The sequence below is a fragment of the Motacilla alba genome, chromosome 28, assembly GCF_015832195.1.
Source record: "Motacilla alba alba isolate MOTALB_02 chromosome 28, Motacilla_alba_V1.0_pri, whole genome shotgun sequence".
In the NCBI taxonomy this organism is placed as follows: Eukaryota; Metazoa; Chordata; class Aves; order Passeriformes; family Motacillidae; genus Motacilla; species Motacilla alba.
In genome coordinates, this window is record NC_052043.1 from 1,697,305 (window position 1) to 1,759,645 (window position 62,341).

Below are 62,341 nucleotides of genomic sequence, written 5' to 3' on the forward strand. Positions count from 1 at the left end.
TCCGTTCCCATCCCGTTCCCGGCTCCCGGCCGTGCCCAGCCTCGCCCCGGGGGTGCCAGCCGTGCCCACCATGGCCGAGTCCAGCATGCGCTGCTCGAAGTCGGCGCGGGCAGCGTTGTATTTGTCCACCGCCCTCCGCAGCGCCTCGCCCGCCTTCCGCGACTTCAGCTCCGCCTGCGCCACCGCCGGGCACGGGGACAGCCGGGGACAGCCGGGGGACAGCCGGGACAAGGACAGGGATCATCAGGAATGGGACAGGGGACAGCCAGGACAACCAGGGACAGCCAGGGACAGCCGGGACAAGGACAGGGATCATCAGGAATGGGACAGGGGACAGCCAGGACAACCAGGGACAGCCAGGGACAGCCGGGACAAGGACAGGGATCATCAGGAATGGGACAGGGGACAGCCAGGGGACAGCCAGAGGACAGCCGGGACAAGGACAGGGATTGTCAGGAACGGGACAGGGGATAGCCAGGGGACAGCCAGGGACAGCCGGGACAGGGGACAGGGATCGTCAGGAACAGGACAGGGGACAGCCGGGGGACAGCCAGGGGACAGCCGGGGGACAGCCGGGACAAGGACAGGGATTGTCAGGGAGGGGACAGGGGACAGCCAGGGGAATGACAGGGATCATCAGGAATGGGACAGGGGACAGCCAGGATAACCAGGGACAGCCGGGGGACAGCCGGGACAAGGACAGGGGTCAGGAATGGGACAGAAATCACCCAGGGGGGACAGGGGACAGCCAGGACAAGGACAGGAATTGTCAGGGAGGGGACAAGGGACAGCCAGGGGAATGACAGGGATCATCAGGAACAGGACAGGGAACAGCCAGCAACAGCCAGGGAACAGCTGGGACAAGGACAGGGATCATCAGGGAGGGGACAAGGGACAGCCAGGGGAATGACAGGGGTGGTCAGGAACAGGACAGGAGACAGCCAGGGGACAGGGGACAGCCAGGAGACAGCCAGGGACAGCCAGGACAAGGACAGGGACAGCCAGGAATGGGACAGAGACCACCCAGGGGAGACAGGGGACAGCCGGAAGGAAGACAGGAACCATCAGGGAGGGGACAGGGACCTCCTGGGGGGGACAGGGACAACAGGACCATCGAGGGAAAGTCAAGAATCACCAGGGAAGGGACACGGAGCACTGAGGGAGGTGACAGAGACCACGGCGGGTGACAGGGACAGCAGGGAGGAGGAACAAAAACCACCACGAGGGGGCAGGGACCACCAAGGAAGGGACAAGAACCAGCAACAGGAACTCAGGACCACCCAGGGGGACACAGGGACACCGGGGGGTGGCACCTTGTCGATCTCCTTCTGGCTGGTGCCCTCCTTGCGCAGCCGCTCGTACTCCTGGCACTTGCTGTGGTAGCTCTCCTTGGACTTGGGCAGCAGCTGGGCCACCCCGTGCAGCAGCTGCACGGCCTCCAGCGTCCCCGCCACCTCCTCCTTGGACTGTGGGGACACAGCAGCGTGGGCACGGCTGGCTGGGGACACCAGCGGGGAGGGGACGGGGCCGGGGACAGCGCTACCTTCTTGTGCACCCGGCCTTGCTCCTCGCCGTAGCGCGAGATCTCCTTGATGAGGTCGTGCAGCTTCTTCATCAGCTCCAGGTGGCACAGCGCCAGCTTGTCCGAGGAGATGCGGAAAACCTCCCACAGCGGCGCGAAGGTCCTGCTCGGGGGGCCACCAAAACTGTCACCGGCGTGTCCCCAAAGCCGCCTCAAAGCGTCCCAGACCCGCCCGTACCCCAGCTGGGTCCCGTTCGTGGCCATCTTCGACAGCTTCACCATGGCCTTGGCGTAGTTCTCCTCGATGGCGGCCCTGGGGAGGGGGATTTGGGATGGAGACAGGATTTTGGGGACCCCCCAGGGGTTCTGGGGAGCCCCCAGGTTGTCCCCAGCCCCGGGTACCTCTCCCGGACGAAGTCGGCGAGCTCCTTGGTGGAGATCTGCCCGTGCTTCATGTTGTGGTAGAGGACGTCGAAGCCGTGGTTCTTCTCGCCCTGCCAGGGGAGGCCCCCCCCGCTCAGATCCCAAATCCCAAGGGACCCCCACCCCCCCTTTTTCCCGGGAGCAGCGTCTGGAGAGGCCCAAACCTCCCCAAACTGGGGTGCTGAGCCCCACCCCCACCCAGAACCAGTCCCAGGGGCTCCCCAGGACAGGCTGGGCTGAACCCCAAACACCCCCGGGGTTATTTTGGGCGCTGCCCCCCACCCACAAAGTCATTTCACCTCAGCCCCCACCCCCCCCCCTCCCCAGCCGCGCTGGGCGTGCAGGTGAACCCCCAGGGGAAACTGAGGCAGGAGGAAGAGGAAGGTGGCAGCCGCCGGACGAACCAGGAAGCGCCGGCCACGCGACTTCCCCCGCCCCCCCCGAGCTGGGGACCCCCAGGGAGGGGGGGGACAGCGATGTCACCACAGCGGGGAGACCCCCCCCAGACCACCCCCCCACACCGCCCACCCCCCAATTAATTAATTAATTAATAAACAGCATTAACGATGGCGCCGGGCCTTGAAAATTCACCTTCCCCAAGGGCGGGGGGGGGGGGTCTTTGAGGGTGGGGGCGCCCACGGAGGGGTGGGGGGCACCCAAGGGGGGGTCCCGGCTTACCCAGAAGTGCTCGGTGAAATAGGACATCTTGGAGGGGGGGGCAGCGGCGCGGGGACCCCGCAGCTCAACTCCCGGCGCCCTGGGGGGGGACACCGGGGCTTTACCGGGGGGGTTCCGGGGGGGTCACACCCACCCGTTTTTATCGGTTTTCCCGGGAAAACGCAGCCCCGTGGCCATGGAAACCGCAGGGTTCCCCCCTCCTCCTCCCCGCCGGCGACCCCTCCCCAAGGTGTGCGGCACCCCGGGGTACCGGGGGGGGCACCGGGGGGGCCCCGGGGCGGCGCTGGGCCCGACACCAGATACGCAGATCAATAATAAATGAGCGGCTGCTGCGGGCGGCGGCGGCTGCTCCCACACCCGGCCCTGCCCGTGCCCCCCGGGCCCCCCAAAAACTCCCCCAAAACACCCCCGCACCCCCCAGGAACCCACAGAAAAAAAAGAACCCAAATATCCCGACCCCCCCACCCCCCAAAATTGCCGTGCTGGGGGTGCCCGAGCAGAGCAGCCCCCCAGCACTCAGTGCGGGGACCCCCAGATGTGCCCCCCACCCCGGGCTGTGCCCCCCCCCCGGGCTGTGCCCCCCCGAACCCGCTCCCCATCATGCACCGGAGAAAAACAGGAAACCCCAAAAATTCGCGCCCGGTTGGCGCCACCGGGGGAGGCCCCCCCTCGACTCACCCTGGGCTCTTGGGGGGTTCGCGGGGCCCCCCCGAGCATCCTCGGCCTGCTGGGGGTCTGGCGGGGTTCAAGGGGGGGTCAAGGCACGCTGCAGCCCCCCCAAAACCCGCTCCAAGCCCCCCCGCCGCCCGGTCCCTCCGCCACCTGTGTCACGAGCGGGGCGGGCTCAGCGCGGCCCCCCCGGTAAAGTGGGGGGGGGGGGGGGAAGGTGGGAGGGGTCTGGGGGGGGCGCTCGGGGCCCCGCAGGACCCCCCCCTTCAGCCCCACCGGTCCCGGGCGGCCGCAGACGCCACGAACGCGCCGCCGGCCAAAGTCCCCGCGGCCACCGAGTCCCCGAGCGGGACGGGGGTGCGGGGTGGGGGGCTGCGACACCGGGACCCCCTCCCCCAAACCCCCCCGCGCCCCAAAACCGGGCGGCTCGGGGCACCCGCAGCCGTGACCTTCAGCGGGGGGCGCGGGGGACCCCCGGAGGATGCGGGGAGACGGGAGGGGGGGCCCGGTTGGGGAAGGCGGGGGGGGCTGCGCACCCCAAAACCCGCCGGGAACGGGAGGCGCCGCGGGGGTTTTCTTTTCGGGGCGTGCACCCCCCAAAATGCAAAAAGGAGGGAAAGCGCCGAACGGAGCCCCGCACCTGCAGCGGGGGGAGGCGGCGGGGGGGCCGCCCGCAGCACCGGGAGCGGGCTCGTGGCCAGCGGGGGCTGCACCGGTGCACCGGGGCGTTATTAACGGTGGGCGCCGGGGCGGTGCGGCGCGGCGCGGTGCAGCGGGGCGCGGTGCACAGCGAGGTGAGATGGGATGGGGGGGGATCTCCGGTACGGCGGGGGCGGCGCGGGGCTGCACCCCCCGCACCCCGGCGAGGGCGATGCTGCGGGGGCGGCGGGGGGGACCCCGCGCGGGAACGGCGGGACCGGGGGGGCTGCGCGGCGGGGACACTCCGGGACGGGACCCCCGTGCGGGGCGCGGGGCCGGGGCTCGGTGGCCGCTCCGGGCGGGACGCGGGACTCACCTGCGGGGCCGCCGCCCCCGCCCCGCTCCGCCGCCGCCACCGCCCCGGGACCGCGCCGGGACCGCGCCGGGGGCGGTGCTGGCCACGCCCCCTCCCGCCGAGCCGCGCCGCCATTGGCCAGCCCGCCCGGCAGCGGTGACCGCAGCCAGCGGCCGCCGCCTCCCATTGGTCGAGGCGCCGCCGCGCCGCGCGCGGGGTGGGGGCTCATTTGCATTTTTAAAGCGGCCGCCGCCCCGAAAGCGCGGCGGGAGCGGCGCGGGGGGAGATGCGCGACCGGAGCCGCCGGCACCGGAGACCCGGTGCCGGTGCTGGAGCTGCCGCCGTCCCCCGGCTGTCACCCACCCCGAGCTGTCACCCCCCTCCCAGCGCTGCCGCCACCGCCCGCGCTCCGCCCCCCCGCGCTCCCGGTGCCGCTCCCGGTGCGGCGGCTCCCACCCGCGCCCCCCCCCACGACCCCGCCGGTTGTCACCGCAGCCGCGGTCTCCGGCTGTCGTGTCCCCCCCCCTTCCTCCGCCGGTGCCAGCCGGTGCCTCGCACCCCGCTGAGCTCATGGCCCGGCTCCGGCTGTCACCGGCGCAGCTGCGGGAGCGTCCCCGCGGGCAGGGACCCGGCGGGGGGGCGGGGGACATTCCCGGCGGGGGCGACATTCCCGTATTCCCGTCGGGAATCCACCCAACGTCGGTGGAACGCCGGCCCCGCGGTGCCACCGGAGCCGGGACGGCGGGGACGTCACGCGGCGGTTTCGGTTACGCCGCCTTTTGTCCCGGCGACACCTGGCAGGTGCCACCGCGCCCGGGTGGCGGTGCCAGGCCCAGCCGGTGGCACCGCGGCAGCGCCGGTGGGCTCGGGGCCGGGGGGCTGGAGACCCCTCCCCAGCTCCAGCACGGCTCCGCCAGGGTCAGGCCGCTGCTGGCGCCGCCACCGCGGGCACTGTCACCTCCGCGGCCCCGCCGTGTCCCCGCGGGTGCTGGCAGCCACCAAAGGGGGGGCAATGGCAGAGAACCCCCCTGGGACCCCTCCCCAGAGCCCAAACCCCCTGGGACCAGAGCAGAGTGGGGGGCTCCGAGGGGGCTGGGGGGACAGGGACAGCCCCCAGCCCCGACCCCGGGGGGGTCACACCTGGGCTCCAGGGGATGAACCCCCCCTGAGCCCCCTCCCCAAAACAGCCCCGCTGGAGCAAAGGGCTGGGAAGGAGGGGATTCTGGGGAAGGGGAGGTTTGGGATTGGCTGGGGGGGGGGTGGGAAGGGGAATTTGGGGGTGGGCAGGGGGGACTTTGAGGGGGTTTTGTCCCCTGGTCCTGCCAGCCTCGTGCTGCCCACGCAGGGTGGGGGCTGAGCACGGGGACACGGGGACCCCCCCCGCAGCACCGAGGAAGCTCCGAACCCCCCCCAAAAATCCCCCCAAAATCCCCCCAAAATCGGTGGGGGCCGAAGGCAGCGGCTGCAGCCCCCCCCTCCTCCTCCTCTCTTCCTCCTCCTGCTGCTGCTGCTGGTGGGGCCGGGGGCGGCGGGGCTGGGATGCAGGGATGGGGATGGGGATGGGGTTGTCATGGCAACCCCGCATCCAGCCTCAGCCTCGGCGCTGCCGCACCGCAGCGCATCCACCCCCGACCCCGCTCACCCCCCCACCTCACACCCTGGACCCCCCCAAACCCCCAACCCCTCTCCCACCACCAGCAACACCCTTCCCCACCCCCCAAAAAAACCCCAAATCCCTTTCCCACCTCGTGGTACCACCCCAAAATCCCCCACAAAGGCCGAGCCCAACCCATGCTTTTCCACCCCCCTCCCCAAATCCATGGGACCCCCACCCCCTAAAAAAAAAAACCAAAATAAAAACCAGCCAGGAGACAAAGATCCACTGGGAATGATCCTCTTTAATGCTCATTTTCCACACAATTGCCAAACGGGAAGGTGGCGTGCAAGGGGAGTGCGTGCCGGTGGCCACGGGCAGGGGCTGGGGTTTGGGGTGAAGTGGGGAGGGGGGGGGGTTTACAGCCAGCCCCCCACCCCAAAAAACTCCCCCCGGCAACCTCCAACCCTTCCAGCTGAGAAAAAAAATGATATAAAGCACTAAAGGTGAAACATTCAGTGCCCCCTCCCCGAACAATCAAAGGTAAAAGCCCCCAAGGGCATTTATTGGGGGGGGGGAATAAAGATAAATAACCCCCCCTTGAAAAAAAAAAAAAAAGAAACAACAACAACAAAAAAAAAAGGTTTGGTTTCTTCAGTTCTCATGATTTTTGTCTTTTTTTTTTTTCTGTTTTATCTTAAAAAGTCATTACAAAAAGAGCCATCGAGGAGCCTCCTACAAAAACAGGTTAGTGTTTGTCCCGGGGGGGGGAATTTGGGGGGGGGGGGTCGTCACATTCTGTCACCCCCAACTCCCCCAGCCCCACCCTGACCCCCCCTTTGGTGCTCTCTGCTCATAAAACCCCTTAAAAATTGCACGTGACGTTTGGTTCTCCACAGCTTTTGGCAGCTCCCGGGGGGGGGGTGGGTGTGGGGGGGCTGCTTCTCACTCCCCCCCCCAAAAACGAGGGGCTGGGGGGCGCCTTTGTTCAGCCCCCACCCCAAAATTTTAGGGGGGAAGGGTTGGGGAGGGAAGGGCCTTGGGGAGGGGGGGTTACAATCAATTTGGGGGTGCAGGGGGGGTCACAGAAGTTTTTTTTGGGGGGGACAACCGTTTTGGGGGAGGCCAAAACACCAGGGACAACCCCACAGCAGCACCCCCTAACCCCAACCCCCGCAGGGATGGGACCCCCGAGGTTGTCCCAGCTTTGTGCCCCCCAAAAAAGGGACACCCAGCCCCTCCCCCCGCAAAAAAGGGACACCCAGCCCCTCCCCCAACACTTTGAGGGTTTTGGGGTTTTTTTTGGGGGGGGATTGTGGCTCGTCCAGGGAAAGGGAGGGAAAAAAACCAACAGAACACCAAAATGTACCCTGTTCCATCGAGCTGCCCGAGGGGCACGGCTCAGCACCGCTGCTGGCTGGGGAGGGGGACACATCCTGCAACCCCCCCACCCCCCCCTCCGTGTCCCCAGCCGGTCCCTTGTCCCCTCCCCGGGCTGGCTGGGCGTGGGCATGCAGGGACCTCCCGCTGCCGTGTCCCCATCCGTCCCCTCCGAGCTTCGGAGAGGGGTGGGGGGCTCGGGGAGGAGGGAGAGGAGGGCGGGGGGGGTCCCCCGGGCCGTGCCCCCCCTCAGAACTCCACCTTGCAGGCGGGGAAGGTCTCGTCCTGCATGGCCACGGTGCTGTTGCTGCCCAGCACGGTGATGCCCAGCTCCTGCTGCCGCTCGTGCGTCTCCTGGTACCACTCGTGCATCACCAGAGAGTCGAAGGTGGGGATCAAGGTCACCTGAAGGGACGGCCAGGCCACCCTGTCACCACCTCCAGGGCCCGGAGGGGGCACCCAGGACACTTTGGCACCCCCCAAATATCAGGATGGGGCACCCAGGACACTCTGTCACCCCCTAAATATCGGGATGGGGCACCCAGGACACTTTGTCACCCCCAAAAATACCAGGACGGGGCACCCAGGACACTTTGTCAGCACCCCCAACATCGGGAAGGGGCACCCAGGACACATTATCACCCCCCCAAATATTGGGAAGGGCCACCCAAGATACTCTGTCACCTCCCCAGCAGTGGGAGGAACCCCAAGGACACTTTGTCATCCCCCAGGTATCAGGCAGGGACCCCCAGGACACTTTGTCACCCCCCCAAATATAGGGATGGGGCACCCAGGACACTTTGTCACCCCTCAAATATCAGGCAGGGACCCCTAGAACACTTTGCCACCCCCCAGATATCAGGCAGAGACCCCCAGGACACTTTGTCACCCCCCAAATATCAGGCAGGGACCCCCAGGACACTTTGTCACCCCCCCAGCACCGGAAAGGAACCCCCGAGGACACTTTGTCACGCCCCAGCACCACAAGGGCGCCAACCCCACCCGTGCCCAGGCCGGGCTGGGCACTCTCTCACCTGGATGTCGACGCCCCACTGGTGCTTGCCCGCCAGGAGGGCGTCGAGCAGCGGGCGCAGCACTCCCTCCTTCAGGTGGTCGTCGCCGCTGACCACGTAGCAGAGCGCGCGGATCCGCCGGAAGAACTCCTCGTCCACCGTGCGGGCGCTCCACGAGCCGGGCAGGTACGCCAGGTCCACGTACACCGGGGGTCCCTGGGGGGCCACGGCCCTCGTGCCTGCCAGGACAGGGGGACAGCGGTCAGGGCGCCGCGCCCCCGAAGCGTCACCCCGCGGTGCCACCCCTCGCCGCCCGCCCCTACCTGCCGGCGATGCCCGCCCGGCTCCGGTCGCTGGCCGTGCCGTGCCGCGGGCGCTGCCGGGGGTGCCGCCGGACGGGCCCTTCTTGTCCCCGAGGGGCGGCCTGGCCTTGTCACCGGCCGGAGCTCTGGCCTTGGTGGCCGAGGCGGGGACGCGGGGGGTCTCGGCTTTGGGGGCGGCGGGCGCCGAGCCCACGCGGGACGGGGTCCTCTTCACCCTGGTGCCCGGCGGCTCCTTGCGGCCGGGGGGCAGCGCCTCGGGGTCCACCATGCAGATTCCGGGCTGGGCAGGGAGGGGACACGGGTCCTTCAGGGGGGCCGGCAGCGGGTCACACGCTCGGGCCACGCCGCGGGGCGGCCGCTCCGAGTCCTCGTCCGACTCCAGCCCGTCGGCCAGGATGGACGGGCAGTCTTCGGTGGCCGGAGGGACGTCGGAGTCGGACAGGGTGGGCAGCGACTCGCTGACCGACGTGGGGGGGGTCTCGCCCGGCCGGCCCCGGGGCGGCGCCAGCTCCTGCGACGGGTCGCTGTCCGACAGCTCCCGCGGGCTGGCGGCGGCCGAGGGCGACCGCTCGGACTTGGGGTGCTCGAACTCGCAGGGGGACACCAGGCACAGGTCCACGTCGTGGGGCGAGTCCGAGCGGCGGCCGGGCCGCGGCGCCGCGTCCCCGTCGGCCCAGGGCGGGTGGTGGCAGGGCCGCAGCGGCAGCGACAGCCCTCCTTTGGTGGCCTCGGGCTCGGGCGCGTCGCCGGAGGCGCGGGATCGCCGCCCTTCCTCCGGGGGGGACTCGCTGACGGGCGGCAGCACCTGCTCGAAGGACACCGAGAGCGACTCGTCCACCTCGGTGGAGTGCGGGGAGCCCACCTCGGCCGGCAGCGAGGGCGTGGTGATGGTGGGGGACACGTCGGGGACGTCGTCCTTGAAGGGGCTGAGGGACAGGCACCCCGCCTGCTTGTCCTGCACCGAGCCCTCCTTGCCCTCCTTGCCCGCCGGCCACGCGCTCTGCTGCCGGGCGGCGCCGGTGCCCGGCTCCTCGGCGCCGTCCTCCACCGGGGACTGGTGGAAGGGCGTGTGGCCGGCGCTGGCCGGCCCCGAGCTGGCCGGGGACATCATCTCCAGGGTCTTCTCCTCGGAGCTGCCGCAGGGATCCTCGGCGCCCTCAGGGCCGTGGTTGAGCAGCCCGGTGGGCGTCAGGTCGAAGTTGACGCTGCGGTCGCTCTTGGGGGTCTTGGCCATGGGCGACGGGGGGCACACGGCTCGCAGGGGGCTGCTCTCCAGGTAGCGCAAGCGCTGGGGGCTCTCGGGGTCTTCCAGGCCGTTCTCCAGGCAGGACAGATCCCCTGGGACCCCCGGGCGCCGGTTCCCCCCGTTCTCCAGGGATAAAGGCTCCAGCTCGCTGTCGGCCGTGGCGATGCCTTCATCCGTGGATTCCTCCTTCCTCCTCCTCCCGCCCTCCTGCTCGGCCTCCGGCAGCATCTCCTCGGGGGAGGAGGACTTGGAGCCGTCCGACATCCCGGGCTCCTTCCGGGCGGTTTTAGCCTTGGGTTTTTCTGGCTCTTTCTTCAGCGGGGACTTCTTGATGCTGCCGGCCTTGGCCAGGGGCTTGCGGCTCTCCGGGACCGGCGCTTTCCGGGCCGCAGCCTTGGCCGGAGCCTTGGCCTCTGCCTTGCCATCCTTCGAGTCCTTCCGCAGCGTCTCGGCCTTCGCCTCCTTCTTCACCCCCTTCACCTCCTTCTTGGCCTCTGCCTTGGCCTCGGCCCCCTCGTCCTTCTTTGGGGGCTTCTTCTCCTCCTTCCTGGCCATCGGCTCCTTCTTGGGCGCTGCCTTTTCCTTGCTCGGCTTCGGCTTCGCGTCCCCCTTCGCCTTCTCGGCCGCCGAGTCCGGCTTGGCTCGGGCATCCTTGGCTTTCTCCTCTTCTGACCCCGTTCTGGCCGCGTCCCCCAGGGATTTTGGCTTCTCCTTGGTCCCAGCTATCACCTCCTTCCTCTCCACCTTCGGAGCCTTCTCCTTCGGCGCCGGCGCCGCGGCCTCCACCAAGCTCAGCTTGGAACCCGACTTGAGGCTCTCCTTGCTCTCCGCCCTCCTCTGCTTCAGCGGCTTCTCCGCCTGCGCCGTCCCCTTCAGGTCATTCTTGGTGACCACGGGGTGCTTGAGGAACTCCAGGTGCTTCACCTTCTCCAGCCCTTCCAGGATCCGCGCCTGGGGCGTGCAGCCGGGGAACAGCACCCGGATGATCTTCTCGGAGCGGCTGACGGGGTGCCACACCAGCAGCACGCACACCGAGGTCAGGCACTGCAGCGGCAGCTCCTGCTCCTTGGGGAAGCCGTTCCCCGACCAGTGCTGCAGGAGGAACTCCAGCTCCTTGGTGCCCTTGACGGGGTTCAGCACGTACATGTCCAGCCGGCCCACCCCCATCTTCTGGAAGAGCACGGTGGGCTCGGCGCGGGGGCCGCCGTCGCGGGCCAGCAGGTTGGGCCGGATGCCCAACTTGTCCAGGTAGTGCAGGGTCAGCGCGGCCTCGTCGCAGCTCTTCAGCACCCGCGAGTCGCCCTCGATGTCCTTCAGCTTCTCGGAGGCGTTGAGGAAGACGACGCCCAGCTCGGGCGAGATGAGGTTCTTGGCCCAGTCGCCGTTGCCCTGGGAGCTCTGGGAAGGGTCCTCCTCCAGCTCGGCCAGCTTCCTCTGGAGCAGGCTGTTGATGCCGGGCAGGCTGTCGGTGCCCGCGTGCGTCACCAGGATGGAGTCGATGCGGTCCAGGTGCCGCACCAGCTTCCAGAAGGAGGATTTGGGGTTGGAGCCGCCGTTGACCAAGACGTTGAAGCCGTTGACGGCGAAGAAAGCCGAGTCCCCTCTCCCGCCCGGGAAGATGTAGCAGCAGGGCTTGGAGAGCTTCAGGAATCCCACCATGGTGGGGGGCTCCAGCAGGTCAAAAGGGGATTGGGGCTCCAGAGACTCCGACAGGTACTCCATGAACTCCTCCAGCCCCTCCATCTCCGGCAGGACGCAGCCGGGGTTGTAGCGCAGCTCAATGAAGTCCTGCAGGTTGTGGTGCTCCAAGCCTGAGTCCCTCCACTCCCCGAAATCGGGGCAGCTGATGGTCAGCCTGGCCTTGGCCGAGGGGTCTGCGGAGCTCAGGATCTCGCCCACCTGCACACAGGGGCAGCTTCAGCTGGGAGGGGGCACCGGGGTCACCCCCATCCCCCACCAGGATGGACCCATGGGGGTGGGAGGTGTCCAGGGACAAATTAAACCACTGGATCCACACCTTCTGCCTGCTTTTGGGGGGAATTTTGGGGTGCCAGCCCCCTCTGCTGCTGGGCAGGGTCCTGGGGGGCAGGGGGCTCCCAAAGAGGGGCTTTCTCTGATCCCCCACCCTGGCTGAGGCTGTGGCCCCCCCAGAGCTGGCAGCTGAGGATTTGCACCCCTGAATTACAAGAATCTGCACCCCTAAATCCCCAGGATCTGCACCCCTGAACCCCCAGGATCTGCACCCCTGAACTCCCAGGATTTGCCCCTTTCCCTGCCCCTCAACCCTCCTGGATTTCCCCCAACACCCCCAGGATTTGCTCTCCGAACACCCAGCATCTGCCCCCGAGATTTACATTCCCAGACCCCCAGCATCTGCCCCACTAAATTCCCAGGATCTGTATCCCCTAAATCCCCAGGATCTGTATCCCCTAAATCCCCAGGATCTGCCCCACAAAACTCCCCTAAATCCCCAGAATCTGTATCCCCTAAATCCCCAGCATCTGCCCCACAAAACTCCCCTAAATCCACAAAATTCCCCTAAATCCCCAGGATCTTCCCCTTTTCCTGCCACAGACCCCAAAGCTTTGCCTCCTGTGAGGAGGGGGAAGGACGTGCCACCATCCCCGAGGAGCTGCTGGCTGCTCGAGGCTGGATGTGCTCAGACAGCAGCTCCGGCCCCACAATGGCCCTGTCCCCTTCCCTGTCCCCTCGTCCCCTGGCCGCACCTCCTTGTCGGTGAAGATCTGGATGAAGTCGCGCAGGGAGAAGCAGCCGGTCTGCAGCATCAGCTCGCCGGTGTCCTCCACGCAGGGCCCAGCAAACACCAGCAGCTTGTGCTGGGACACGTCCGTGATGAGGTTCCGCAGCTGGGGACAGAGCGGGGCACGTGGGCACGGAGCGGGGACACCGTGGGGACAGCCCGGTCCCGCGGCGGCGCCCCCAGCTCACCTCATCGCACAGGGATTTGTCGGAAGGGTTGAGCAGCACCAGGGTCTCCAGCACGTCCCCGCGGTGGTGGAGGGTCCTCTGACCTGTGGGGGGACCGAGGGGTGACAGCCACGCCCCGCCCAGATTGTCCCCGCGGGGGTGGCACTGCCCGGTTTTCCGGCGGAAGAGGGACGGGCACGGACGCGGCAGGGGCCAGGGACACATTTCCCGTGTCCTTCCTGCCCGGGGAGGGGAGGGAACAGGAGCGGGGACAGGTGGGGGAGACTCCCCCAAACGCTCTGGGTGCTCCCGGGAGGGGTTTGGGGTTCATTTCTCCCTCTCAGCAGGGAAACGCCCAGCTGAGGGTGGCGTGTGGGGGGAAAAGGCACCGGAGCAGCCCCAGCTCCGTTTTTCCCTTTCCATCCCCCCCCCCCCCCGTGGAAAATCCCATTTTTCCAGGCTGGAAAAGGAAGCAGCTCCTCACGTGGGGGATCACGGGGTTTGGATGGGGGGGGCACAAAGCCAGCCCCGTTCCCACAAAATCCGGGGGGAGGGGAATGGGATGGAGGAGCCCCTGATCCCAACCCCCATTCCCACCCCTCCCCAGCAGCTTTTCCCCCTCTTTTTCCCGGTTTTTCTCCCATTTTTTTACCTTTGACAATGCTGGAGAAGGTGGCCGAGTGGCGGGACACGAAGAGCTTCAGCTGCTCGTCCAGGTTGCAGCAGGTGAGGTCGATGTCCCACGAGCGGATCCCTGCGGAGAAAAACAGAACCAAAATTTGGGATTGAGGGGGGATCAAAACCCACCAGCACCACCCCCAAACCCCACAGGGCGCCAGTGGGGCTGACCCCCTCAAATCCCCCATCAAATCCCCCATCAAACCCCACCCTAAAGGTGTTTTTGGGGTGCCTCCAAGCCCACCTGTGCCAGCACCTGCCCGGCAGGTGAGCTCCTGGCGCCGTGACTCACGGCGGCTCCGGCTCTGCCAAATCCCAAATCCCAAAAAATCCCGACCCCCAGGGCACGGAGCAGCTCTGCCAACGCCTCCTCCAAGGTGCCAATTAAGGAATTAAAAGATTTGGCGTTACCTGTCGGCAGCGGGACAGGTGCAGCACCCGAACAGCCCTTCGGGATCTCCCAGAAGGGATTTTTGGAGTTTATTCCTAAAAAATTTGGGCTGGCTCCGGCTGCTAACGGCCAGAGAACGGGTGGGGGATGGTGGAACCGGCCCGGGGTTGCACAAGGCTTTGGGGCCGTTTTGGGGTGGTTTCGGTGAGGTTTGGGGCAGGCACGCGGGGAGGGGACAATGGGACAATGGAGCAGGGAATGTCCCTCCCGTCCTGGAGGGGTCCTGAAAGCCCCCCCTAAAATCCGGGCAGGGCTCAGGGAGGGGTGTGGGGGCTGCAGGGGGGTCCCGACAAAATGTGGGGTCAATGCTGGGGATTTGGGGACAGATCCGGGGGATTTGGGGGCGCAGGGCAGATCCTGGGAGGGGGGGCAAATCCAGGAGCAGCAAATCCAGGAGGTCTTGCGAGGAGAAAGAGCTGCAGGATGCAGATCCCCGCGGGTTTTGGGGCAGGACAAAGGGGCGGATCTGGGATTTCTGAGGGGCAGCCGCGGGGGCTGAGGGGGGGGGGGCAGGAAATGGGGCAAATCCCGGGAATTTGGGAATTCCGGAATTTCGGGGCGCGAACCCTGGGAAGGCGCAGGGGCGGATCCCAGCGGGCTGGGGCAGCCCGATAGGGGCGATCACACCCGGGAGCGAGCGGGGCATCCCCGGGGGGGCTTCTCCGGTGGAGGCGGGCGGGTCCGGGAGGATACCCCGGAGCATCACGCGGTCTCACCTCGCTCCAGCTGCTGCAGGGCGGCGGCCCTGAGGCCGGGCCGGTGGCAGCCGCCGCCCACGATGGCGAGCAGCGAGAAGCGGCGCGGCCCCGCGGCCGGAGGGGCCGCAGCCACCGGAGCCACCGGAGCCGCCGCCATCTTCGGCGCCCCCCGCCCGCCCCGCTAGCCACGCCCCCTGCGTCACCGCCGCTCAGGCCACACCCACTGATGTCACCGCCAGCCAATGGGAGGCGCCGGAGGGGAGGCGGGTGGGCGGAGCGGAGGTGGGAGAGAGGGTTCTTAAAGGGGCAACGCGCGGGGTGGGGCAGTGGGTGGGGTCCGCGCGGGAGGTGCGGGGTTCGGGGTCGTGGATAGGGAGCCAAGATTCCCATGGGAATGCTGGGCTCCGGATGGGGACACGGAATTCCGGATGGGAATGCAGGATTCTGGATGGGGATCCGGGATTCTGGATGGGGATGAGGGACTCTGGATGGGGATCCAGGATTCCGGATGGAGAGCCAAGATCCTGGATGGGGATGCGGGACTCCGGATAGGGAGCCAAAATTCTGGATGGGGATGCGGGATTCCGGATGGGGGATTCTGGATTTTTTTAATGGGGATTTGGAATTCTGGACGTGGATGCTGGATTCCGGATGGGGATTTGGAATTCCGGATGTGGGATTCTGGATGGGGATTTGGAATTCTGGATGAGGATTTGGAATTCTGGATGAGGATTTGGAATTCTGGATGCGGGGTTCTGGATGCGGCCGGGCCGGGCTGTAGGAGCCCCCCGAATCCCGGGAATCCTCCATCCACCCTCCTCCAGCCGCTCGGGAACCCCCGGTGCCGTGACCACGGGAGATCCAGGACTCAGCTCCCTTCCCGTCCCCGCAGCGCTCCCATTCCCGCTTCCCCTCTCCCGCAGCGGGATGAGATTCCCTGTCCCTGTCCCTCATTCCTGCCCCAGCCTCAAATTCCCGATACGGGAGGGGGGCAGGATGGGACCCTCACCCCCCTCAGGACCCTGCCCAGCGGCAGCGGGGGCTGGGAACTTCAAAACTCCCCCAAAAAGCAGGCGGCAGGCGTGGATCCAAGGGTTTAATGCGTCCCGGGGCACGGCCGGCGCTGCGCGGATCCACCCCGGAGCGGGGAGGGGGCTGGGGCCCGCGGCTCCCCCTCCCCGCCCCGCCCGGCCCGGGTGGCAGCTGGTGTCCCCCGCTGTCCCCCGGTGTCCCCGCTCCCTCAGGAGCACTTGAGGATGAAGAGGTTGCAGGAGGTGCCGCGGGGGCAGCTGCAGAGCTTCCCGAAGCGCGCCCCGCGCCGCACGGCGCACGGCTCCCGGGGCTCGCACTGCGGGTGGCACCGTCAGCCCCGGGGCCGCACCCCCGCCGAAGGGGGGTTTGGGGTCCCCCCCGAACCGCCAGGGCCGCCCCCCCGCCCCGCCGTACCCAGGGCACCCAGCTCAGCCTCTTCTGCAGCGCCGGCGGCTCCCGCGTCCCCAGCTCGGCCAGGACCTCCCGGAGCACCCCCACCTGCACGGACAGCACCGGGCACCCCAATTCCCGGGACACCCCCAGCTCCCGGGACACCCCGGGGCTCCAGAGGGGCACCCCCAATTCCCGGGACACCCCCAGGTCCCGGGACACCCAGGGGCTCCAGAGGGGCACCCCCAATTCCCGGGACACCCCCAATTCCCGGGACACCCAGGGGCTCCAGAGGGGCACCCCCCAATTCCCGGGACACCCAGGAGCTCCAGAGGGGCACCCCAATTCCCGGGACACCATGGGGCTCCAGAGGGGCACCCCAATTCCCGGGACACCATGGGGCTCCAGAGGGGCACCCCAATTCCCGGGACACCATGGGGCTCCAGAAGGGCACCCCCAATTCCCGGGACACCATGGGGCTCCAGAAGGGCACCCCCAATTCCCGGGACACCCCCAGCTCCCGGGACACCCAGGGGATCTGGATCTGCGTCACCCCAATTCCCGGGACACTCAGGGACCCCAGAGGGGCACCCCCAATTCCCGGGACACCCCCAATCCCCGGGACACCCAGGGGCTCCAGAGGGGCACCCCCAATTCCCGGGACACCCCCAGGTCCCGGGACACCCAGGGGCTCCAGAGGGGCACCCCCAATTCCCGGGACACCCCCAATTCCCGGGACACCCAGGGGCTCCAGAGGGTCACCCCCAATTCCCGGGACACCCAGGAGCTCCAGAGGGGCACCCCCAATTCCCGGGACACTCCCAATTCCCGGGACACTCCCAATTCCGGGGACACCCATGGGCTCTGGATCCGTGTCACCCCCAGTTCCCGGGACTCCCAGGGGGTCACCCCGAGTCCCCCCGGCTCCTGTCCCATCCCCACCCCGTGCCTGGCTCATCCCGGACGGGAATCGGGGCTGGGGCAGCACCGGGGGGGCCTCGGGCTCTGTCCGCGCCCCCCCCCCCGCAGCTGAGCCGGAGCTCAGGATGGGCCAGAGGAGGAAAAAACAACCAAAATCCCCCAAAGCAGCGATCCCCGCGCGCTGCGGGATGTGCCCGGTGCCGGGAGCCTCCCGAGGGCCCGGCGGCGGCAGCAGCACAAAACCGGGGCCGGGGTCTCGGGTGCCCCCTCCCCAATTCCCCACAGACCCCCCCAAACCGGCCTGGGGGGGAGCAGGAACACCCCGAAACCCCCCAAACCCGCACGGGGGGTGCCGGGGACCCCCCGCCCCGCTCCCCCGGCCCCTCACCAGCTCCCGGCCGTGCCCGGGCAGGCTCGGGGTGGGCCGGAGCTCCGGTGCCGGTTCGGGGGTGCCGAGCAGGATGAGGCCGGAGCCCAGCAGGCAGAGCAGGCAGAGCCGAGCGGTCTCCATGCTCCCGGTGCCGGTCCCCCGGCGCCCCTGGACGCTCCGGGATGTGCCGGGCTCGGCTTTATACCCCGCCCCGGACACCCCCAAACGCGCGGTGACGCACACGGGGCGCCCGTGTCCCCCCAAAGCCCGGCACCGGCTCCGGGCTGCAGGGGGGACACGGCATCCCTGGGGACACCGGGGCCACCAGCCAGCGGCCGGGGACGGACGTCAGCGCCGGGCCCAGGCGGGGACCCCCCGGTGACCCCCCCCGGGCCGCAGCCGCTGCCAATTCCGTGAGCAAACAAACACCGGGCTCAGGCGGCTGCTCCCGGAGCGGCCCCGACAGCGCAGGGCCCGCGGGGAACGGGGCACGGACGCCGCACCGGGAACGGGGGGACAGACAGGAGGACAGATAGAGGACAGACAGGAGGACAGACAGGGGACGGAAAGGGGGATGGACAGGGAACGGACGGGGGGACAAACAGGGGGACAGGCAGGGGACGGACGAGGAACAGACAGAGGGACAGACAGAGAGGGACAGACAGGGGACAGAAAGGGAATACAGACAGATGGACAGACAGGAAATATAGACGGGGGGCAGACAGGAGACGGATACGAAATACAGACAGGGGGACAGAGAGGGCAGCTGCCGCTCCGTTGTCCCGCAGCCCTTCCCGGCTCCCCAGCATCCCCAGCGGGGCTCTCCGGTCCCGCTCCATCCCTGTCCGGTCCCTCCATGTCTCACCACGCTCCGGTCCCCAGGGGGTCCCCAAAGCTCACAGGATCCCCCCAGATACCGCCCCCGTTCCCCGCTGTCCCCCGGGGATCCCCCCGCCCCTCCCCGCCCCCGTGGGGTCCCCTCTGTCCCGCCGCCATCCCCGGTCCTGCCCCGCCATCCATCAGCGTCACAGCCGGGCACCTTCCTCTTCCCCTCCTCCTCCTCGCTGCGGGTCTGGGGGTCCCCGCCCGGAGGCTGCACGGGGAGACCCCCTGAGAAACCGGGACGGGAAGGGCGGCGGGACCGGGGGGCACCGCCGGACACCGGCAGGACCGGAGCGTGGAGAAGCCCGACCCGACCGCCGCCGAGCCTGCTACCCCCGGTCCGGTCTAGCGCAACCCCCCCAGTCCCGGTCCCGGTCCGGCCGCCCCCAGCCCAGTCCGGTCCCGGTCCGGTGGCCCCTCATGCTGCTCCAGCTCAGTTTCAGCTCTCCCCACCCGGTCCGGTCCCGGTTCGGTTGCCCCCGGCCCAGCTCGGTGCCGGTTTGGTGACCCCCAGCCCTCGGCCCCATTCCAGCCCAGGTCCCGGTCCCGGTCCCGGTCCCGGTCCCGGTCCCGGTTTGGCGGCACCGCGCCCCGCCCACACCCAGAGACTCCGCCCACACACGAGACCACGCCCGCTCATGGGCACAAAGCCTTTTGGGTAATGTAGTCTCCGTTTAATGGCGCGGGAATGGCGGTCACTCCAGGACTACACTTCCCAGAAGGCTTTGCGGCGAGGGCATCGAGAGGGCGGAGACAGCGCCGTCTGGCGGCTCGGAGGAGTCAGAGCGGGAGCGCGGCCTTGGCTGCGATGGGACACGGGGGGGACACGACGGGGGACACGGCGGGGGACACAGGGGGCACGGAGGGCGCTCCGCGGGGACAGCGACAGGGGACAGCAAGGACAGGCACAGAGCGCCAGCACCGCCGTGGGCTGGGGCAGCGGGGGAAATACGGCTTAGGACGCGGCCGAGGGAAACTGAGGCACGGCGTGGGCGCCTCCCGCGACCCCCCCGGGGGTTCACGGGCCGGTCCGGCCCCGCAGCTGCGGGACCCGGGGCCAAGGTGAGGCGGTCCTTGTGTGGCCAAGCCTCGGGACAGCGGGAGCGCGTCCCCGGCGGGCCCGGTGTGTCCCCGGCAGGTGGCGGCCGCCGCCCGCGCGCAGCACGGAGCTCCCCGCGTGTCCCCGGTTCCCCCGGCTCCGAGCGCACCGACCCCTCCCTCCCCCGCCTGCAGGTCCCGGTGCACGGACCGACCGCCCCCGCGGCCCGGTGCGTGAATTGCCGCCCCCCGGTGCAGCCCCCGCTCTACCGGCAGACCCCCGGTGCGGCCCTCGGTGTACGGACCGTTCCGCGGCCCACGAACCGACCCCCGCTGCCGCCCCCGGTGTACGGACCGACCGCACAGGGCAGCCCCCGGTGCACGGACCGACCCCCCGGTACAGCCCCCACTCCGCGCACAAAAACCCCGGTGCAGCCCCCGACCCCCGGTGCAGCTCCGGTGCCACGGACCGACCCCCGCCGTGCAGACCCCCGTGCACGAACCGGCCCCGGGAAAAGCCCCCGGTGTCAGGGGCCAACCCGTGCACCGACCGACCCCCGGAGCGACCCTCGGTGCAAGAGCAGACCCTCGGAGCAGCCCCCGGTCCCACGGACCGACCCCCGTGTGCAGCCCCCTGTCCCACCGAGCGACCCCCGGAGCGACCTCCGGTGCACCCCCCGGTGCAAGAAGCGACCCCCGGAGCCGCTCCCGGTGCACCTCCCGGTGCAAGAAGCGACCCCCGGAGTGGCTCCCGGTCCCACGGACCGACCCCCGGTGCACCGACCGACCCCCGGAGCGACCCCCGGTGCACCGACTGACCCCCCTGTGCAGCCCCCTGCCCTACCGACCGACCCCCGCAGCAGCCCCCGGTGCACCGACCGAGCCCCGGTGCAACCCCGGGTGCAAGAAGCGACTCCCGGAGCGTCTCCCGGTCCCACCGACCGACCCCCGGAGCGACCCCCGGCGCAGCCCCCGGTGAAAGAAGCGACCCCCGGAGCGGCTCCCGGTCCCACGGACGGACCCCGAGCCCCGGTTCCCCCCGGTTCCCCCCGGTCCCGCCGGTCCCACGCCCGTCCCGCGGGGGGGGCGCAGTTTCAGGGCGGGGGTTTCCCCCGCGCTCCCCCCCCCGCGTTTCAGCCCCACGTGGGCCCCGCCGGCGGCACCCAATCAGCGCCGCGCTCGTGGGCGGCTTCGCGCGGCGCCAGCCAATGGGCGAGGCGGGGGCGCCGCGCGAGGCCCCGCCCCGCGGCAGAAGGCTATAAAATGCGGCGCGGGGCGCGGTCTCCCCTCAGAGCGATCGCGCTGGAGCAGCGGCGGGAGCGGAGCGGTAGCGGGGATCGCGATAGCGCCGCGATATCGCCGCGATACCCCCGCGATAGCCGCGCTCGGGATTATTGCTCTTGGAGTTTGCCTTCTTCTCCTGCGGATTACAATTGCACCATGACCCTGGAGGAGCTGGTGCCTTGCGACAGCAGCAAGTAAGTGGCGGGCGGCTGGCGGCGCTCGGCGGGGGGGTCGCGGTTGTCGCCGTTGTCGCCGCCGCCGCTCACCGGCTGTGCCGTTCCTCCCCGCAGGATGCAGGCGGTGAGCGAGGCGGTGGAGCGGGTGCTGGTGGCGGCGCAGCGGCAGGACCGCCTCACCGTGGGGGTCTACGAGTCGGCCAAGCTGATGAATGTGTGAGTATCGCGATAGGCTCTGTCGGGGGCTCTGTCGGGGGCTCTGTCGGGGGGGGTGGGTCTGGCTCGCCTGGCGGGGCTTATCCCGCTCCTCTTAGCGCAGCGCTGGAGCCTTTTACGGGGTGGTGACCAGGCAGAATTTGGGGGGGTCTGTCGCCCGTTCTTAGCGCGACAGGGAGGTGACAGAGGGGGTGACAGCTCCGCGGGAGGGGGGCTCCACCACCCCGAGCTGTCCCGGTCGCCCCTGACCCGCCTCGGCCCCGCAGGGACCCGGACAGCGTGGTGCTGTGCGTGCTGGCCACCGACGAGGAGGACGAAGGTGACATCGCGCTGCAGATCCACTTCACGCTCATCCAGGCGTTCTGCTGCGACAACGACATCCACATCCTGCGCGTGTCGGGCATGCAGCGCCTGGCCGCCATCCTGGGCGAGCCCGAGCCGGACTCCGAGCCCCGCGACCTGCACTGCCTCCTGGTCACGGTGAGCTGACGCGCCGGCGGCCCCGTGACTCGCCCGGGGCCGGGGAGGGTGACGGGGCGGCTCGGGGACACGTGTCGGGGCGCTGGTGGCACTAACCTCGTGCTCCTGTCCCCCAGAACTCGCACACGGACGCCTGGAAGAGCCAGGGGCTGGCGGAGGTGGCGAGTTACTGCGCCGAGAGTCGCGACAGGAACCAGTGGGTGCCGTTCGTGTGTCTGCAGGAGCGCTGAGCCCTCCCCGGCCCCTTCCCGGCCTGGACTTGAAGGATTAAAAACCTTTAAAAAAACCAACACAAAACAGGAGGGGAAAAAAAAAAACAAAAACAGAAGGAGAAACAGCCAGTTCCAACCCACAACGCCCCAAACCCACCGATTTTATTTTTCTTTTGAACCGGAGAGGAGGAAGGGGAAGCGCGGCCGCTGCGGTGGGAATGGAGGGAGCCGTGCCGAGCCCGGAGGGGGACGCTGGCCGGAGCCCGGAGGGGGACACTGGCCGGAGCCGGATGGACGCTGGCCGGAGCCGCCGGCCGAGGAGTCGTGCTGGAGCGTGGGCCGGAGCTGGAGAGCCCCGGGCGGGCGCTGCGGAGCGCGGGGGTGACCCCGGAGCTGGACACTGTCGCGATTTTTGGCAGCTGGGACCCGATGGAGGCGAGGACTGCGGAGAGCTGGATTTTTAATTTTTTTTTTTTTTGGTGCAAAAACTGCTTTTTCCAAGGAATTATGGACATGTGCACGGATGGACCTGCACCCCCCGGGTGCTGCTTTCTGCACTTGGAGACCCTGAGCTGAACCGTTTCCAGAGTTTATTCTTCTACCGAGCGAGGAACTAAATTGATTTGCAATAAAATGTCTGACGTTCCTGGTGTTTGCTCTTCCCTGTGCTCTGCTGGAGCCGTTCCCAAGGGAGCGGGAGCGGAATCGCCGCTTCCTGGGTGGGTTTTGGGGTGGGCTCCAGCTCCCCCGGGGGCTCTGCACGCTGGGGGGGCCCTTTTGTAGCGCCGGGGCTTCCCACCCGTGTGTGGCCCCGCTGCTGCGGCTGGAGGAGAAATTCCCACCCCACCCTTCTCTGAAAAAGGGTTTTTCCAAGAAAAACACCCCCGAGGTGCCCGAGCTGCGTGGGAAACTGAGGCACGGCCCCCCCCCCGGGCTCGGGGCTGGAGCTTCCCCCACCCGCGCAGAAACCGCGGGGGTGGGAACCGGGCCCGGGGCTGCCCGCGGGGGTGGGGGGAGCCCGGGGCGGCCCCGCGCCCCCATCCCGGGGGAATCCCCTCCGTCCTCCGGGGTGGGGACAAGGACAACCCCGAGGGCTCCGGGGAAAGTGAGGCCGGGGCGGTCAGGGGTGGGGTCCCCCCTTTGTGGGCAGTGGGGACCCCCGGGCTCGTTCCCGGAGCCCTCGGGGGCCTCGGCGGAGCGGCTCCGGTGCGTCCCGGAGCGGGAGCTCACCTGAGCTGGCCCTGTCCCCGTCACACGCGCGGTGTCACACGGGGTGGCCCCGGCGGGCCGGGAGCGCTGCCAGCCCCGGCACGGAGCCAGGCCCGCCCCGCCCGCCCGGGACACGGCGTCCGGCCGCGCGGGGACACAGCGACCGGCCAGCCCCGGCTTGGGGACACGGTGGCCATCCCTGAGCGTCGCGTGGCTTGGGGCCGTGCCCTGTGCCCTCCTTCGGGGTTTTGATTGTGGGGGAAACTGAGGCACGGAGGGACCGCGGCGTGTGACAGCCCCGTGTCCTGGCGGGGACAAGGCGGTGACAACACCCTCCGGGTGGCCCAAACTGCGACCCCGCCGTGTCCCCCGGCCGTGGGGGCTCAGCCCGGCGTGGGGGGCACGATGGGGTCGCGCTGCTCCCTGGGGTCCCCCCGGGAGGATCCCGAAGGGAAAGGGCCCGGGGGCGCCCGGGCCGCCCGAACTCGTTTCACTGCTGAGGCCGCGCGGTCACGAGGCCATTCCTGTCGCCGCTGTCACCGCGGCCGTGCCACTCGTGTGACCGGTGTGTCAGGCCGCGGCTGTGTCACGGGGGTGGGAGGGCTGAGAGCCCCTCCAGACCCCCCAAAATCCCCCCCTGCCCACCCGCAGGACACCCCCGGAGCTCACCCAGCCGGGGCCGCGACCCCCCCGCATCGACAGCGCCGATAATTAATCCCTGGGCGATAATTAGGGAATTAATAATTAATTCGGGGGTCGCAGCCAGCCCCGGGGGCGCAGGATGGGTGTCGGGCTGACACGGGGGGGGGTTTGGGGGTGGCGGTGACACGGGGGGCGCGGGTGCCACCCCGAATGTGCCCGCGGGGGTGACACCGCCGCCGCCGTGTCACCGCGAGGGGGGTGGCAGGTCCCGGGGGGTGACACGGGGGGGGGGTTTGGGCTCGGGGGGGGCACCGAGCCCCTTCCTGGCTCTGGGGCGGCCGCAGCCAGACAGGGCAGGGCCGGAGCCGCGCCGGAGCCGCTGATTTATGAGTCTGGCCTGGGTGGCTCCGGTGGCTCCGGCGGCTCCTGGCCCCGGGCTCCGTCTCCACCCTGGCAGCGACATCGGGGACAAAAAACGGGGGGGCACCGCCCACCCCAAACCCCCCCCCCCCCCCCCCCCGGGCAGCTCGGCCCATCCCGATATCCCCAACCTCTGGAAACTGGGGGAAACTGAGGCACGGGGCTGCCTCCCCTCCCCCGCGGGTGACGCCCGGGAAGTCCGCCCGTGATGTCACCGTGGTGGCCCCGTTGCGTCACGGGTGTCCCCGTGTCACCCGCGCGGGGACGAGGTGGGATCCTCCACGGAGTCCCCGCGGTCAGGGGGGACCCCGGAGGGGGGGGGGGGGTGACCCCGGAGGGGGGGACACCCCGCTGCTGTCCCCGCCCCGGTGGCACCGGGGGACCCGCGGCTGTCCCCGCGCCGCCCGCTGCCGTCCCGGTGGCCGCGGCTCCGAGGGCAAGGAGTTAATTAGGGCGGCAGGGAGTTAATTAGAGCGGCAGCCGGGCTAAAATTAGCCCGGCGGAGGAGGGAGGGTTATTTTTAGCCGCTCCCCGCCCGGTGCCACCCGGCCGGTGTCGCTCGGCGCTGGCACCGCCACCCGCTGGCAGCGGAGCCGCTCCCGGTGTCCCGGGGGCTGGAAGGGACTCGGGGGCACTTTGGGATTCCGCGGCAGGGGGACAGTGACACGGGACCTGCTGCCACCCCTGTTTGTCCCCCTGGCCCCGTCCCCCTTCCCAGCGGCGTTTTTGGAGCGGCCGCTGAAAAATCCCAACAATTCCCGGCCCGCGGCGCATCCCGGGATCCCGCCGGGATCCCGCTGCCCTTCCAGCGGCAAGCCGGGCCGGGATCGCCGGTCCCGGGAAAGGGAAGGAATGCAGCGCGGGGTTTGCTTTTCCCGGTGGGATGGGACGGCTCCGGAGATTCCCGGGGAAAAGGAGATTCCCGGGGAAAAAGGATTCCCGAGTTTCCGTGGAGGAGCCCCCAGGGATGGGGAGAACAGGGGTGAGAAAAGGGAATCCCTGAGAGCTGGGGCATTCCCAAGGAGCTGAGATGCTCGAGGGGCTGCAATTCCCGGGAATCGGCATTCCCGATCCCACCTGAGCATCCGGGGGGTGGGAAAGGAGAATCCCTGAGAGCTGGGGGATTCCCAAAGGTGGATTTTTGACGAGCTGAGATCCTCGAGGGGCTGCAATTCCTGGGAATCGGCATTCCTGATCCCGACAGGAGCTCCAGGGGGTGCGAAAGGAGAATCCCCGGGAGAGGAGGGATTCCCAAAGGTGGATTTTGACGGGCTGAGATCCTTGAGGGGCTGCAATTCCTGGGAATTGACATTCCCGATCAAGGGAATCCCCGGGAGCAGAGGGATTCCCAAAGGTGGATTTTTGAGGAGTTGAGATCCTCGAGGGGCGGCAATTCCCGGGAATTGACATTCCCGATCCCAGCTGCGCATCCAGGGGGTGGGAAAGGAGAATCCCTGAGAGCTGAGGGATTCCCAAGGGTGGAATTTTGAGGAGTTGAGATCCTTGAGGGGCTGCAATTCCCGAGAACCCACATTCCTGATCAAGGGAATCCCCGGGAGAGAAGGGATTCCCAAAGGTGAATTTTTGAGGAGATCCTCCAGGGGCTGCAATTCCTGAGAATCGACATTCCAGATCTCCATTCCCAGGGGGTAGGAAAGGCGAATCCCTAAGAGCTGGGGGATTCCCAAAGGTGAATTTTTGAGGAGTTGAGATCCTCAAAGGGCTGCAATTCCCTGGTATCGACATTCCCGATCAAGGGAACCCCTGGGAGAGGAGGGATTCCCAAAGGTGAATTTTTGAGGAGATCCTCAAGGGGCTGCAATTCCCTGGAATCGGCATTCCCGATCTCTGTTCCCAGAGGATAGGAAAGGCGAATCCCTAAGTGCTGGGGGATTCCCAAAGGTGAATTTTTGAGGAGATCCTCGAGGGGCTGCAATTCCTGAGAATCGACATTCCCAATCAAGGGAATCCCGGGGAGCTGGGGGATTCCCGAGGGTGGATTTTTGAGGAGTTGAGATCCTCGAGGGGCGGCAATTCCCAGGAATCTGCATTCCCGACCAAGGGAACCCCCGGGAGCGGAGGATTCCCGAGGGTGGAAAAGGGCATTCCCGAGGGTCGGGATGGCGGAGGCAGGATCCGGAATTCCAGGCAGGCAGAGGAAACGGGCAAAATGCAAAGTGAGCCTTTTTTATTGTGTTATCCATTCACTTGGGAACAACGATTCCACGAAATCTCAAACACGGAGCGGGGAGGGGGGGCTATGGCACACGAGAAAAGGGAAAAATCGACAAAAGAAACCCAAAAAAAACCCCGGGAATTGCAGACGGATGAGGAGCCTACGGCACAGACACCGAGCACTTCCTAAGGACAGTCCGGGAAAAACCTGGATTGGCAACGAGATCGGAGTTTGGCAAATGATGATAATAATAATTAATAATGATAATAATGAATGAGGGTTTGAATGATAGACCAGAGAGAAGGAGAAAACGAGGAGCGCCAGGGATCCCACGTGGGCTCGGAGTAAACGGATTATTGGGGTTTTGGTAAATAAAAGTGGGTTTTTAAGGATTTTAGGGGAAAAAAAAAAAAATAAAAATAAAGGGCATTTGGGAGATGCGGAGGCTCCGGGGTGTCCCGGCTCCATCCCCCGAGACAGGGAGGGGAGGGCGAGGCAAAGGGAGGAAAACTGGAACAGGAGCAAAGTTTCCCTGGCCCTTTTATTCCCAGATTTCTATTTTTGGCACTGGCTTCACCACATCCCATAAAGAAAGGCCGGACAGATCTGGGCATGTGGTTAAATCCCAAAAAAAAAAAGGCTTTTGTGGAGCTGGGCTCCAGCTCCTCCTGCTCCCCCTTCCAGCACTTAAAAAGTTCTGAAAAGTCTTTTTTTTTGAGTTTTTCCCCCCCTCCTTTTCCCCTTTTTTTTTTTTTTTGTGGGTTTTTTCCCTCCTTTTTCCTTTTTTTTTTTTTTCTTTTTAGTTTTTGTTTTTTTTTTTTTTAACAAATTTATTTGGCAAAATGCACTGAACAAAGTCCAAGCAACTACTGGGAATCTGCACTTCTAGTCCTGCCATACAAAAACACCCCACGGCATGAGCACGGATTTACTCGGACAAGGAGAAAATTCCAGAAGAAAAAGAAAAAAGGGGAAAAAAAAAAGAAAAAAAAACTAAAAGAAAAATTAAGGAATTTTTTTCCCCAACAAAAACGAGTCACCCATGGAGACACCAGCACCTGCCAGCAGCTCCCACCCCCAGCTCCTGGTGGGACCCTCGGCATCCCATGGGAGATGCTCCATGGCCTTTCTCCTGGCTTCCTGTCCCTTTTCCCAGCTCCTTTTCCCTTTTCCCAACCCCCTTTCCCCTTCTCCCTGCTCCTGTTCCTTCTCCTGGCTCCTTTTCACTTTTCCCAGCCCCTTTCCCTTCTCCCGACCCCTTCTCCCAAACCCTTTTTCCCTTTTCCCATCCTCTCCTCCCTTCTCTCAACCCCCTTTCCCTGCTCCTTGCCCCTTTTCCTGGCTCCTTTTCCCTCCTCCCCATCCCACCTTTTTTCCCATCTCCCAACCCCTTTTCCCTGCTCCTTGCCCCTTTTTCCCCCAGCTCCTTGCCCCTTTTCCTGGCTCTTTTTTCCATCTTCCATCCCTTTTCCCTTCTCCCATCTCCTTTCCCCTTTCCCTTTTCCCTTTTCCTTTCTCCCACCCCCTTTCTGTTTTCCTTTTTTCCTCTTCCCATCCCCTTTCCCTTTTCCCTTCTCCCTTTTCCCTTCTCCCTTTTCCCTTCTCCCTTTTCCCTTCTCCCTTTTCCCTATTCCCTTTTCCCTTCTCCCATCCCCTTTCCCTCTTCCCCTTTCCCTTTCCCTCTTCCCTCTTCCCTTTTCCCATCCCTTTTCCCTTCTCCCTTTTCCCTCCTCCTGCCTCCAGCGTGGCTTTGGCTCGGGCAGGACCCCGGCAGAGCGACCCCAAAGCGTCTGAGCCAGCATCCCTCGGGATTCACATCCCACGGGATCCTCCCGGGATGGGGGGGTTGGAGGAGGAGGAGGAGGAGGAGGAGGAGGAAGAATTCCCGGCTCCAGCCCCGGCTCCAAGGATAGCACCAAGCTCTGGTCTCGAACACAGAGGAAGAATCAGATCTGGAGTAGAAAAATAAGGCTGGAACTGTCCGAGAGATTGAGGACAAGAGGGAATTCCCTCCTGGAGAAGGAATCCCGGGCTGGACTCGGGAGTGGCCGCGTGATTCCCGGCGGGCGGAGCTTGGAGCGGGATGGGATTTAGGATTTGGGATTTGGGATCAAACTCTCCAGAAAAGGCTTTGCTGGGGCTGAGGGACAGGGAGGGAAATTCCTGGAAAATGATCCCGTTTTCCCTGCTCTGCTCCCCCAAAGGGATGGGGGGGGGACATTCCCGAGCCCTGGAATTCCGGGACACAGCGGGGAGCATTCCCAGGAGAAGCCGCACGGCTTTAGGGTTAAAAACGTGGCGTTTCCCCGACTTTGCTGCAAAGGCAAATGACTGGAAACAAGGAACAGCGACATTCCTGCAGCCGAGGAGGGGACACGGAGCGGCTCTGCCCGGCCCGGCCCCCTGGGAATTCCACCGGGAATTCCACCGGTGCCCAGCAGCACCAGCTCGGGCTGGGGGGGGATTCAGCGGGAATCCAGGGAATTGCAAATCCTTTCCCACGGGAATTGCTCCCTGTCCCGTGATGGGATCCCTGGCATTCCTAACCCCATCCGAAGCTTTTGGGGGGAACGGGGAAACTCCCAGGATTTCACACCAGCTGTGGCTGGGTTGGTTTTATCCCTTCTCTTCCCAAAAACCAAAAACCTGTGCTCAGGATAACCGGGAAGGGCCTCTGCCTGCGGTGGTCTTGGGAAATCTTTTCCAGCCCCATGGATTCTGGGATTCTGGGAATGTTTCCCAGGAGCTGCTGAGCCCCAGGATGGGGCCTGGGGACAGGGACTGGGCTTGGACACTGCACCTGAATCCCAGGATCTGTCCCTTCCCCACAGATCCGGTGGCCACTCCAGGGAATTCCCGGAGCTCTCCCGAGAACCCAAGGGCTCCAAGGAAACGTCTCCTGCTCCCCTTTTCCTGCTCCTCCTGTTCCTGCTCCCATTTTCCTTTCCCTGCTCCCCTTTTCCTGTTCCCTTTTCCCTGCTCCCCTTTTCCTGTTCCCTTTTCCTGCTCCCCTTTCCCTGCTCCCCTTTTCCTGCTCCCCCTTTTCCTGTTTCCCTTTCCCTGCTCCCCTTTCCCTGCTCCCCTTTTCCTGCTTCCCTTTTCCTGCTCCCCCTCTTCCCCCTTTCCCAGCTCTCCCCTCCGTGCCGGGTCACCCCCGTGAGATCCAAGCTCTCTCCCAGTTCAATCCCAGTCCCAGATTCCCAAGGGATGGGAACAGAACTGATCCTTCCACTCCCCCTCCCCACCTGCCCTAAACTTCCCTGGACATTTCCCAGGCCCTGGATTTAGTGGGAAGAATTCCAGTGTGGAAAAGAGAGATGGGAATTCGCTGATTCGGGTTGAAACTCCCCCAAAAGTCGATTTTCCCAAGATTCTGGATGCACCAGGAAGCTCCTTCCCTTCCCTCCCTCCCTGGATTTGGGGACAGCACAGAGACCCCCCCAAAGCTCCCGGCCTCCCCCATCCCTGCAGCTCCCTAAAATTCCTCCTGGGATCTCTCCCAGCCGGGAATTCCCCTGCAGGGCCATCCCTGGATCCCAGCAGAGCTGTGGGATGCAGGGAAAAGCCTCCCCAGCCTCCCTTTGGCCATTCCCAACAGGGATTTTTCCAGCTGGATTTGGGGATTTTGGGGTGTTTTGGGTTTTTTTTTTTTGTACTAATTTTCTACAAAATGCTTCCCACCTCACCCCTTCTCCAGAGGAAATTCCTGCTGATTGGGCTCTGATGGGATCCAGCTCTCACATCCCACTGGGAATGACCCCTCACCTCCTCCTGCACCACCCCCTTCCCAAATCCAAATACCCCAATAAAAAAAATCCCCCCCCTTTCCTTTCCTCCCTCAACCCCGGGTAAATTTAAAAAATCCCAATTCCAATTCTCAATCCCACTTTCCTTCCCATGAAGCAGCCACCCTTTCCCTAAAAACCCCCGCTTCCAAATTGATCTTTTCAGCTTGTTTTGGGGTGGTTTTTTTGAATTTTTTTTTGTTTTTTCAGGTTTTTTTTGTTTTTTCTCGGGATTTTTTTAAGTTCTGTTTGAAGCCAGCGTTGAGTTTTTACCCCTGGGTGCAGGTGGAGGTGTGGAGGAGCCTGGATCCAGAGGCTGGATGGGGATTCCCTTCCAGAGGGATCCACAGCTATAGGATGATACAGGGTTTTTTGTCCTTAAAGGGATTCTCAGAAGCAGGAACTCCCACCAGGAGTGGATCATTCCGAGCATGCTGCTCGCAGTAATTCATCAGCTCCGAGGATGCTTTGGAGACCTGCATTTTGGGGATAAAAAAAAAGCAGGAATTTGGGGGATAATGGCAGGAATTTGGGGGATAATCACAGCTCAGAGTCACCAGCGCTTCCAGGATTTTTGGGGTTTCACATCCAGCTTTTCCCAACGGAAATTTTGGGGAGAAAAATGGGAATTGGAGGTGGAAAATCAGAGTTGACAGTGAGGAGTGTGGGGAAATGCCCCGGCTGGGAGATTTGAAAGGAATGTTGTATCTGTGTTGTTCAGGGATTTGGGAGGAGCTCTGAGGATGCTTTAAAGACCTGGGGAGGAAAGCAGGAATTGATGGGAATATTCCCAGCTCGGAGTCACCAGAGCTTGCAGGATTTTTGGGGATTTACATCCAGCTTTTCCCTTAAGGACTTAAAAGGGATATTATTGTAGCTGAGTTTTTCAGGGATTTGGGACGAAAAAGGGAAAGATTCCCTGAGCGCAGAACACAGAATCAAACTCACTCATCTCCTTCCAAGGTCTCAAAAAACACCACCCCCATTTGTCCTTGTCACCTGACAATCCTGACCCCTGTGTGTCCCCGGGAGTCCTGAGGCCACCCCTGGGGGACTCTGGGACCATCCCTGGAGGACTTTGGGACCATCCCTGCTGGGGATTCTGGGGCCATCCCTGTGAGGGACTGGGACCATCCCTGTGGGCAACTCTGGGACCATCCCTATGGGGACTCTGGGACCATCCCTGTGGGGGACTCTGGGACCACCCCTGTGGGGACTCTGGGGCCATCCCTGTGGGGACTCTGGGACCATCCCTGTGGGGACTCTGGGGCCATCCCTGTGGGGGACTTTGGGACCATCCCTGTGAGGAACTCTGGGACCATCCCTATGGGGACTCTGGGACCATCCCTGTGGGCAACTCTGGGACCATCCCTATGGGGACTCTGGGGCCACCCCTTTTGGGGACTCTGGGACCTCTGGGACCGTCCCTGTGGGGACTTTGGGGCCATCCCTGTGGGGGACTGGGACCATCCCTGTGGGGACTCTGGGGCCACACCTTTTGGGGACTCTGGGACCGTCCCTGTGGGGGACTGGGACCATCCCTGTGGGGAACTCTGGGGTTGTCCCCGTGGGGGACTCTGGGACTACGCCTGTGGAGGACATTGGGACTGTCCCTATGGGGGACTCTGGGGCCACCCCTTTTGGGGACTCTGGGGCCACCCCTTTTGGGGACTCTGGGGCCATCCCTGTGGGGACTCTGAGACCGAGCCTGTGAGGAACTCTGGGACCTTCCCTGTGGGGGACTGGGACCACCCCTGTGGGGACTCTGGGGCCATCCCTGTGGGGACTCTGGGGCCACCCCTTCTGGGGACTCTGGGCTCTCTGCCGTGCCCGGCTCACCTTGATCCTCTCGATGCCGGCCTCGATGCGGAGCTGCTCCACCAGCTTGCGGGCCTGCGCGATGTTGTTAGTGCTGGACATCCTCTGCCATCGGCGCCGGGCCCCGCGCAGCACAGCCCTGCGGAGAGCACGGACACGGGGCTGCAGCGGCTGCAAAACCCCCCTCGCTGGGTTCTCAAGCTGTACAAGTTGAATGGTAACAAAATGGTTCTAAAAATAGTCATTAGAGTAATAAGAATGTGGACAATTGGGATTAGGACAATACGAGACAATAAGAACAAAGAGTTATGGATGGTCTGGGTACCATTTCTGGGCAAAATAAACCCAAAAAAGGACCCACGTTAACCCTTTAAACACCAGCCTGTTGCATATTCATACACCTCATGCATGATGCATAAATTCCATTCAAACACAGGATTCTGCCTGGTCAGTGTCAGCCTCTTCCTCTGGATCCTGAGGCGTCTGCAGGGCTGAGCGAGGCAGGAAGAAGCTCAGAAGTTCGTTTCTTCTGATAATGGTGCAATAAATTCTCTTTCTCTGAAAGGTTTAGGTGGCTGCTATCTGGTACAAATGCCTCATTCCTTTCTTAAAAAAAATATCCCGCACACAGAGTTTCTATTTTAACATTATGTTATAACCTAAAACTGTGCTTAACACACTACTTAACATCCCTTTCTAACAAAACACATAAAATATTCATTGGAATATTTGCCAAAAGCCAATCATAAAATACACATTTTTCACAGGCGTGGAGCTGCTCTGCCGTGTGCTCCATCCCAGGATCCTGGAGGGCCTGGGAAGGGATGTTAATCCCACACCCACGGCCATGTGCAGAGGGAGCTCTGGTGGCCCCGCTGACGCTTCCTGAGGGTGTTTCAAGTTCCCTTTTCCCCGAAGGAGCCCTCAGGATCCCCTTTCCAGGGAGTTCTGTTAAAAGCTCTGCTGAGCAGAGCGGAAAAATCCACGGAGGGGAAGCTCTGCCCCAGCACAGCCCCGGGCTGGGCACCCAGGGGGCTCCTGGACCCCTCTGGACCAGCCCTGGTGGCTTTGGTGTCCCTGCGCCTGGGCAGGTGATACCTGCATGTGGGTCATGTCCAACCTGCACATGGGGATGTGTCCATGGGACCACATCCGACCTTCCCAAGGGATTTGTGTCCAACCTTCCCATGGGATTTATATCCAACCTTCCCATGGGATGTGTGTCCAACCTTCCCAGGGGATTTATATCCAACCTTCCCATGGGATGTGTGTCCAACCTTCCCAGGGGATTTATATCCAACCTTCCCATGGGATGTGTGTCCCACCTTCCCAAGGGATGTGTGTCCAACCTTCCCATGGGATGTGTGTCCAACCTTCCCATAGGATTCATGTCCAACCTGCCCATGGGATTTCTGTCCAACTTTCCCATAGGATTTGTGTCCAACCTTCCCATGGGATTCATGTCCCACCTGCCCATGGGATTTATGTCCAACTTTCCTATAGGATTTATATCCAACCTTCCCATGGGATTTGTGTCCAACTTTCCCATAGGATTCATGTCCAGCCATTCCATGGGATGTGTGTCCTACCTGCCCATGGGATTTGTGTCCCACCTGCCCATGGGGCCGTGTCCCTGCACCCCCACAATGCCCTGGCAGGCCCTGAACCCCATTCCTCTCAGCTTCACAGCAGGAACTGAAGGATTTTTTCCACGAGACCAAAACAACCTCCCCCCAGTCCCAGGGGCAGCTCCTGCCACACCGAATCCCTCGGCCAGACACCACCCCCAGCCTGTTCCCTTTGTGACACCCCTGTGGAGGTGTCACAGCCGCCACCTCCCGCCGCTGACTCAGCCCTGACCGCTCCTTCCCAGGGCACAGGGGGCAGCTCCCACCCCCCACCAGAGCCCGAGACGACTCCGGGAGGAGAAGGAGCCAAAGCAAACACTCCCGGCCCCGCCAGCCGCCCACTGCAGCCCTTCCACGGCTTAATTAGAGGCTGCTCCAGCCTGCTCCCCGCGCCTGGCAGCTTCAAAGCCGAGCGTTCCCGGCGGGAGCGGGGTGGGAGCGCCCGTCCCATCCCAAATCCTCGCTGTCTCGCCTATGTTTAGACATTTCGGGAGTTTATTCCAGACCACAAGGGCACTCTCAGGGATTATTTTGCTTGGCAAGCCGCGTCCCGGCGCGTTCTGAGCTCCTCAATCCCCGAGCAGCACTGGGGGGGAAGGAGCGGCGCTGCAGCCCCGCGTTCCCGGCTCCCCGCGGGAGGATTCCCTGAATTAGCGGGGCTGGTTGGGAATCTCCGCCTCTCCCGTCCTGGAAGTTAAGTCAAGCCAGCACGGGGAAGCTGCCAGGGTGAAATCGGGTCTGGTTCTGTGGAAAACGGGAGGAGGAAGGAGGCCGTTCCCTGGGGAAGGAGCTCCAAAACAGCAGAGCTGCAGCTGCCCAGCATCCCAGCGAACCCCAGCTTCCCTCTTCCCAGCAGGGCCTTTTTCCCCTCCCAAGAGCAGAGAGGAGCAGCAGTCGGTGCTGTTCCACAGGGGGATCTGAATCCCTCCCAGTCCCAGGGATCAGGAGCAGGGCAAAGCTCCGTGTCCAAGTCCAGCTCCTTCTAAACCCGAGCCACGACCTCGGGAGTCCTTCCTGCTGCAGGCACTGCCAGAAAACCCTTCACCTGGACAAGAGTTAGCAGGCAGCTGGCGGAAAAAATGCAAGGAATTTGTGTTTCCAAGTGTTTGCAGCAGCACAGGATCACCTGCCTGTACTTTCTCAGCTTCCTGTTTACGGAGTGAGGCTGATGAATCAGCCCAGGGAGAGTTCAGAGAACTTCTGGGAGCTGCTCCTGCCCCCATCCCTGTCCCTGCAGCATCCTGAGGATCCACAGCCTGGGCACTGCTGGATCCAAAACAGGGCAGTGCTGGATCCACAGCCTGGGCACTGCTGGATCCAAAACAGGGCAGTGCTGGATCCAAAACAGGGCAGTGCTGGATCCACATCTGGGCACTGCTGGATCAAAAACCTGGACACTGCTGGATCCAAAACCAGGGCAGTGCTGGATCCAAACCAGGGCAGTGCTGGATCCTGGTTTGGATCCAGCAGTGCCCAGATGTAGCTGCAGCAGTGCCCAGATGTGGATCCAGCAGTGCTCTATTCCAGCAGTGCCCAGATGTGGATCCAGCACTGCCCTGATCCAGCAGTGCCCAGGTTTCCATGGATCCAGCTCCTCTGTCCCTTTGCCCATTTTTTAAGGAAATCAGTGTTTGGGAAAGGACTGGGATGTGACGTCTGCAGCCAGGGCAGGAAGCACAGGACAGTGGGGACACCCAGGTCTCCAGCACACCCTCATAAAGTGAAGAATGACCCCCACAGAGGCAGAATTCCTTCAGCCGGGGGGGCAAACCTCTGGAGCTCGGCCTGGTCCCACCTCCTGCTGCTGCTGGAGCCGGGCCAGCGCTGACTCTTCCCTTGCCTGGCTCTGCTCCGTGACTCAGCACCAGGCCCCGCTCTCCTCTGGCTGAGTCACCCCCGGCCCTCCTCAGCACAAACAAATCTTCCCGAATCCCGCAGCAGCACTTCCCGGCCGATCCCGGCAGCAGCGTTCGGGACAAGGGGACTTTCGGGAATGGCTCTGGTGGCGCTGTTCCTCACGCTGTGCCCGGGAGCTCTTCCAGCAGGGATGGAGGCACCGAGCCCTGCAGCTCTCCGGGCTCTCTCCCTGCTCCTCCACAGCGCAGGGATCCGGCGGATCCCAGCCCGGGGAACGCTGCCAGAGAGATTTCCCAGCAGCACAAAAACCCACGGGAAATCGATACACATTCAGGGAACGCAAGAGCGAGGGCAGGGAGGGATCATCCGGGGTGGCCCGAGGGCAGGGACACGGCTGGGAGAGAGATTGGGAAATCCGGGATCCCGGAGCGCAGGTGAGAGGTTTGGGAATGACGCAAACGCATCTCGGGAGGGTCTGGCTGGGGCACAACCCCCCCGGGAGCACTGCTGCCTGTTCTAGGGGAAGCTCTGAGGTCAGGATAGACCCCGCAATGAGCAGCATTTGGTGTTTTAAACCGGTTTGGATATCCTGGACGAAAAGCAGGACGCTCAGAGCCACATCCTCAGCAGCTCGGTCTGACTCTGGAGCAGCCCCAAATCTCTCCTGGGTTCCACCCCTCACAAACCCCATGCTTTGTGCTCACATTCCCCCAAAGGCCGCGGGTGGCACGGCGGGGAGCCGCGGCTGTGCCGCCCTCCCGGTGTCACGTCACGGCAGCACCGAGTGACGGCCGCCGCGGCCCCTCCGCGTCCCACGGCGCCGCTTTGTTCCCGAGCTCCCTGCCTGTGTGCCCGGCAGCCGCCAAAGTCCCGATTTGGGCTGTTTTCCCGGGAAAAAGCAGCGCAAACCCGCGCAGCTCCTGAGTCAGCCGCGCGCAGCAGCGGCGGTGACAGAGCGGTGACAGAGCGGTGACAGAGCGGTGACAGCAGCGCTGGCTCTGCCGAGCCGTGACTCAGCAGCGGCTCCGTGCTGGAGGAGACGCCTCCTCCTCCTCTCCCATCACGGATCTGGGCTGGCTCCGAGCAGCCTCTGCGTTTCATCCAGTTATTGATTTATTCATTGATTGATTTATTGATTGATTTATTCCCGGCGGGATGGATCCCCCCATCCCCATCCCCGCCTTTTCCCCCGCCTCAGCCAAACCTTTCCCCGCCTTTCCCAACCGAAACGCGGCCCCGGGATCGCGGTCACGAGGGTGAAACCGGCCGGGGAGCCGGGCCTGTCCCGGCCTGACGGGCACGCCGGGAAGCGGCCCTGGCACGGCTCCCGGGCAGCTCCGGCCCACGGTGCCACCTGCCCGCCGGCTGACGGCAGCGCGCAGAAATGCGCTGATCCCGCGTTCCCCGGGAATTCCTGCCATTCCTCTCATAGCTGCGAGCTGCCACTCCCCGAACAGCCAGCGCCTGAGTGGCATTCACCCTTCCAGGACCCCATTTTTCTCTCAGGACCCTCTCTACCCTTCCAGGACCCCATAAACCCATCACAGTCGCATTTACCCTTCCAGGACCCCATAAACCCCTCAGGGTCGCATTTACCCTTCCAGGACCCCATTTACCTCTCAGGACCCTCTCTACCCTTCCAGGACCCCATAAACCCATCAGAGTCGCATTTACCCTTTCAGGACCCCATAAACCCCTCAGGATCACATTCACCCTTCCAGGACCTCATAAACCTCTCAGGGTCACATTCACCCTCCCAGGACCCCATTTACCTCTCAGGGCTGCATTTACCCTTCCAGGACCCTATAAACCACTCAGGACTGCATTTACCCTTCCAGGAAAGAGCAGCCTCACATCCATTACACGGAGCTGCAAAAAACCCCAAACCCACCAGGATTGGGAATTCAGGGATGGGGCAGCCTGAGGGTCCCCAAACCCACCAGGATTGGGAATTTAGGGCTGGAGCAGCCTGAGGGTCTCCAAACCCTTTGTGTTTTGGGATTTCGGGCTGGAGCAGCACGAGGTCCCCAAATCCTTTGTGTTTTGGGACTTCGGGCTGGAGCAGCACGAGGTCCCCAAATCCTTTGTGTTTTGGGATTTCGGGCTGGAGCAGCACGAGGTCCCCAAATCCTTTGTGTTTTGGGACTTCGGGCTGGAGCAGCACGAGGTCCCCAAATCCTTTGTGTTTTGGGATTTCGGGCTGGAGCAGCCTGAGGGTATCCAAACCCTTTGTGTTTTGGGATTTCGGGCTGGGGCAGCCCTAGGGTCCCCAAACCCTTTGTGTTTTGGGATTTCGGGCTGGAGCAGCCCGAGGGTCTCCAAACCCTTTGTGTTTTGGGATTTCGGGCTGGAGCAGCCTGAGGGTCCCCAAACCCTTTGTGATTTGGGATTTAGGGCTGGGGCAGCCCGAGGGTCCCCAAACTCTCAGTGTTTTGGGATTTCGGGCTGGAGCAGCTTGAGGGTCTCCAAACTCTTTGTGATTTGGGATTTCGGGCTGGAGCAGCCTGAGGGTCTCCAAACCCTTTGTGTTTTGGGATTTCGGGCTGGAGCAGCACGAGGGTTTTGGGCTCCCCCCGGCTGGAGCGGGGCCAGGAGCCACCGCCACCTCCGCGGAGCGAGCCCGGAGCCAGGAAAGGCGGGGGGAGCCCGGCGGGGGAGCCGGGATCGCTGTCCCAGCGCCGGTTCCTGCTTTTCGGGATGACCTCATGGTTTTTGGGAACAGAGCGCGGCTGTTGGGGCCGGCGCTCGCTCCTTGTCTGGGCAAGAACAAAGCCGGCTCCATTTTCCCTTCACACTTCCTGCAGCAGCAGCTCCGCGCCTCAATGAGCCATTGAATTTTTCCCTGACTGCAGCAAGTTTTTATTCCTTTTTTTTCCCTCCCTTCACCTCCTTTCAAACCTCAAGACTTCTGTGGCGTGGGACCAGGAGCCATGGCAGGGTGGGAAAACTCCCTGAAAACTTCCTAAAAACTCCCTAAAAACTCCTGGGCTCTGCTCAGGAACGGATTTAAGCCGTTCCATGTCCCACCAACAGCATGCAGGGACCCTTTGGAGCTGCTCCATCCCACTTCAATCCATTCAAACCTTAAAATCCAGGGAAACCTGAAGCATCCCCAAGGAATTCATCCCTTTTTTCAGGGGAAGCCTGAAGCCCCCAGGAATTCACCCCTTTTTCCTTCCCTCCCTGCTCCAGGGAGCTCAAGCCTGGCTGGAATCCCCTTCTCCCTGATTTCCCGGGAGCAGCCCCATAATTAACAGCCCTTTGCTAATGGAACCCCGAGGGAGAATCTTTTCCCTAAGGCAGGAATTCACCTGGAGGGAGAGAACTCAGCCCGGCTGGGAAGAAAAACCCAAAAACCTGAACCCCACAACTTTGGGATGAACACCCAGCTCCAGCTCCGGGCTGGAATGGGGACACAGAGCTGCTCTGGGATCAAGGCCCTCCTGGCATCGGGGATTTGGGGTCATTCCCGTTGTGGAATGGGGACACAGAGCTGCTCTGGGATCCCCATTCCCTACAAAAGGGCCCTGCTGGCACTGGGGCTCATTCCTGTTCTGGAATGGGGACACAGAGCCACTCTGGGATCCTCATTCCCTACACAAGGGCCCTGCTGGCATTGGGGATTTGGGGTCATTCCTGTTCTGGAATGGACACAAAACTGTTTCAGGATCCCCATTCCCTACAAACGGGCCCTGCTGGCATTGGGGCTCATTCCTGTTCTGGAATGGGGACACAGAGCTGCCCCGGGATCCCCATTCCCTACAAAAGAGCCCTGCTGGCATTGGGGATTGGGGCTCATTCCCGTTCTGGAACAGACACAGAGCTGTTTCAGGATCCCCATTCCCCACAAACGGGCCCTGCTGGCATCAGGGCCCGGCTCATTCCCGGCCCTTTCCCGTTCCAGGGCCACGTGAGTGACCTTTGGGCCACGGCCATCACATGAGTGACACCCCACTGCTCTTTCCTCCTCCACCCATCCCCGCAGTCCTGTGACTTTCCCTCCCCAGCTTTGTTTTGATCCCAGCCGCAGCTCCAGAGGGTGACGGCGATGACAAAGCCACCCTAAATCATCCCTAAACCCCACGAGGCCTCATCCCCAGCGGGATGGGGTTCAGAGCCCGGTGACTCCCAGCAGCTCCGTGTGACCGCGGCCGTTTTCCCGCGAAACCGCGGCTTTTTGGGAAAGGCCGATGACTGCAGCATCATGTGAGAGGCTGCAGCTCGCTCGGGGCTGCCTCTGCCACGGGAGGAAGCTGAAGGTTCTTTTCTCTCGGTCACGCTGGGCTGGCAGAGCTCCAGGGCTGAGCTCAGGGCTGGGGTTGCTGCCAGAGGCCGGGCCAGGCTAAAAAAGGGAATTTTCCCCACTGTGAGAAAGGGTTGGGGTGGGAGGCACGTGAGGGAGCTGCCCTGGGGTCACGGGCAACTTCGGGCTGGCTGAGGGTTAAATTTAGAAAATTATCTGCTGCAGGTTGGGGAAAAACAGGGAGAGGGAAAGAGGCAAAATTCCCGGAGGAGAGAGGCTTTGGAGAGAGCTGGGTACAGCCCTGCAGGAGCTGGCAGGGAGGTGGAGGGGCTGTTTACAGGGTGCCAGGATACAGGGAATGGCTTCCAAACTGGAACAGGGGCGATTTGGGTGGCATTTGGGAGGGGATTCCTGCCTGTGAGGGTGGGGAAGGGGCTGGGATGGGATTCCTGGAGAAGCTGAGGTCTTTGCTGGGGTTTGATGGTGAAACAAGTGCAGAGGAGGGGTCAGGCCCCGAACCCAGGGGCTCACCCCGCTTTGGATGAGGCCTCGTGGGGTTTAGGGACGATTTAGGGTGGCTTTGTCACCGCTGTCACCCTCTGGAGCTGCGGCAGGAATCAAAACAAAGCTGGGGAGGGAAAGTCACAGGACTGCGGGGATGGGTGGAGGAGGAAAAGCAGCAGCTGGGCCCTGGATCCCTGGAAATGCCCAGGGATGGAGCAACCTGGGACAGTGAAAAGTGTCCCCTTGCTCGTGGCAGGGGCTTGGAATTCCCCGCTGCAAATCCTAATTTGCATCCCTAATTGGACCAAAAAAGGGATAAACAACATTTCTGTGCTGCTGGGAAAAGCTGTGCTGGCACTTTGGCACTGCCTTGGAGCAGCCAGACCAGGATAAACCAGGAAAAACCGGGATAAACTGGGATAGGGATGACGGAGAGGTTCACCTGAGCTGGCCAGACCTGGCCCTGTGCAATCCCTGCCTAATTAGCATCTTCATTTAGCAGGTGAAATTAGGAGGAGCTCAGTGCCAGGACACTGAGGTGACACAGCTGATCCCGTTCTCCTCCTCCTCACTCATTCCAACTACTTTTAATCCAGTTTTTTGGTTTTTTTTTCCTTGTGAACCGTTCATTTCGATGTATTTTTATCTCAGATTTCACTATATTAAAGTCAACACCCACCCACCCAACCTGCTGCAAAACCATCTGCATTTAAGAGCTGAATTTAAAACTCCAGGTCAAAAATCCAACCCCCCAACCGCCTAAACTCGGGTTTTATTTGCCCCAAAATTTCACTTTCGAGCGCTTTTTTTGCAGCACTGAAGGAGCTCAACTTTGCCTCCAGTCCCTCAGTTGAGATTAATTAGTGCTGCTCCTACCTGGAGTCTCCCAGGGCTAAAAATAGAGGGAGGAGAGGCAGGATTTAGCAAGCTGTGAAAAAAATCGGGAATTTAGAATTCCAGTTTGGGAATTCAGCTGCTACTAGGGCTAAAATAAGGCAGCAGAAGGAGGAGTGAAGTCCTTGGCAGCGAGTGGCTCCTCCTCCTCCTCCTGTTCCACCTTCTCCTCCTCCTCATCCCAGTCCTTGCCTGGCACATGAGTCACGTTCCCTGAGGAACCCACTCATCCCAGTTTTCCTCTTCGGGTGTGAAAAGAGCAGGAAAAATGTTCTTTAATTCCAAGCGAGGTGGAGCCGAGCCCATGGCAGGTGCAGGAGGAGCCCACAGCATTCCCAGGCTCTCCCCAATCCCAAAAAAAAACCACGGGGAAAATCCCAAACCTGGCTCTGACCCCGCTCTGTCCCCACACCCTTGGGGACAAACAGGGCTGAGTCACCTGGGACACAATCCCAAATTCCCAAATTGCCAAATGGCACCGTGGGAGTCCGCAGGTGGGAAGCGGGGGATGAAACCAGGACAGGCCGAAGTCTGGGGATGGCAAGAGCCTTAAATGCAGATTTTGGTGAAAAAAGGGAATTTTTGGATGGGGCTGCAGGCACGAGGCACAGCTCTGGTGCCACGTGAGGAGGCTGTGCTGGCTGAGAGCTCCAGCAGCAGGAGAGGAGAGCAGAGGAGCAGAGCTCCAGGAGAGCTGGGGCTGGAAAACTGCACAGTCCTGATGGGGGATACTGGATAATATTGGATAATATTGATATTGGATATTGTTTATATTTGATAACTGCACAGTCCTGATGGGGGATACTGGATAACATTGGATAATATTGATATTGGATATTGTTTATATTTGATAACTGCACAGTCCTGATGGGTGACACTGGATAATATTGGATAATATTGATATTGGATATTGTTTATATTTGATAACTGCACAGTCCTGATGGGGGATACTGGATAACATTGGAATTGGATAATATTGGATATTGTTTATATTTGATAACTGCACAGTCCTGATGTGTGACTGGATAACGTTGGAATTGGATAATATTGGATAACTGGATAATATTGGATAATTGGATAATCCTGATATTTGATAATTGGATAATATTGGCATTGGATAATTGGATAATGTTTATATTTGATAACTGCACAGTCCTGATGGGTGATACTGGATAATGTAGATATTGGATAATATCGATATTGGATATTGTTTATATTTGATAACTGCACAGTCCTGATGTGTGATATTGGATAATATCGATATTGGACAATATTGGTATTGGATAATATTTGTATGGGATAATATTGATATTGGATAATGTTGGTATTGGATAATATCAATATTGGACAATATTGGATAATTTGGTAATGTTTGTATTTGATAACTGCACAGTCCTGATGTTTGATATTGGATAATATTTATATTTGATAATTGGATATTATTGATATTTGATAACTGGATAAAATTGATATGTGATAACTGGATAATACTGATATTTGATTATTGGATAATGCTGATATTTGATAATGCTGATTGATATTTGATAACTGGACAATGCTGATATTTGATAATTTGATAATACTGATATTTGATTATTGGATAATGATGATATTTGATAATTTGATAATGCTGGTATTTGGTAATTGGATGATATTGATATTTGATTATTGGATAATATTGATATGTGATAACTGGATAATATTGATACTTGATTATTGGATAAGCTGATATTTGATAATGCTGATATTTGATAACTGGACAATGCTGATATTTGATAATTTGATAATACTGATATTTGATTATTGGATAATGATGATATTTGATAATTTGATAATGCTGGTATTTGATTACTGGACAATGCTGATATTTGATTATTTAATAATGCTGATATTGGATAATTTGATAATGCTGGTATTTGATAACTGGACAATGCTGATATTGGATAATTTGATAATGCTGATATTGGATAATTTGCCCACCAGTCCTGACTCCTGGGACAGGATAGGCCAGGAGGTTCCTGGCCTGCCATCCTCACATCTGTCACTCCCCTGTCACCTCCTTCAGCAGCTCCAGCCCTGCTCCTGCACATTCCCAAAGCCCAGGTGGCTCCAAGCTGCCCTTGGACACTTCCAGGGATGCAGGGGCAGCCACAGCTGCTCTGGGAATCTCCAAAATCCTGAATTTGGGGCTGGGAACTGCGGCTGGAGCCGTTCCCAGCCTGCGATGCCTTTCCCAGATGTGCACCCAGATAAAAAACATTCCAACCCCTTTTCCCAGGGGCTGGGATCCCCCCTCTGTGGGAAAACTCAGCTCAAATTCCCCCAAAACCTGGGAAAACAAAGAGGTGTCAACTCTCTGAGGGAGGAAAATCAACATCCAGGAGGGAAGGAGCAAAGGATCAGGAACTGCAGCTTGCTCCGTGGGTTTGGAGAGCGAGGAGAAAGCCTGAGGCAAAAAACCCAAAAGTTTAAACCGATTAAAAATCAGTTTTTAAGTTTCAGGTTTCAGTTTTAAGTTGAAAACACCAGTTGAAAAATCAGTTTTCTGCTGCTGAGCTCAAGTGCAGGAGCTCGGGAGGAAGGAAAAGGTTTCTCACAAACCACAGATGTTTCGCTGCTGCTCAAAAACCCTTCCCAGGTTGTTGGGTTTTCCCTGAAAACTTGGGGTTTTCACCTAAATCCTTCATCGGTGATTTCACTTCCAAGAGCTGCAATTTCCTGAGCTTTTCCCAGCTTTTCTGTGGGTTCAGCAGCTCTTCCAGGCAGCAGTTTCCTATTTCCCCCAAAAAGGTTCAGCTGAACCACCCCAAAAGGAGCATTTTCTGCTTGGACAGCTCGGAACTTCTCAGAATTCTGACAAATCACCCAAACCCTGAGCTCAGAGAACACGAGACCCTGCCCTGCTGGGAAACCATCCCCAAAGCAATCCCAAATCCAGGGGGTTGGGGTTTGTAGGGGTGGGGAAGTTTTGGGGGGAGGTTTTTAGGGTAGGGAAGTTTTGGAGGGAGGTTTTTAGGGATGGGGATGTTTTGGGGGGAGGTTTTTAGGGATGGGGATGTTTTGGAGGGAGGTTTTTAGGAATGGGGAAGTTTTGGGGGGAGGTTTTTAGGGTAGGGAAGTTTTGGAGGGAGGTTTTTCTGGACGGGGATGTTTTGCAGGGAGGTTTTTAGGGATGGGGATGTTTTGGAGGGAGGTTTTTAGGGATGGGGATGTTTTGGGGGGAGGTTTTTAGGGATGGGGATGTTTTGGGGGGAGGTTTTTAGGGATGGGGATGTTTTGGGGGGAGGTTTTTAGGGATGGGGTTGTTTTGGGGGGAGGTTTTTAGGAATGGGGAAGTTTTGGGGGGAGGTTTTTAGGGATGGGGATGTTTTGGGGGGAGGTTTTTAGGGATGGGGATGTTTTGGAGGGAGGTTTTTAGGGAAGGGGATGTTTTGGGGGGATTGATGAGGATTTGCTCCTCGGTTTGGGGTGCAGACAAGGCAAACCCTGCCCAGCTGAGCCCCGCAGCTGGACTGGGATCCCTGGGGGTGTTTCTCAGGACAATCCTGGTGTTTATTGGGATGATCCTGGTGTTTCTCCAGCACTCCCAGGGAAAGGTCGGGTGACTCAGGCTGGAAAAGGCAGCACCGAGCAAACCCCGCTGATCCCTCTGTCCTGCCCACATCTCCCTAAAAACTCTCCCTGACAAACTCCAGGGGTTTTCCTCAGCTCCTGGAGCAGCAGGAAAGGGAATTTTCGGGTTGGAAAACCCGTGTGGGGGCTGTGGGGTTGAAGGTTTCTGGGCGTGCAGGTGCAGTGTGGGAGGGCAGGAAGGACAAACCCCAAAGTGAGTCAGCAGCGCTCGGCTGCTTCCTTATCTCCCATCTCCGAGCAGAAAGGGCAAAGCAGCAGCTGAGCTGAGCTGGAAAAGGGCTCCAGAACTGCTGGGAACTGCAGGGAGGGCTTGGATTTGGGATTTTCCTGCTGCCAGAGACAGGAGATGAGGGGAAGTTGGGGTGCAGCTGTGATTGAAGGTGGTGCCGTGAGCGTGGATGGAAAAATGGGGGCTGCAGCTCACCCCAAAACCAGAATTTCCAGCAGGAGATCATGGAATGACAGTCCCCACGGTGGGAAGGGAGGGTCCCACCCAGGAAAAGATGGAGTCACAGCTGCCACGCTGGGAAATGAGGGTCCCACCCTGCTCAAAGTCTCCCTCCTGGCTTTCCTTGGGGGAACTCCTCCTCTTCATCTTCCCCCACAAAAATGGGACAAGCAGCTCTCCTTCTCCTCATTCCCCCCCAAAAATGGGGCAAACACCTCTCCTTCTCCTCATCCTCTCCCAAAAATGGGGGAAGCAGCTCCTATCCTTCACATTCTCCCTCAAAAATGGGGCAAGCACCTCTCCTTCTCCTCATCCCCTCCCAAAAAATGGGGCAAGCACCTCTCCCTCTCCTCATTCCCCCTCAAAAATGGGGCAAGCACCTCCCCTTCTCCTCATTCCCCCCAAAAATGGGGCAAACACCTCTCCTTCACATTCCCCCCTAAGACAAGGGTGAAGATCCCAACCTTTCCCTTCCCTTTAATCCTTCAAGGATTAACTGTGCTCCTAAATAAACAACGCTCAGGAAAGCAGGAGGGATGATGCAATTTGAAAAAAGAAAAACAACACGACAGATTATTATTATTATTTTTTTTCTTTTAGGCAAGGAACAGAAGAGCAGAGCTGGTACTGACAGGCTGAGAGGCCACCACAAAGAAACCAGAGCAAACTCCTCACCCTGAGCCAGCAGCACCCCGAGCAGGGATTTCTGAACCGCCCTCCAAAGCAAATTCCCAGAAAATCACGTGGATTCGGGAGCAGGAGGCTTTCCAATGTTTTCCTGGCAGGGCTGAGGGCCAATTCCCAGCTCCTGGAGCAGCTGAGGAGCTCAGCCCTGAGCTCTTTGTGTGCTCTGAGGGGGCTGCAGCAGCTCCAGGCTGGGGCAGGAGAGGTTTTAGGGAGAGATTTTAGGGAGAGGTTTTAGGGAGAGATTTTAGGGAGAGGTTTTACAGAGAGGTTTTAGCCACAGGTGGATTTTAGGGATGGATTTTAGGGATAGAAGCAGGCTGGAAGGAGAATTCCTAGGAAATTCAGGATGGTGCAACAGCCAGAGCAGCACAAACAACTCTGCAGTCACGGGGGCTTGAAAGGCTCTTTGAATTTCTGTGTGCAAAAAGGACAGAGTGCAAATGCCACAGACTGCTCCAGAGCCTCTGGATCATCCCTGATGATCCATCCCCACCTCCTCCAGCCCCAGGAATGAGTCAGGCAGGCCCTGAGCAGGGCAACACCTCCGTGCAAGGCTGGGTCACTGCACCCTGCAGCTGATTTCTGCAGCTCGGAGAGCAAAAAAAAAAATGCCACGAATCCTGTGCAATCTGAATAGAAAATAGATATAAACCAGATTTAACAGCACCCAGCAGCAGCAGCAACAGGCACAGATGCCTGCAAGTTTTTTATCTGCCCAATTTTCTCTCCTCCCTGCACATCTGGGCAGCTGCTGAGGCCAAAACTCAGGGGAAGAAGAGAAGAATTAGGAAAAAAAAATCCCACCTCCAGCTGGAAGGCACCCAAAAGCCTGGCTGCACTTTGGGTCTGAAACAGCACCTGAAAAATGCCACGAATCCTGTGCAATCTGAATAGAAAATAGATATAAGCCAGATTTAACAGCACCCAGCAGCAGCAGCAACAGGCACAGATGCCTGCAAGTTTTTTATCTGCCCAGTTTTCTCTCCTCCCTGCACATCTGGGCAGCTGTTGAGGCCAGAACTCAGGCTGTGCCGATCAGGGGAAGAAGAAAAGAATTAGAAAAAAAAATCCCACCTCCAGCTGGAAGGCACCCAAAAGCCTGGCTGCACTTTGGGTCTGAAACAGCACCTTATTTAGACAATCTGAGGAATGTTTGGGAGGCTGCTCCGGCTGGGGATTTGCATAATGGGTGTCTGTCCGTGCTTACCTAAGAGCACAGGAATCCCGTCTGTCAGTCAGTCTAGACTGTGGGGTTGGATCCAGGGAATCTCCCAGCCAGGAATAACACGGGCAGCAGGGCAGGCTGCTGCCACCTGCTGATGGCAGCCGGGCGTTAGGCAGCAATTCTGATTTTTAGGGGGATTTTTTTGGGTTGGGGTTGTGGTGCAGAGCTCGGCTTGGGGTGAAGAGTGGGGGAAAATCCATCCTCATCCTCACCCTCATCCTCATCCTCATCCTCATCCTCATCCTCATCCTCCTGGGAAAGCCCCAGAGCTCCTGGTGGCCCTGCAGAGCCTCACCCCGCTCTGCTGGTGGCTCCAGTTTTAATTAAAGCGCCGGGAGCGCTTTGATGAAGGAATCTGCATTTAATAATGAGATTAAATCCAATTAATAAATATTAAAAGCGAAGCTCCACGAGCGCGGCCCGAGCGCGCCCTCTGCCGCCCGCACCGGGGAACTGCAGGCAAGGAAGATTTTTTCCTCCCAAAAAATTGGGATTTTAAGGGATTTTTCACCCAAAATGCACAAAATCAGCCAATTTCCATTTGCCAAAGCCTGGCTGCGACACACGGGGAAACGCAGAGCTCTGGAGTCACCTGGATCTCAGCTCCTCGGGTGACACAGGAGCAGCAACTGCTCATCATCATCATCATCATCATCATCATCATCACTCCAATGTCCTCCTGTCCCAAAGCCCCTGTGGGGAGCTCAAACCCCTCCCAAATGCAGGGAGGGCTCAGCCTCCTGCCCCTTGAATTACCCCTTGAAGGGTATTCCAAGAAAAACCCTGAGGAGGATCCAGCCCTGGGACAACACAGCCACAATTCCCAGCTCCGGGTTTGTCACCTCCAAAGAGCCCCAGAGAGCCCCAAACAGCCCCAAAGGGCCCCAAAGAGCCCTAAAGAGCCCCTAAGGGCCCCAAACAGGCCCAAACAATCTCAAACAGGCCCAAACAGCCCCAAACAGGCCCAAAGAGCCCCAAACGGCCCCAAACAGCCCCAAACAGGCCCAAACAGGCCCAAAGGGCCCTGAAGAGCCCCAAACAACCTCAAACAGGCCCAAAGAGCCCCAAACGGCCCCAAACAGGCCCAAATGGCCCCAAAGAGCCCCAAACAATCCCAAACAGGCCCAAAGAGCCCCAAACAATCCCAAACAGGCCCAAAGAGCCCCAAACGGCCCCAAATAACCCTAAACAGACCCAAACAAGCCCAAACAGCCCCAAAGAGCCCCTTCACGGAGTTTCCCATGAACAGCAGCTCCCACACAGCCCCAGGTCCCCTCTGGAATGCTCCCTAATTAATGAGGTAATTGTAGCACATAATGAGACCCCATAACGAGCAGCACCCACAGTCAGCACTTCAGAATCCAAATTCAGTCCAAACCCATTCCAAACCCATTCCAAACCCATTCCAAACCCATCCCAAATCCATCCCAAATTCAGTCCAAACCCATCCCAAATTCAGGCCAAACCCATTCCAAAACCATTCCAAATTCATCCAAACCCATTCCAAATTCAGCCAAACCAATCCCAAAACCATTCCAAATTCAGTCCAAACCCATCCCAAATTCAGTCCAAACCCATTCCAAACCCATTCCAAATTCATTCCAAATTCAGTCCAAACCCATCCCAAATTCAGTCCAAACCCATCCCAAATTCAGGCCAAACCCATTCCAAATTCATCCAAACCCATTCCAAACCCATTCCAAATTCATCCAAACCCATTCCAAACCCATCCCAAATTCAGCCAAACCCATTCCAAACCCATTCCAAATTCATTCCAAATTCAGTCCAAACCCATTCCAAACCCATTCCAAACCCATCCCAAATTCAGTCCAAACCCACCCCAAATTCAACCAAACCCATTCCAAATTCATCCAAACCCATCCCAAATTCAGCCAAACCTATTCCAAATTCAGCCAAACCCATTCCAAACCCATCCCAAATTCAGTCCAAATTCAGTCCAAACCCATTCCAAACCCATCCCAAATTCAGCCAAACCCATTCCAAACCCATTCCAAACCCATTCCCAACTCCTCCTCCAGACCGTTTTCCAGATAAAATGAAGCAATTAAGGGCAAATTAATCACTAAGGGGACCAATCAAGAGGTCTCTGCTCACCTTCCTACTGCAGAGCAGCCTCGTTCTCCGTGCGGATCCCTCGATTTTTGTGGATTCCTCGACGGCTCCTGCCAAGGAAAACGGGAATTCAGATCCGTCAGCTCGAGCAGATGGAGCCGTGTTATTAATGGAATTGTAATTTGGGATATTTACTCCATCATGATTTAATCAGCCTCGGTGAGGAACATCCCTGCTCTGATCAATACCCAATCATTGACTGGAAAATCAGGGCTGGTGTTTATTGATCAATAATCAGAATAACGACAGGGAAGCTGTGGAATTTCCCTTGGTTTTTATAAATCACGGCCTGGGCGAGGACTCGGGGAAATGTTTGGGTCTAAATTGCATTTTTTTATGGGGGAAAGCAGGGAGGGAGAGGGGTTTGCCCCATTTTTGGGGGGGGAAATGGAGGAAAAGGAGTTTGCATCATTTTCGAGGGGAATGAGGAGCTGGAAAGGTGCTTGCCTGCCTCATTTTTTTGGAGGGAATGTTAAAAATAGGAAACGTTTCCCCATTTTAGGGGGGAATGAGGAGAGGGAGAAATGTTTGCACCTTTTTTTGGGGGAGAATATGACAAAGAGGAGGAATTTCCCCCATTTCAGAGGAGAATATGAAGAAGAGGAGGAATTTCCCCAATTTGAGAGGGAATATGGAGAAGAGGAGGAGTTTGCCCCATTTTTGAGAGGGAATGATGGGAGGCAGAGGTGTTTCCCCCATTTTTGGGGGGGAATATGAAGAAGAGGAGGAATTTCCCCCATTTCAGAGGAGAATATGAAGAAGATGAGGAGTTTCCCCCCTTTCAGAGAAGAATATGAAGAAGAGGAGGAGTTTGCCCCATTTTTGAGAAGGAATGATGTGAGGCAGAGATGTTTCCTCCATTTTTTGGGGGGGAATATGAAGAAGAGGAGGAATTTCCCCCATTTCAGAGGAGAATATGAAGAAGAGGAGGAGTTTCCATCATTTTTAGGGGGAATATGGAAAAGAGGAGGAGTTTGCTCCATTTTTGAGAGGGAATGATGGGAGGCAGAGCTGTTTCCCCCATTTTTGGGGGGGAATATGAATTAGAGGAGGACTTTGCATCATTTTTTTTGGGGGGGTATGGAGAAGAAGAGGAGTTTGCATCATTTTTTAGGGGGAATATGAAGAAGAGGAGGAATTTCCCCCATTTCAGAGAAGAATATGAAGAAAAGGAGGAGTTTGCCCCATTTTTGAGAAGGAATGATGTGAGGCAGAGATGTTTCCTCCATTTTTTGGGGGGGAATATGAAGAAGAGGAGGAGTTTCCATCATTTTTTAGGGGGAATAGGAAGAAGAGGAGGAGTTTCCATCATTTTTTAGGGGGAATAGGAAGAAGAGGAGGAGTTTCCATCATTTTTTAGGGGGAATATGAAGAAGAGGAGGAGTTTCCATCATTTTTTAGGGGGAATATGAAGAAGAGGAGGAGTTTCCATCATTTTTTTAGGGGGAATATGGAAAAGAGGAGGAGTTTGCCCCATTTTTGAGAGGGAATGATGGGAGGCAGAGGTGTTTCCCCCATTTTTGGGGGGAAATATGAAGAAGAGGTGTTTCCCCCATTTCAGAGAAGCACATGAAGAGGAGGAGTTTGCCCCATTTCAGAAGAGAATAATAGTAAGAGGATTTTGCATCGTTTTTTGGGGGGGAATATGAAAAAAGAAGCAGCATTTACACCATTCCAGGGACGGTTAGAGAGCATTTCAGCACAGAAAGCTCAGCCTGCCCTGGCTGAGCACATCCTGGAAGGTTGAATTTCCAAGAAAACCTCAGTCCCAGGCTGCAGGAACGAGCTGCCCTTGGGAGAGCTCCCAAAACTCCCCCCCCGAGAACCCCTCGTGCCTCACGTCCCCTTCCCAGTAACACATTGCTCAACCCAGCTGAAGTCAGAGCAGGAGCCAGGGAGGGATGAATTCCAAGAATCCATCGGAGCTGAAATCCAGCCCTGCTTGTTTTCCTCGTTCGCTGGCTGAACACAAACAGGTTTTTTTTTGTTTTGGTTTGGTTTGGTTTTTCTCAAGGAGTCAAACCCACGTCAGTGATTCTGGGCTGGGGTTCAGGCCAGGGCTCCTTTCACCTCTTCCTTCTGCAGATTGCAGCAGATTCGGGGATGAGGAACAGCCAAAAAAAGCAGTTTAAACTTGTTTTGGTTTGGTTTTTAACAAAGATTTTTACAGGTTTCACATTCCAGGGCCAGCTCTCTGTAGTAATGAGGTGAGGGCAGGGAAAAAAGGCTGAATTTGGGGCAGGTCAGGAGAGCAAAAAGGAATTGGGGATAAAGGCACAAACACCTGAAACGGCTCCAGGTTTGGAACTGGCCTTGGAATGGGCAACCCCTGAGGCTCAGGGAATCCTGGAATGGTTTGGGCTGGAAGCAGCTCAAATCCCACCCAGTTCCACCTTTCCCACTGCCCCAGGCTGCTCCAAGCCTCTGGAATTGGGCACTTCCAGCCATTCCCACTGCTCCAGGGAGGTGCCTGGATTCTGGGGAGGCTTTCGCTGGATTTGGGATGGGGGGGGATGGAGAAAAGCACCTGGATCATCAGGATCACTCCTCCTTCCTGCTGGAGCAGTCCTGATTCCCTCCAGAACCCTGCAATTGACCCAAGGGACTGAAATTCCAGGGAATTCCAGGGAATTCATCCACACAGCGCAGCTGATAAACAAACAGGGGCATGAGCAGGACGTGGGGCTGACACCCTGGGAGGTTCCACGGGCCGGGAAGGCCACCAGGAATTTTGGGAGCAGAGCCAACCTTCAGCTGCCATCCTGACTTCAGAGGGATTTTCCAAGGGCAAACCATTCCATGGAGGTGGAGCTGCTGCAGGAATCAGCTCCACACAAACCACCCCAAACCCAACCACCCCAAACCCAACCACCCCAAACCCATTCCAGACCCATTCCAGACCCATTCCAGACCCCTCAGCCAGGCTGTTTTCCCAGGTAAAAGGAACCATTAATGGCAGATTAATCAGTAATGAGAATTCCCTGCCCTTCAGACCAAGCAGCTGAGAGCCTGCAGCGACAGCACAACGTGTGCCTTATTTCTGTCGCTTTTCCCTGGAATTTTGGGCTGCTTTGGCTTTCTCCTTTTGTGCTTTCCTTTCCTGCACTAAAAATGGTTGAATTTCAGGTTTAGAGCTGCTCTCAGAGCCCTGCAGAGACCCCACGGGGACCTGGCAGCAGCTACACCACAACCAAAGGGAAAAACAAGCCCGGAGCTTTGCAGAGGGACAGGATCCCATCTCGGGGTGGTTGTTTACAGCCCTGCAGGATCCCTGCTCCGGGAGGGAAAACAAGGCTGACCTCAGCTGGAATAAACTCTGCCCCCTCCTTCCTCCCAGCCCCGTCCTGGTGCAAAGGTTTGGAACTTGATATTCCACAGGCTCCTGTTTACAGACACCGGAGTGGCCCTGCTGTGCTGCCAGCCCAGCTGGGGACACACTGGGGACACCCCAGGGACACTGAGGCTTCCCTGTGCCCCAGACACTGCCATTCCCTCCGGGAAACGTCCCCTGGCTCGGGGCCTGGAGGGCTTGGGAAGGCTCTGCCCCCTCCCCACAACTGGCAACTCCTGCTGGGAATGTCACTGGGGCAAAATCCTGCCTGCTCCAGGTTTCCCAGCCTGTATCTGGGTTTTATTGCCTGTAACCAGGTTTTCCTGCCTGTAACCAGATTTCCCTGCCTGTATCCATGTTTTCCTCCCTGTATCCAGGTTTCTCTCCCTCTATCCAGGTTCTCCTGCCTCTACCCAAGTTTTCCTGCCTGTATCCAGGTTTCCCAGCCTGTATCCAAGTTTTCCTGCCTCTATCCAGGTTACCCAGCCTCTATCCAGGTTTCCCAGCCTGTATCCAGGTTTCCCAGCCTCTATCCAGGTTTCCCAGCCTCTATCCAGGTTTCCCTGGCTCTATCCAGGTTTCCCTGGCTCTATCCAGGTTTCCCTGCCTGTATCCAAGTTTCCCTGGCTCTATCCAGGTTTTCCTGACTGTATCCAGGTTTCCCAGCCTGTATCCAGGTTTCCCAGCCTGTATCCAGGTTTTCCTGGCTGTATCCAGGTTTCCCAGCCTGTATCCAGGTTTTCCTGGCTGTATCCAGGTTTCCCTGCCTCTATCCAGGTTTCCCAGCCTGTATCCAGGTTTTCCTGGCTGTATCCAGGTTTTCCTGCCTGTATCCAGGTTTTCCTGGCCTTCTTTCTTTGCCTGACCCTGCCGAGGCAGAACCATCCCTTTCAGAGATGCCTCAGAGCGGGGTGTGGGCAGCAGGAAGGGGAATTCCTTCCCCAATTCTCTGGAAGCACCAACAGTTGGGAATGTGAAGCATCCTGGAGGATCAGAGCCAGGAAGGAAACCGGATCCTGCAGCCCAGCCCACCAGAATTCCCCCCTGGAGCCAGGAATGCCGGGGGAAGGAGCAGGAGCCTTCCCAGGAGGAGCTCCCAGCTCAGCAGCAGCAATTCTGTGCTGCAGGAATTCCATGTCCCTGGAATTCTGTGCTGCTGGAACTCTGTGCCCCTGGAACTCTGTGCTGAAGGAATTCTGTGCCCCTGGAACTCTGTGCCCCTGGAATTTTGTGCTGCAGGAATTCCGTGCCCCTGGAACTCTGTGCTGAAGGAATTTTGTGCTGCAGGAATTCTCTAGCCCCTGGAATTCTGTGCTGCAGGAATTCTCCAGCCCCTGGAATTCTGTGCTGCAGGAATTCTGTGCCCCTGGAACTCTGTGCCCCTGGAACTCTGTGCTGCAGGAATTCTCCAGCCCCTGGAATTCTGTGCTGAAGGAATTCTGTGCTGCAGGAATTCTGTGCTGCAGGAATTCTGTGCCCCTGGAACTCTGTGCTGCTGGAATTCTGTGCTGCAGGAATTCTCCAGCCCCTGGAATTCTGTGCTGCAGGAATTCTGTGCCCCTGGAACTCTGTGCCCCTGGAATTTTGTGCTGCAGGAATTCTGTGCTGCAGGAATTCTGTGTCCCTGGAACTCTGTGCTGCAGGGCTTCTGTGCTGCTGGAATTCTGTGCCCCCGGAATTCCAAGTCCCTGGAACTCTGTGCTGCAGGAATTCTGTGCCCCTGGAATTCTTGCTGCAGGAATTCCATGTCCCTGGAACTCTGTGCTGCAGGAATTCTGTGCTGAAGGAATTCTGTGCCCCTGGAATTCTGTGCTGCAGGAATTCTGTGCCCCTGGAATTCTGTGCCCCTGGAATTCCAAGTCCCTGGAACTCTGTGCCCCTGGAATTCCAAGTCCCTGGAACTCTGTGCCCCTGGAATTCCAAGTCCCTGGAACTCTGTGCTGCAGGAATTCTCCAGCCCCTGGAATTCTGTGCCCCTGGAATTCTCCAGCCCCTGGAATTCTGTGCCCCTGGAACTCTCCAGCCCCTGGGTGTCTCTCTGCACGCTCAGCTCCCCCCAGGATTAAATCCCCTCCGTGCAGCAGCAGCACAGGCTCCATTCTGCCCCTCTGTGCTCCAGCACTATCCCCAGATCCAGCTCCAGAGCCAGACTGCTCACATCCCTAAAAATATCCCCCTATAAATAGCAAATTATCCAACAATGGCACCAGGGCAACCACCCCAAAACATCCAGGGCAGAGCCTCAAACGTGAACTTTTCCCTGGGAGCTCCTCCAAGGGATGAGCAGATCCTTCTTTCCCTGTGCCCTTTTCCAGCTGGGTTTTTTGGGGTTTTTTTTTTTGGAACAGCTGCTGCAGCCAGCACTCATTTGCTGTTGGAAGTTCATTGGGAAGTCTGTGCTGGCAGCTGGCTCTGGAAGATTTTTTTGAAGTCCTAAAAAGGGAAGAATTGGAGGAGAGGGAAGCAAAAAGGGTCTGCAGGATTCAAACCCCCAGGGGTCTGAGCTCAGGAAATTGAGCACAGGACCTAAGTGACCACATCTGGCATTTTAAAATCTTTCCAAAAGCCAATCCTGCCCCTGGGAGGCTCAGGAATTTTGGGATTTCACACACCTGTGCACAGGTGGATCTGTGGGGAGGGGAAAGGTGAAATTCCAGACCAGGGGAAACAAAGCAGGTTAATGGAGTTAAAATGTGGAACATTTCCCCACCTGGGATATTCCAAGGGATTTTTCCAACCCCCTCAGGCATTCCTGCCCAGGAATTGCTTTTCCCTTGAGCAAAAGAGGGAAATAAGTTTAAAATAAACCCTGCAGACAGCAGCATTCCAGCAGCAGGAGCTCATTCCTCACAGGAAGCCATTCCTCAGGAAATGTTTGGGGATTCTGCTGGGCAGAATCTCCTCAAACCCCTCCAGAGTTTCAGGGATCCTCAGGACAAGGGGCCACGGAAACAAAAACCAGCTCATTTCAGAGCTATTTTTAAAAGAGTTTTTGCTTCTGGGATGCCAATTTCCAGGAGTTGTTTGGAAAATGAGGTTTTAAAAATGTCCCCATGCTAATGGAACAAACTGTGCTGGAGCAGCAGCTCCTCCTGCTCGGGGTACTCCAGGGATGGCTTTGACTTTCCAGCTTCCTTTCATCCAAAAAAAAAAATTTAAAAATCACCTTTTCCTCCTTTTAGAGGGCAAAATAGCAACAACAACAAATTAACTTTGTATTTGAATCCTCCAGTTTTAGGAAACGCCTGCAGCTGTTGCAAGCAGATCAAACCAGGGACAATCCCCTTCCCTGCTCCTGAGGTTTAATGGAATTATTGAATTATTTCAGCCCAAAGCCTCTGCCAGGATCCAAAGGGGATCTTTTCTATCTCTGACAACATCCTAAAACCAGCAGGAATTTTAAAATCCACACCAGAAACATCCCCAAAATGGCAGGGATTTTAAAATCCACATCAAGAATATCCCAAAAATGGCAGAAATTTTGAAATGCACACCAAGAACATCCCAGAAACAGCAGGAATTTTAAAATCCACAGTAAGAACATTCCCAAAAATGGCAGAATTTTAAAATCCACACCAAGAACATCCCAAAAATGGCAGGAACTTTGAAATGCACACCAGAAACATTCCCAAAAACAGCAGGAATTTTAAAATCCACACCAAGAACATCCCAAAAACGGCAGGAATTTTAAAATCCAGACCAGAAACATCCCAAAACCAGCAGGAATTTTAAAACCCACAGCAAGAACATCCCAAAACTGGCAGGAATTTTGAAGTGCACACCAACAGCTGTGTGGAAGGGGAAGAGGAGGTGAAAGAGGATCCGGCTGAGGGGAATTCCTGGCGCTGGAAATACCAGATGGGATGCTGAGGTTTGGGATTCCTGGAGTGCTGCTGGAAAAGCCAGCAGGAATCTGCTTTGCAGTGTTCTCAGAGCAGCTGAAGGCTGCAGGGTTATTCCATAGGTTGCTCCAACAATTTGGGAATTTCTCCAGTAAAATATTAAGTTGTTTAAAATCCCTAAAAACAATCCTGATAAACCAGCCCTGCTTCCAAAACACTCCCCAGGGAGGGGATATTCCCCTTTTTCCTCCCAAGTTCACCACAGAAAACAGGAGAAAATTCCAGAGGAAGGATTTGGAAGCAAGGTTTGGGTTTAAATGTGGCTGTTTCACCTCAGAGCAACTTCTGAGGTTGTTTCAATGTGGTTTGTGTTACACAAGTGCCCTCAATCTTCCAGGATCAGCAATTTTATCCAGGCAATTAGTGAAAAAAATTAAATGTCTTAATGATCCCTGGGAAATGGGATCCATCAGTGACTCCCGAGCCAGGGCAGCTCCATTTCTGCAGGACAGAAATCCCCAAAAAAGGGGATTCGTGTCACTTCAGGAATGGGGGGAGAACTGAGAGCATGAAAAGCTGCTCCTAAAAATCACAAAGGTGTGTGAGAGTCTTAATTGGCACCACAAAGAGATTAAAAAAGGGGGAAAAAATCATTGAGGCTGGAAAAGAGCTCTGGGATCACCGAGTCCAGGCTGTGCCTGACCCCCACCTCCAGGGATGGGGACCCCAAACCTCCCTGGGCAGCTCTTCCCAAGGTTTAACAGCCCCTTCCAGGAGGAAATTCCTGCTGCTGTCCCACCTGGAGCTGCTCCCTCCTGTCCTGGTGTCCCCTGGGAGCAGAGCCACTCCTGTTGGGGACTTGTGGACGTTGGGAATGTCCCCCTGACCCTGCTTTTCTCCAGGCTGAGACCCTTCCCAGCCCCCTCAGGAATTCTCCAGCCCTTTCCCAACTCCCTCAGGAATTCTCCAGCCCCTGGAATTCCCAGCTCTCTCAGGAATTCTCCAGCCCTTTCCCAGCTCTCTCAGGGATTCTCCAGCCCTTTCCCAGCTCTCTCAGGGATTCTCCAGCCCCTTCCCAGCTCTCTCAGGGATTCTCCAGCCCCTTCCCAGATCTCTCAGGAATTCTCCAGCCCTCTTCCATCTCCCTCAGGAATTCTCCAGCCCCTTCCCAGCTCTCTCAGGGATTCTCCAGCCCCTTCCCAGCTCTCTCAGGGATTCTCCAGCCCCTTCCCTGGCCTGGCTCCAGCCCCTGGGTGTCTCTCTGCACGCTCAGCTCCCCCCAGGATTAAATCCCCTCCGTGCAGCAGCAGCACAGGCTCCATTCTGCCCCTCTGTGCTCCAGCACTATCCCCAGATCCAGCTCCAGAGCCAGACTGCTCACATCCCTAAAAATATCCCCCTATAAATAGCAAATTATCCAACAATGGCACCAGGGCAACCACCCCAAAACATCCCAGGGCAGAGCTTCAAATCCTCCTGTCAGGTCCCTCCTGAGCAGCCAGGGCTGGAGAAATGTAAGAATTTATGAACAAAGATTTGCTGTGAGCTGAGCACAAATATTTCCCACAAGAAATCCCAACAAGAACCTCCCCGAGTTTTCCTCTTTCGGTTTTGCCCTGTTTTTCCTCCTGGTTTGGATGAAACCTGGGACTCACGGGGACCCCACATCCATCCCCTCCTGGAGGACACCCCAAGTGCACGAATCAGGGCAAAAGGGACAGGGAAAAGACATTTTTGGGTTTTGTTTTTAGGAAAGTGAGGCAAGACGAAGAGCTGCCAGGGATGGAGGGAAAGGACCAGCGGTCACATGAGGATGTCCAGCCCCCAAAGCAGCTGCTAATGAGTGTCTCAGTTAATTACTCGGCTCCCAGGGATGAGGAGCTCGGGGCTGGCAGCTCGTCCACGGCTCCACTGCCAGGGACACAGTGCCCTCTCTTGGAGACTCCAAATGCAGCCCAAAGCCGGGACTGAGGACAAAAACCCCGCTGGAATCTCCTACAAAATGATTTCTGCCCAAGAAACAACTCTGGCCTGGCTGGGTATTCCTTGGAGGAACAGGGGAACACCTCTGGAGCTGCTCCCGAGGCAGGTCAGTGACTCGTGACCTTGATTAACCTTTGGATCTTCTTTTAAATCTTTTTTAAAATCTTAAATCTTTTTTTAAATTAAGATTTTTTTTTAAGATGGAGAATATTGAAACACCTAAAGGTCACGGAGGGGTTTGGGGTGGAAGGGAGCTGAAGGATCAGCCAGTTCCAGGAAAATAAATGGAATTTTTTTTATGAAGAATCATTCCAATTAAAAGCAGCAGCTCCATGTCAGATGTCTGTGTGTCCCCAGGGCACACAGAAATCTTATTTGGATCTTCTTATCAAAACTCGGATCTTTTCTTAAAATTAAGAATTTTTAAGATGGAGAATATTGAAACACCTAAAGAGTGGTGACACTGTGGTGTCACAGAGGGGTCTGAGGTGGAAGGGAGCTGAAGGATCAGCCAGCTCCAGGAAAATAAATGGAATTGTTGCATGAAGAATCCTTCTGGTTAGAGGCAGCAGCTCCAGATGTCTCTGTGTGTCCCCAGGGCCTGGTCACCACCTCTCAGTGGAGGGACAGTCCCCACTGCCCACCTGGCCCAGGTGACCATGGACAGTGTCATGCCAAGGCCAGGCCGGAGGGGCTTGGAGCACCCTGGGATGGTGGAAAGGAAGGGACTGCATGGGCTTTAGGATCCTTCCCACCCAAATTCCAGGTGGGAAATGCCCCGATTTGGGGCTCAGGAGGTGTTTGGGTGTCTGTGGGTGCTGCTGGCACCTACCTGGGCAGGTGTCCCCACCTCCTCTGGCACACAGGGCACTCGTCGCAGGGGGGAAAGGACAAATCTCCTAAAATAAAAAAATATTGACAGAATTTTCAGCAATTAAAGGGATCCTGCAGGGAATTCCAGCTCCTCTCAACACCAGGTTTGAGCCCACCAGCTGAAGCACCTCACACCTCTTCCCCATCTCCATCATCCCATTTTTTCCCTGTGTTTTCCCCGTGTTTTCCCTGCTGGAATCCAGCCCATTGCTGAACTATTTAAAGCACCTCACACCTTTTCCCCCATTTCCAGCAGCCCATTTTTTCCCTGTGTTTTCCCTGTTTTCTGCCTGCTGGAATCCAGCCCACTCCAAATCGATTTAAATCCACCCAGCCACGCGAGGAGTGTGTCCTTTGGGGTGGTTTATTTACATCTCAATATGTTCAGCACCTGCCTTTGAGATTTTTTTTTGAGGGGGAGATGAAATCCTAAAAGTCCTCACAGGAGAGGTCTAGTGAGGATGATGCAGGTGGCACTTGAGGCTTTCTCCACGCTCATCCGTGGAATCTGGCATAAAAACCCCCAATTTCTACCAGCTTAGACCTGGCTTTGAACACATCGATTCCAAAAGAGAATTTTTTGGTGGGGGGGAAGCCTGGCAGCTCCCAGGCTGTGCAACAACACATCAGAGTCTGAAGATGGCTCCATTGGAATGAGGGATGCCATTCATCCATCCACCATCCCTTCATCTGTCCATCCATCCATCCATCCATCCATCATCCATCCATCAATCCATCCATCCATCATCCCTTCATCTCTCCATTATCCATCCATCCATCCATCTCTCCATGGATCCATCTCGCCATAGATCCATCCATGGATCCATCCATCATCCATCCATCCCTCCCTCCATCCTCGTGTCCATCCATCCATCCAACCATCCCTCCATCATCCATCCCTCCATCATCCATCCCCCCATCTCTGTGTCTGTCCATCCATCCATCCTCCATCATCAATCTCTGTGTCCATCCATCCATCCCTGTGTCCATCCATCCATCATTCCATCCATCATCCATCCCTGTGTCCGTCCATCCATCCATCCATCATCCATCCATCATCCATCCCCGTGTCCATCCATCATCCATCATCCATCATCCATCCATCATCCATCCCCGTGTCCATCCATCATCCATCATCCATCCATCATCCATCCCCGTGTCCATCCATCATCCATCCATCCATCCATCATCCATCCCTGTGTCCATCCATCATCCATCCATCCATCATCCATCCCCGTGTCCATCCATCATCCATCCATCATCCATCCCCGTGTCCATCCATCATCCATCCATCCATCCATCCATCCATCATCCATCCCCGTGTCCATCCATCATCCATCCATCCATCCATCATCCATCCCCGTGTCCATCCATCATCCATCCATCCATCCATCCATCATCCATCCCTGTGTCCATCCATCATCCATCCATCCATCCATCCATCATCCATCCCTGTGTCCATCCATCATCCATCCATCCATCCATCCATCCATCCATCCATCATCCATCCCTGTGTCCATCCCACCTCCCAGCCAACTGGAGAAACAATTCCCAGCTCTCTGCCCCAGCCCCAGGGGATTTGGCCCAGCCGAAGGAGCAGCCCCATCCCCGACACTCCCGAGGCTGCCAGAGGGGAGTTCCAACAAAAGAAACCAGGGAGAAATAACCCGGGCGACTCTTGGAAGTGAAAGACAAGGAGAGGGACAAAGATCTCGGGAAAGAAAGGGAAGAGGAAGGCAGAGCTGCAGCATTTCATCTTCTGATCCTCCCCACAACGAGCCAATTAAAAAGCCCACACACTAAATTAATTCCAGTTCCAGGGGAGCTGCAAATACAGAGCCACTATTTAGGTTAGGGAAAATTGCTGCATTCTGCTCCTTTGTCAGGTGGCACAGAATGACATCTGCAAAAGGGAAAGAAAAAAAGAAAAAAGAGCAGAGTTTGGGCCCCAGCACAGCAGAAGCCAAGGAAAAGGAGGGAATTCAGGGAAGGGGTTGAGGATCCGAGGAGCCTCATCCCCACGGACGCGGGGCACAGACCTGTGCAAAGATTCCAGTGTTCTCCCCACAGCCCGGCTGCCTCCCACCTCTCACACCTCATCAGTTCCTGGCTGTGTTTGGAACAAGTGGCTCTGCTTCCCTGCACACCTCCCAGTGTTTAACTTAGCCCTCGGAAAACGCCTCTGATAAAACCCAGCCCTGCTCCAGGGTAAACATCCCAGCCAGGTTTGTGCTCCCATCCTGCCCCTGGGACTCTGGGATTCAATTCCTCAGCACTTCCAGCAGAGAATCCCTCTGTTCCGGGCAGAGAAAGCCCCGATTCCCGCTGGAATTTTAAGGGAATAAACCCCCCGGGGAGCAGAGAATACAAATCATTATCCCAGGATGACAAAAACCAAGCAGGGGAGCAGGGCTGGAGCTGCGGGAGGCCTCGGGGCAGTGCCAGGCTCAGCTCTCCAGAGGGAACTGCTCCCTGTGTAATCATTAACAGCAAATCCCGGCCCAGATCAAAGGCAGGGAGCAGCACCTGGAGCAGGGATGCCCGGGGAGCCAGGCACGGCCCAGGCAGCAGGAAGCTCAGGGTGTTTGCCTGTCCCTGTGGTGGCTCTGCCCTGGGGACAGCAGGGAGCAGCGGCGATGGCAACTGGGGAAACCCATCCATTCATCTGGGAGCTGGGAAAACTCATCAATTTATCTGGGAATTGGGAAACCCATCCATTTATCTGGGAACTGGGAAAACTCATCTGGTTGTTTGGGAATTGGGAAAACCCATCCATTTATTTGGGAATTGGGAAAACCCATCCGTTTATCTGGGAGCTGGGAAACCCATCCATTTATTTGGGAATTGGGAAACCCATCCATTTATCTGGGAGCTGGGAAACCCATCCATTTATTTGGGAACTGGGAAAACTCATCTGGTTGTTTGGGAATTGGGAAAACCCATCCATTTATTTGGGAATTGGGAAAACCCATCCATTTATCTGGGAGCTGGGAAACCCATCCATTTATTTGGGAATTGGGAAACCCATCCATTTATCTGGGAACTGGGAAAATTCATCCATTTATTTGGGAATTGGGCAAACCCATCCATTTATTTGGGAACTGGGAAAATTCATCCATTGATTTGGGAATTGGGGAAACTCTTCCATTTGTTGGAAATTTGGAAACTCATCCATTTGTTTGGGAACTGGGGAACCCATCCCAGGCCCTGGACCCAGCTGGCAGCAGGAGCTCCGTGCCAGGGATGCCCCTGCAGAGCCCCGTGGTGCCACCAGGATCCGCTGGGGACAAGGACAAAACCCCCAGGATGGGCACAGGGAGGGGCAGAGCTGGCCCCACACACACAGAAATAATTCAGGAAAAGGAGTTGGGATCACGGGAAACCCGGTGGGAGCTCAGTGGAGTCTGAGGGA

At 59.1% G+C, this 62,341-nt stretch overlaps 5 protein-coding genes across 9 annotated transcripts in view; 1 reads left to right on the forward strand and 4 right to left on the reverse strand.

Annotated features, from left to right (window-relative positions):
• FCHO1 (FCH and mu domain containing endocytic adaptor 1) overlaps window positions 1-4,363 on the reverse strand; it is a 14,733-nt gene extending 10,370 nt beyond the window's left edge. Inside the window, exons 1-8 of one of the 3 annotated variants that reach the window (XM_038163579.1) lie at window positions 4,308-4,363; window positions 3,302-3,358; window positions 2,624-2,702; window positions 1,925-2,016; window positions 1,761-1,835; window positions 1,544-1,685; window positions 1,314-1,466; window positions 70-174 (exon numbers count right to left, since the gene is read on the reverse strand). In XM_038163579.1, coding sequence (XP_038019507.1) covers window positions 70-174; window positions 1,314-1,466; window positions 1,544-1,685; window positions 1,761-1,835; window positions 1,925-2,016; window positions 2,624-2,650 — 594 coding nt within the window. In that variant the 5' untranslated portion in view covers window positions 2,651-2,702; window positions 3,302-3,358; window positions 4,308-4,363. Of the gene's footprint in view, window positions 1-69; window positions 175-1,313; window positions 1,467-1,543; window positions 1,686-1,760; window positions 1,836-1,924; window positions 2,017-2,623; window positions 2,703-3,301; window positions 3,446-4,307 lie in introns of all 3 variants that reach the window. The other 2 variants (XM_038163578.1, XM_038163580.1) reach the window with 2 other exon arrangements.
• Window positions 4,364-7,184: 2,821 nt separating this feature from the next.
• MAP1S (microtubule associated protein 1S) lies at window positions 7,185-14,797 on the reverse strand. The gene is made up of 7 exons (XM_038163567.1): window positions 14,616-14,797; window positions 13,423-13,524; window positions 12,792-12,874; window positions 12,569-12,709; window positions 8,597-11,741; window positions 8,295-8,512; window positions 7,185-7,665 (listed from the first exon to the last, which is right to left on the reverse strand). The coding sequence occupies exons 1-7, from the start codon at window positions 14,752-14,754 to the stop codon at window positions 7,510-7,512; spliced, it is 3,984 nt and encodes a 1,327-aa protein (XP_038019495.1). The 5' UTR covers window positions 14,755-14,797; the 3' UTR covers window positions 7,185-7,509.
• A 524-nt stretch (window positions 14,798-15,321) lies between these two features.
• On the reverse strand, window positions 15,322-17,826 carry LOC119712545 (cocaine- and amphetamine-regulated transcript protein-like). Of its 2 annotated transcripts, XM_038163897.1 has the most exons (3): window positions 17,329-17,826; window positions 16,044-16,127; window positions 15,322-15,945 (listed from the first exon to the last, which is right to left on the reverse strand). In XM_038163897.1, exons 1-3 carry the CDS (start codon window positions 17,449-17,451, stop codon window positions 15,838-15,840), a joined length of 315 nt encoding a protein of 104 aa, XP_038019825.1. In that variant the 5' UTR covers window positions 17,452-17,826; the 3' UTR covers window positions 15,322-15,837. The 2 variants fall into 2 exon arrangements, with proteins under 2 accessions (XP_038019825.1, XP_038019824.1); XM_038163896.1 differs by having other exon boundaries at window positions 15,322-16,127.
• Window positions 17,827-20,527: 2,701 nt separating this feature from the next.
• On the forward strand, window positions 20,528-22,244 carry GADD45B (growth arrest and DNA damage inducible beta). The gene is made up of 4 exons (XM_038164142.1): window positions 20,528-20,708; window positions 20,805-20,906; window positions 21,173-21,386; window positions 21,503-22,244. The coding sequence occupies exons 1-4, from the start codon at window positions 20,671-20,673 to the stop codon at window positions 21,614-21,616; spliced, it is 468 nt and encodes a 155-aa protein (XP_038020070.1). The 5' UTR covers window positions 20,528-20,670; the 3' UTR covers window positions 21,617-22,244.
• Window positions 22,245-29,683: 7,439 nt separating this feature from the next.
• Window positions 29,684-58,975, reverse strand: GNG7 (G protein subunit gamma 7). 2 transcript variants are annotated; one of them, XM_038163957.1, is made up of 4 exons: window positions 58,889-58,975; window positions 48,883-48,950; window positions 31,670-31,787; window positions 29,684-30,306 (listed from the first exon to the last, which is right to left on the reverse strand). In XM_038163957.1, the coding sequence occupies exons 3-4, from the start codon at window positions 31,748-31,750 to the stop codon at window positions 30,181-30,183; spliced, it is 207 nt and encodes a 68-aa protein (XP_038019885.1). In that variant the 5' UTR covers window positions 31,751-31,787; window positions 48,883-48,950; window positions 58,889-58,975; the 3' UTR covers window positions 29,684-30,180. The 2 variants fall into 2 exon arrangements, with proteins under 2 accessions (XP_038019885.1, XP_038019886.1); XM_038163958.1 differs by having other exon boundaries at window positions 31,670-31,849; window positions 58,889-58,951.
• Window positions 58,976-62,341: the final 3,366 nt, after the last annotated feature.

Coding starts and splice junctions, on each gene's coding strand:
- MAP1S (XM_038163567.1), bottom strand. CDS start 14,754: ATGGCGGCGGCTCCGGTGGCTCCGGTGGCTGCGGCCCCTCCGGCCGCG. Junction 13,525..14,615: donor CCTGCAGCAGCTGGAGCGAG/GTGAGACCGCGT, acceptor TTTTCTCCGCAG/GGATCCGCTCGTGGGACATC. Junction 8,513..8,596: donor CGGGCGGGCATCGCCGGCAG/GTAGGGGCGGGC, acceptor CTGTCCTGGCAG/GCACGAGGGCCGTGGCCCCC.
- LOC119712545 (XM_038163896.1), bottom strand. CDS start 17,451: ATGGAGACCGCTCGGCTCTGCCTGCTCTGCCTGCTGGGCTCCGGCCTC. Junction 16,128..17,328: donor CCGGGCACGGCCGGGAGCTG/GTGAGGGGCCGG, acceptor CTGTCCGTGCAG/GTGGGGGTGCTCCGGGAGGT.
- GADD45B (XM_038164142.1), top strand. CDS start 20,671: ATGACCCTGGAGGAGCTGGTGCCTTGCGACAGCAGCAA. Junction 20,709..20,804: donor GTGCCTTGCGACAGCAGCAA/GTAAGTGGCGGG, acceptor TCCTCCCCGCAG/GATGCAGGCGGTGAGCGAGG. Junction 21,387..21,502: donor TGCACTGCCTCCTGGTCACG/GTGAGCTGACGC, acceptor CCTGTCCCCCAG/AACTCGCACACGGACGCCTG.
- GNG7 (XM_038163957.1), bottom strand. CDS start 31,750: ATGTCCAGCACTAACAACATCGCGCAGGCCCGCAAGCTGGTGGAGCAG. Junction 30,307..31,669: donor CCGGCATCGAGAGGATCAAG/GTGAGCCGGGCA, acceptor CCCAAAATGCAG/GTCTCCAAAGCATCCTCGGA.